The sequence below is a fragment of the Talpa europaea genome, assembly GCF_964194135.1.
Source record: "Talpa europaea genome assembly, chromosome: 4".
Taxonomy (NCBI): Eukaryota; Metazoa; Chordata; class Mammalia; order Eulipotyphla; family Talpidae; genus Talpa; species Talpa europaea.
The window spans coordinates 115,977,759-116,049,626 of NC_140070.1; the positions used below are offsets into that span (position 1 = coordinate 115,977,759).

The following is a 71,868-nucleotide window of genomic DNA, read 5'->3' on the forward strand; positions in this document are numbered from 1 at the left end:
GATATATATGAATTTCTTTTAATGTGAAGAGGTTTAATATTATTCACCTCAAGGAAAATTGATGCTCCTGAAAGAAATACTGTATATTTCTGGAGGCTCACGTATCCTCCACGGAAAAATACCTACAGCATCAAATCTGAACTCCTGACAGGCAAGGTGCTTTACAATTTGGCCCTCAAAACCTTTCTGCTTTTCTCCTACTTCTCCCTGGACCCGGAGTCCTGTCATTTCCTGATAGGCCACCTTCTTCCTGGCCCCTGTGTGTTTGTGCAGACTCTTCCTTCCAGTGGACCCTACTCTCTACCTGCTGACAACCTACCCTCCCTAAAGGCCTCAAGGGGGTTCAAACACCACCTTTCACATTAAACTTTCTCTGATGGCCCCTGACAGATACGTTGTGAGAGGCAGCACAACGACTGGAAAAGAGCCGGTGCTTTGGGATCAGAAGGCCCGTGTTCAAATCCTAACATTGGGCAAATTACCTAACATCATTAAGATCCCATTTTACATAAGGGAAATGACTGTTTCTCTCTAGGGCTGTTGTAGGGGCTAACTAAGATTCAGGCAAGAGCGTAGTGTCCGGCACATGCTCCCTTCCATCACTCCACTTCTGCAGCACTTTCTTACAACACTCATGTGAAGAGCATACATTTACTTGTTCTTTTTTCATAATGACTTATTTCCCCTAGATAGATCAGTGGTTCCCAATGTCTCAAAGAAGCTTCTAGTATTACCCCCTAAGATCCCGTGGCTTGAAAGATTTTGGTTATTAAATCAAACATATTTATGAAATAGTGCCTGCGTTTCTAAGTTCTCTATCCTACCAAGCTTTGTGAATACTGAGTGCCTTCCCGGCCTTTCCTCTCCAGCCTAACTACTGGGACTCAGAGTTGGGAGCCACCCACGGAGACCATAAACACCTTGAGACTACAGCTCCGTCTTCACACTTCCCACAGCACCTTACTCAGCGCCTTGCACTTAGAACACACCTAGTAACTGCTTGTGGCATAAACAAAAAGTTCCACACAGATGACAGGGGAAAAAGCCCTCTCTAAATTAGCCCGTCCACGAGCAGAAAGGGGTCATTGTTGTGGGAGGCAGAGCTGGAGGCAAGCCCTTCTCCCCCCAACCGCCCCGAGCAGCACCCCCAATTACACCAGCTGGCCTCCAACTTCAGTGTGTGAACCGATTTAAAAAGCGCCCTCTCTTCAGTGTCTGGAAACTCCTGCAAGGAAAGTTTGCTGCCCAAAGTTGGCTTTTGACTACAGTCTCACTAAGAGGCCTCAGCAGGCTGTGGCTAGAGAGACAATGTCACTTAGAGGAGCAGCTTGAAGCGGCAGTTAGGAGAAGAATTATTTTAATGAATACATTTCCTTTCAATTGTATGGGAATATCAAGATCCCATTAGAATAGGGAAGCAATTAGAACTAATAAAGATGAATGCACAGTGCTCGGTGCATGCAGAATAACAAGCAGCCAACAAAGGGACTCCGGAGAGCCTGCTCTAATCCAAATGAACTGGCGAAGCGGAGGGGAAACGGCTCTCTTCAGCTGCTCAAAACCCCTGCATCCCTCGCATTCTGATCACGGCCAGCAAATGGCGTGAGTTGGGCTTTGGAGGTGGGGGTTGAGGGGCCCCCACCAAGGCCCTGGCCCAGCCTCTCTGGGATAGAGATGGGCTGCTGGCAGTCCCTTGGCGACGGCCATTCAGACCAGGGCCCTGGCTCCTGGCCAGCCTCGCGCCTGCCCCTCGCACTGGGCCTCATTGTGTCCAGGTGGCAAATGCCTTCTCGCCAACTCTCCTTCGAGGTTTAGAGAGGGGGTGGGACAGTGAAGGAGGGAGAAACGTGGGGGCCCTGTGCCCTCCCCTCCCCCCTTAGCCAGGGTCTGCTCCTCCTCTGCATTTGGTGTTGTGTTACAGACACTGGTGGGTCACAGGCAGCCAAACACAGAAGTACTGTTGCTTACACAATTGCTCTTCAAACAGTAACAAACAATTTTCATTACCCAAGTCAAATCGAATCATTCGCCTGGTCATCCTGCCTCAATCCCAGCCTCCCATTCAAAAACCCCAGGCCTGACGCTCTGGTCTTTCTGCTGTGACAAAATTGGGCTCCATTTTGCCCCCTGGCCCAGGGATACTGGACAAAGCTTGTCCTAATTCCTTCTCTGAGCAGATCAGCTGCATGGCTGTCAAGACTGTCAGGATAAATAGGGGCAACACAAGCACCGAGGCAGTTTAGGGTCCACTCAGATTGGGGTGATATGTTGCTCAGTGTCTGTGTGAAGAAGCACTCAAGAGTTTGGAGGACTCTATCGCCAAGTTTAAAAGGAATCTGACAAGATAACCCTGGCTCCCCACCAAAGCATTCACTGGCCTTAGAGTGAGTGTCAAGATTTGACATTTCTTTATTTAATCTTTTTTGGCCAGACTTTTTTTCAAGCAGGAATGTGTTAGCTCATTCCAAAATGTCTGCACAAGAGGCCAGTAACACTCATTACTAAGATTTTTCTACTTCTCTTTAAATAAAAAAAAAAGTCTATAACATTTTATACTTGTTTCTTAGTGGCAGAGCACACACTTTAAAAGTATATTTATGTTTATATTCTTACTTGAACCTTAAAATAACTCTGTGGGGAGGGGCAAAGCAAGGGCTGTCAGGCCTAAAGATGAGGAAACAGTGGCCGGGAAAGGTTAAATGTCCTGTCCAAGGTCATGAGCAAGTGATTGAGGAGCAACACGAGAACTCGGATCTCCTGACCTAGTTCAGAGCTTTGTTTTAGGACACATCTTTTCTACACCCACAGAATGCTGGAAATTTCCAAAGTAATTAATTCTGCAATTCTGCTTTTCAGTATAATTCCCTTATCCTTTTCCAGATCCTAAACTTGCTAAGCACTGTGGTCTTTCAGATTCCAGACTACAAAGGATCCTGCCACAGAAGATTTCAATCTAATAATAGTCTTCAAAGTATTTGTTTCACTGTCCCCCACCCCAGCCAAAGAGACAGACATTTCTTCCCTTCTAATAGCTTAGGTAAGGATTATTTTAAAAGTCTGCCTGTCCAGTTTAAGGCAGGCACAATCAAAATTAGAAAAATGTTTGTCTAGGTCCCTTCTAATATATAACATTGTAGCACCCAAGGATGGCAGTAATAAAGCAAAGTTCCATTCATCTTTCATACCCTCTACCAACTCCAGTGCCTACAGGCCATTCATTCAATTATTTTCAAAATCTTTTTCATTTTTATAATTTTTGAGGTATAATTTATATACTGTGAAATGCACAGACATTAGGAACTTTGTTGTCATTTTGCCCTGGGAACTCCATGAGGGACACAGCAGCCTAGGAGCAGGTTTGCAAGACAAGACTTTGCTACTTTAGCACAAGTTCTTGTGCCATTTATTGAAATCATTCAGTCTAGTAAAAGCTGATCATGCAACAATGGTATGAGGTATAAAGTCCAGAGGGTGGGATAGGAATGGGGGACAAAGTTTTACGATGGACAGGAAAGGGGATATGACCGTATATGTGTCAAGAGACATTGTGTCAGCAAAGTATTTGAAGTTATCACAGATAGAGTTATCCTGAGACCACCGTGGACTTAGTTACATAATCAGGTCAACAGCGGTCTGGGCATCCCTGGGCCTGCTTCGTCATATGCGCTATACTCCGAAGGTAGTCAACGAATTCTCTGCTTTGCTATGATTTTAGATAGCAAATAGGTCACAGTTGCCCATGAGTGGCCAGCTTGTAGCCAGCTCCTAGGAACCCACAATTAGGGTTATTGTTTTATAAGTATTAACAAATGTATGCTTATAACCAAATCAAAATATAGAACATTTCCATCACTCCCCCCCAAAAAAAGTTCCTGCACATCCCTTTCTGGTCAATCCCACTCCGAGCCTCCACTGTTCTAAATTCTATCACCACAGATTTGTTTAATCTGCCTCGAATATCAGATTAAATGAAATCATAATGTGCTTAATCTTTTGTATCTTTCTTCTTCTCAAATTAATGTCTGCCAGATTTATCCATGCTGTAATGTATCAGAAACTTTTTGCTTTGTTTTGTTTTGTTTTTTTGGATGAATACTGTTATGTCATTCATCCAGTTTTTATAAATTCAGTCATTTTACTGCTAATTTGTCCCTCAAAACTGTTTCCATTCAACACATAGCTTGTTACTGCCCCTTTTCATGCATATATATTTCCTCTGCAATTCTTGAAGAGAGAAAAATATGTAAGTGGACTATTTTAACTGTAGCACTGTCCTTGTAGATAGAAGGGGTTCTCTCTACCTTCAGGAGAGACAGATAACCAGGCGGTGTAGTGTGGTGGTCATGAGAACAGTCTACAGAACAGACAGATCTAGGTTCTTATTTCTGGTCTAGCATTTAACAGATGGATAGTCTGGGACAGGTGATTTAACCTCTCTGTGATTGTTTTCGCATTTGTAAAATGAGGATAATAATACCTTCCTAATAGGGATTTATGAGAACTAAATTATATTGTACATAAAATGTTTGGCTCAATAGAAACTAGTAGTAGCCTCAAGCTAGACTATAATAAACATCCTCCTGTTTCATTTACACACTTCAGTTCCTGTATTTCATATAGTATCGATGGGTATATATTTTCAGAAATGTTTTTAAATAAATTTGTGGTTAGATCTAGAAAAGTGTTATTTACTTAAAATAAATGTTATTTTCCATGGAAAAAAATAAAGCCTTCCATCATTTATTGAGTGTCAACTCTAAGGGGCGCTTCAAAATAGTTAATAGCCCTAGCTTTAGGATGTTTGGTTTGGGGTGGTAATAAGATACACACAAAAATAATTATAATACAAAGTAGACTATGGTCAATAAAAATAATAATTAACATCTATTAATATAGTGGTTAAGATCATGAGTTCTGGAGTTAAGCTATGTGGTTCAAATCTCAGTCATGTGATGTTCGGGAAATTACTTAACCTCTTTGTATGTTACCACACTTGTAAAATGGGGATAATAGTACTAGTTATCTAGCAGGACTATTAGGAGAAACAGATGAGCTTTACATGTATGTGCTTAGCATAGTATAAGCACATAAAAGTATGCAATAAATAGCTAACATTTATTGAACACTCAACCCATGCCAAGCACTGCATTATGTGCATTATTTCACATAATCTCCACAATGCTGTGAATACTATTATACCCATTTTACCAGTAATGAAACTGCAGGGCTGGAAGTTTAGTTAACTTGCCTAACATTACATACTTAGTCAACAGCAAATACCATAGGAAAGACATATCTATAAAATGGCAATGATGATAATAGTACTTAGCTTAATGAGAATTAAACAAACTTGAAAAGTGCTTAGTCTAGGCTTAAATTGCTATTGTGATTCAGAGATGGCAGTAAATAACTTTCAAGGAGACTAAGGAAGCATTGGTAAGGATGATCTTTAAGCTGAGCCCTGAACAGTGGATAGGATTTGGAGAGATGGAAATGAGGACGGTATTTTAGAAGAAAGGAAAGGAGAGAAAAAGGCAAGAAGTGGAATAAAAGAGAAGAGTACATAAAAAGAAAAAAACTAATGGAAAGTTGATTAGGTTAAAAAAAAAAAAAAAGGCTCTTCTTTCCTCCAGTCAGTAGTCCTGCCACCTGTACTTCCACAATCCATCTTTTATCATTTTTCCTTTCACCTCTATATAATCTGTTATACTTATACTCTCATCACCCCAATTTACTGTATTTGCCTCTCTCCTTGCCAGGCACTGTTGTATGGACTAAGGATACACCAATGAACAAGTCAGGCCAAGTCTCAGTTTCGATTCTGCACTATAAAAATACTGCAAACTGGATTCCCAGCTTTTGGTCAGCCCAATCCATCGCCACCAGAGAGACTGTAAAGATACAGATCTGGTCCAGCCGCTCCCTTGCTTAAATCCCCCTATAGTGTTTTCCCATCAAGTTCAGAATAAACTTCAGTCTCCCTAGCATCCTGTTCAAGACTCCTCACTAACTGACCAGCGGTCGTTATCTTCCAATGTTCAATCCCCTGTACTCTACACTTGATCCACAGTGAACCACTAAAAGCCTGGACAGACACTCAGCAAGCACCTGCCCAAAGGATGTGGTTAGAACTCCATCCCTACTTCATCCTTCACACTGAACCACACCTACTCCGCGTGCCTTGGATAAGCCCCGTTCACCCGCACTTCGTGCTTTCGACCCCCAAAGCAGCACAGACCACACAGCTCCTCGGAGACCTTACTTGCGGATCAGCCGAGACGCAGCCCGACCCCACAGGGAGCGGAAAGGGCGGGACTTCGCGCGGCCCCCCCGCCGCCGCCATCTTGGTCCATTTGGCCGGAAGTGGCTGGAGAAGCCGGCGCTTGGCGCGCACTGAGGATGCGCGGCGCGTCCCGAGCCCTGTGCGGTGCCGCGCCGCAGCCTCAAAGCCCCCTCGGTCACCAACCCTAGTTGTTCTTCCGCCGCCCCAGCCGCTGTGCACCCCCGACACTGGGATTTGCGCAGCATTTCGCACCCCCTGGGCTGTGTACGCGCGCTGCACCTGCTTGGTGGAAAACATGTTGCAGAATCGCGAGAGCGGGGTCACCCCATCCCGCAGGCCGAGGGGGAGAAGGATGCGGTCAAGACGGTGAGCCCCAGGCCCTGACTGCCTCCAGGAGGAGGCCCCGAGCCTCCTTTTGCAGGACAGCCCCCAAGAGGACCTTGGCGCCGTGAGGGAGGAGGGGTCTGCAGAGCCGGTAGTCGCCCGGAAAGGTGCCTCGGCGGCCAGAGCCTTAGCACTGCGCTGGGGTGTCCCCGTCGCCCTAGGACGGGCCCGAGTTGGTGCAGTGCCTGCTGGTGAAGGACAAGAAGAGCCCCGTTACTCGCTCCGAGATAGTTCGGAGACTTGAAGAATCTGTCCCCGGAGATCGTCGCTAGGGCCGCAGAACGTCTGCGGCATGTTTCTGGTTTCGAGCTGATGCAGCTTGGCCGCAAGCACCACACTTACATCCTGATCAACAAATTAAAACCTCTTGAGGAAGAGGAGGAGGCTCTGGGAGGAGATGGTCCCAGATTGGGTATTTTAATGATGATCTTGGGCCTTATCTGCATGAAAGGTGATAGCGCCAGGGAAGCACAGGTCTGGGAGATGCTGCGTGGGTTGGGGTTGCATCCCTCAAAGTATCACTTCCTCTTTGGGTACCCGAAGAGGCTTATGGAAGAGTTCGTGCAGCAGCGATACCTCAGTTGCGGGCAGGTGCCTTACACTAGTCCACCGAAGTGTGAATTCTTTTGGGGTCCCCGAAGCAACCTGGAGACCAGCAAGATGAAAATCCCGGGGTTTGTGACTAAGCTCCATAAGAAAGACCCGGAGCAGTGGCCAGCACAGTACCGTGAGGCCCTGGCAGAGGAGACCGACAGGGCCAGAGCTGAGGCTAGGGCCAGGGCCAGCGCTAGGGCAGACATCCACCCCTGGTGAAGGCTAGTGGAAAATTAGCGTGGGGTGAGGTGTGGGGGAAATATGGAAGCTACTGTCTTGAGTCGTGTTCTATAGGTGAGAGAAGAGTGATTATTCAGTAGAAATTGTATTTGTGTAGCTAGGATTTAGGTTTTGTGTCTTGTTACATTTGTTATATTTAATGTATATACTGTTAAATTGATGTTTATAAATGAGAGTGGTGTACTTTTTTGTTGTAGTTTTGCTGGTTTTGTAAAATGGATTGGAAAACTTCGCATTTTTTCCTCCAATCTTTGAACAAATTATGCAGCATTGTAGTGCAATACTTTATTTAAAAGAATTCAGCAGTATGATGATCTGGTACCAGGAAAAAAAAAATAGCTGATTGGATGTCTACGCCCCCAACACTTTTTGTCCTAAGTGTATTTGAATTCAGAAAAAAGTCTGACATGTACCTCTTAACTATGGTATCTAGAGAAAAATAAAAACCCAAAAATTAGAAGTACACCTTGGTACACTTAATCATCTTTTGGCGTGATACACTATTTGGGAAAATTGAGCAAGATAAAAGTACTGCTTTTTGGAACTGGACAGTAAATAAATAAACCAAAAATTACAGTGCAGCCACTCGAAGGCTACAGAGAGACATCTGTCGCAACTGGGGCAATTCAGTTAGGCTTTCCTGGGGTTACTTTTTAGAAAGGGGGAAAAGCTGGGTTGGGCAGGGAGGAGCGGAAGAGGAGGAAGAAGTTGGAAGAAAATGGTATTACAAATGACTGTTTATAATGACAGATGCTCCTCAATAACTTGGGAGAAGATTTTATACAAGGCAGATCTGAACTATACCCCACCATTGCCAGTGCTCTTACCCCAGGACAATTTATAACAGTGCACAGACAGTGATGGTCACTATTAGTAAACATATTGGTCCTCTCCATCTTCTGTCTCTCAATCTCTTCAAGGTTCTTTCTTCTACCAAAGGCTGCAGAAACCAAATACTGTCAGGAGCAGTGTGTAGTGTGGGTGGAGAATACATATGGTGTCACCTAACACCAGAGTGTTCCACTTCAAGATCTCTCTCCTAGCACCAGGAGGCCCATGTTTCTACCTGCCACCTCTCATTTGGGAGCAGACTTATAAGGCATCCCTTACATTCTTAAGTACCCATGAAGAGTCAGCTACATAAGCAGTGTGGGCCTCTGCAATGCCTGCCACCTTCTTTCTGGAAACGAATCCTGGAGTGTGGGTACATTGAACAATAGGAAACCTAGAAGAGCGATCACCACACCAGAGATGGGTGTAGGGAAACTTCCCTCTTCCTGCCATGTTCAGAAGGGCTGCTTTCTCCTCTCTTTACTGGCGGCTTTTTCCTACTTTCATTTGTGTCCAAGTAACATTCCTAAGTATGTTAAGGTTAGCATGGAATACAAGTACTTTAGGACACAGGGATCCAACAAATTAGATTGCAACCAAAAGCTGTAAACTTACGGACAAAAAGTATACTAGGAACTTAAAATATGACTTCTGAACAGTTTATAATTAAACAAGTATATTGGGTGCCCACTACATGCCCTGGACTTTGTGGGAGTCCAAAGATTAAAATGGGAAGGTTTTCTTTACCTTCTAGAAACAATAACAATTTCTCAACTCCTGAGAGGTCAACAGTGTGCCTGATTACTTGGTGATTTGCATAAGGTCACCAGGTAGCACAGGACAGCACCCAGACTAGAATCCAAGCCCCTTGCCCCCAATCCAGTGTATTTCATTCTACGCGTTTCTCCCCATTCCTGGCTTCAAGTATATTGTGTATAATTTTAGTTATCACAGCTTCAAAAACAAGCAATGTATGTGTGTAATTATCTCTAGTTGCCATTTATTTAATACCTAAGATGAGCCAGTTAATGCTTTATATGTTTTAATGATTTGTATAACAAACAGAGACACTATAAAGGTTTCACACATACAAAAAACACTATAAAGTGTGTGATGGAACTGAAGTCTGATTGAGTGAAAAGCCAGTAACTTCATTATTTTATATTTCCTTCTTCTTGGGACTCCTTCCAGACTTGGGTCATCTGTCTCCAGACTCGTTCTTGCTTCAAAAAACTGCTGTCTCGCTGTAGATACAAACCAGGGTTATGTAGCCAAGGTAAATATGACAAGACACTGGCCTGCAAAAGAGTAAGTCATGAGACTAAAATTAGTTGGAGTATTATCTGTGAACATCGGCCCCAGCTCTGTCTACTGTCCCAGTGTTCTCAGAGTATGTTCTCAAACTCAGTATGTTTTGTCCTTAGAGGCCGTGTTTCCTGTCTTCTTTAGTCTGTCCTCTTCACTAAGCCTCAAATTTAGTTTTTCATTCCATGGAACTATCAAATAGCATTTGTGGACCCACAAATGTGATTCCCAGCGTTGTTCCCAGATGGTACAGAGGGCTGGCAGGACTCTTACCCTTGCCTCAGGATGAAAGACCTCCCATGTCACAGATGCCATCATCAGCTTCTAAGAAGTGCTGCAAGTGTGCTTCTGGGCCCATATGTAGAACAGACAGTGGCCATGGTGAGGGCAGGAGGTGAATTCCCTGTGACTCGGGGTCACTCATGAGGGAGAAGGAAGGCCTAGCTCTTCCGTCTCTTTCCCCTTCAGGCACAAACAGAACTAGATCTTCCTGGGTGAAACTGTATGAGTGGAGAGAGCAGGGATTGGAGGGGCAGGTACTGTTGGGAGAGTGGGGACAGATGGATGACTCCAAATCATACTAATTATCCTCCAACTAGAAAGCAAAGGCAGTGAAGGAAATTCTGTTGAAAATGAATTATATCTTGGACAACAGGAAGGTCTCAGTTCAGTCACAGCCCTTGTGACACTCTTTTTTTTTTTTTTTTTTTTTTTTTTGGTGGGACCCTTGCCAGCGGCCAGGGAACGAACCGGAGCCTCAGAGGCTGTGGGCAGCCTCGCAGCCCAGCGCTCAACCACTGAGCCACCAGGGGAGGCCCCCAACCTTGCGGCACTCTTGACACTCACCAGCATAGGGATTTTTGACCCACTGGAACTCGGAGAAGGGGTGTTTGGAAACAGGTTCAGGTTGATTATAACCCCAGCATCTAGCAGGCACATAGTGCTCTGGAGGTGGCAGCTCATTTGCAGCCCCTCCAAATCAGGCCTCAATTCACAGTCTCAATCACGGTTTCCACTTGAAATAATTATGCTTCTTGCCTTGGTCATGGTGGCAATTGATGCTTGTGCAAATTATTCCTCAAATTGTACAGCGCAGCAGTGACGGCAACAATTACCTCCAGCGGAAACATAGTGTACCCACTAAGGAGGTTAGGTATTCTGAAAAGTGTCCTAATCAAGGCCTTTGAAAAGTCGTGACTATGTGACCTTGAACAAGGAATTCCAAACTCTGAGGACTGAAGCTCTAGGAAAGCGGGTGGGTGATTAGAATAGTGCTGAGCTACAATACACAACTCACACCCCATCCTACGAGCTGATCGCAGACCCTGCCCGGTCCCCAAGCCAGCCATGCCCAACAATCACAGCCAGCATTTCTTAAGCCTTATGTGTCAGGCATGATGCTAAGTCTGATAACCACATTGGTTCATGCATCTGCACCACAGCCCCATGAGGCAGCTTCTACATTTGCCAACATTATGATTCTATAGTGAAACCACCAGGAAAGAATAATTCCTCCCATCCTGTCAACACACAAGTTAAATGACTTGCCCAAGCTCATGACTTTGTTAGTGAGCAGCAGATCCAAAACTTTAACCTAAATCTGGGTTCTGGCTGGTATTTCACCCTGCTGTTCTTCAGAAGGTTCTCAGAGGGCAACCAGTCTCCTTTGGGAAAAATGGGACTAAGAGAGGAAGAAAGAAAAGCGCTCATCCTCTTCATTCATACCATAACCCAGAGAACCCAGGCTAGTGAGCAGAGGCAGTGAAGAGGGCAGGGCCAAGCTGGCCTCTCTGGTTGTAATTTCATGGGCCATTTGTCACAAGAAGGGACCCATGTTAGCAGACAAGCCTGATTTTGAGGAATGATGCCTCTGAGCTGCAGCTCTGAGGCCTGTGCTGGGGGGAAATCGGTGCCAGAAAGGAGCAGACTCAGCCTGAAAATCGCTGGGTGTCGAGCACAGCCAAAGGCAGTCATGTTACCTAACCATGAGGACAGAGGAGACCTCGAAAATAGAAAGCCCTTGGCTTCTGGAGCAGATGGACCTGCATTCCAATCCCATTCCACCATCTGATCAAGAGTGACTTCAACTGAGTTACCCAACCTCTCTGAGCTTTTGTTTCCTCATCTTTTAAAGAGAGTAAATGCTTCCTACCTCAACGCACTGAAGACTGAATGAGAGAATTACTAAGCACCTGCCACAGCACCTGGAACGTGCTGTTTTGATTATAAAATGTATTTACCCATTCAGCAAATATTTACTAAGCATCTTGTGTACATTTGAGGCATACATACTAGATGGTGAGCTGACAGCAGGGAAGAAAATGGAAAGGGGTCTTGCCCTCACTGAGCTTACTTGCTAGAGTAAGGAGCTAGGTTATGTGTAACACATAACCTGTCAGATGGTGATCTACTTGACAGGAAAAAATGAAGCAGAAAATGGGGAAGGGATGGTGGGAGTGTGCAATTTTAAATAGCCTGGTCAGGGGAAGCCTCACTGAGAAGTGGCATTTGGTAGGGACCCCACAAACTCTGAGGGAACTAGGGAAGAGAAGCTGCATTCAGATGGAACAGCAAGTAAGAAGATCCAGGGTGGGAGAAGGTCAGACAGGTTCTGAGAAATTTCTCTCACAAGCTGAGTGAGGGGAGGAGGATCTGGAGAGGAAGGAGCCTGTGGATCTGGCACATGCGCCTCAAACAGTGACTAAACAAGGACCTTGCACCCAGAATTAGCAAAGGAGTTCAGCAGGGGAAGAAACCACACAGGCCTTAGGCACTGAGGAGGCTTCCGCTGGGCCCAGAAGGGAAAGGAACGAAATAATATTCTTTTTTCATAGCTTTTGTTTTTCTAATTACAAATGCTTATGGTGGAAAATTTGGAAAGTTCCATAAAAATATAAAGAAGAAAATGAAATCTCTACTACTCCTGCACCCAGAGGCAACATGGTTAACAGAGTAGAACAGTTTTACATCTCTCTCTAGAGTGTTTCCTTTCCACCTGCCTCGGGGATAAATGATTTCTTGCTATTTTAACAATGAGTTACAATGCGCCAAGCCCCATTCCAGGCAACACTTCCCTCAAATATTTCTGGGAGTTCCCATTGGGGCAGCTCAAATGATGTCCCAAACCTATCTGCCCACAGCATCACCAGGTGGGGTGTGGAGCCCATGAAAGTATCCTCTGCTGGAGATACTTCTGTGGGGTCCCCGGCATCCTAGGCTGCTGCCTCCTCTGTGGCCCCCAGGGTTCCAGGGGGGATGCTGGCTCTGTGCAGAGGGACAGAGCGCCCATCTCACCAGCTGTGCATCAAGACAAGTCACCAGAGCCCCCAAGGAACAGTGCCAGGGTCTCTCCAGCCCCCCAGGAAGTCTGCTTGAAATCTCTTACAAGCAACTCTCATACTTCAGCTGCTAATAGTCACCCCCACAGGGACCAGTCCAGGCTCACTCTCTTCCCAACTCCTCTCTGCAAATCTTAGGGGAGAAGGGAGGAAAAAAAGGCACTCGCTGTCTCCAAAGCATGGCAATTTCTGCTGCTGAACCAGAACAGTGAACATGAGCGTTCAGGCCCTTAGTGACAACAGTTTTAGGTTTGTGTTATTTTCCCCAAACAAAGCAGAAGTCCACCCTAAAGGTAAACTAAATCCTCTACCTCTAGCAAACGGTGAGCAACTCCAGCTCCCTCTCCTCCACTTTTTCCATAGTCTCCTATCATGTTTCAAAACCTTAGGGTACAGTTCAGCCAGGGATGTTGCATAGTGTTCGTAATGCTAGGAATTTAGGTAAAACACTGAAAGTGGGGAAAGGATCCGTGAGGGAAGTAACTCCAGCAGAGATAAGGTAGCAGGAATGGGCACGGTGTCCTGGGAACCATGAGTGGACAAGTAGACTGGAGCAGAGTCAGTGGAGAAGGAGAAAGTTCCGTAGCTAGAGAAAGCAGGGGTGGGGGGATGCAGTGGCTGAGGGAGAGTGAGTGCATGGTGGTGCTTTCAGAAGGTGGGCTGCTGGTTGAGGGGCCTCCCAAAGGCAGGGAGGCCAACTGGGAGACCCTGCCAATATGGTCCAAATAGGAGTTGATGAGGGCCTGAGGGGGGGAATATGGCAGCCGTAGTGGAAGTGGGAGAGGACTGGTTGAGAGAATAACTTGAAATGATGTGATAACTCATTAGCTGTGGGAAATGAAAAGGGGTTCATATGAAGTATAAACCAAGTACTTTATTTTTTTTTTTTTAAAGATTTATTTATTTATTTATACAAGCACTGGGTACAGTCAGAAGCGCGGGAGGGCGAGAGAACTCACCAGAGCCAGAGTGGGGAGCAGAGCAGGCAGAAGGACCGAAGTACACTGCTGAGGGGAGCAGCGGGCGGCAGGAGAGGTCTGCGCGCCATGTGGGATTCTCGCCTGGCAGCCTGGGATCAAACCGGCTCTGCAGAGGCTGCAGGCAGCTTAGCAACCCAGCAGCACTCAACCACTGCACCACCCAGGGAGGCCCTGATACAAAATTTAAAGAGGCAGCCACTCTGGGTTGCCATCCCTATGTTCCCATGACCCTGAAAGTGAGCACCTCCGTGTGACTGCCTTTCCCAAAGACCAGATACCTTATCTCACTTCCCACCCCCACTCCGTGCCACTCTCTGCCCTCCACCCCATGCAAAGGCCTTGGCCCCAAGCATGTGGCTCTGGCGTAGAGGATGGGCTCAGTTAAACCAAGTACTTTAAAGCTGCAGTGATTGCAAGAACCTTGGAACTGTTCATCCAAACAGCTAGATGTTGGTGGAGCTGGCTCGGGGTCAAGAAAGAGGATATGGCTTCGGGCAACTGGAGTCTCAGTGGCTTAGCTGGACGTTGGGGGGACACTTAGACACGAACAGAGAAAGGACACTGAGGCTGGAAGGAGAAGCTCTGAGTCATCCTTTTAGAGGACACAGCCCAAACCATGGACTTGATCCTCAAGAGAGTCTAGAGCAAGGAGAGCAAGAAATTGCCTCCTCTCTCTTCTTGCTATGTGGGAGAAAGCAAGGCTCTCTGAGCTCCATGCAGGTTACACAGACACTTCGTCCTGATCACACAGGGCCATCTTCTGCATTTACTTCTACAAGTGATCTGGGGGATAAGATGACGGTCTCAGAAGGGAGCAGCATGGCACAACATCATGGAACTAGGAAAGGAAGCTCTAAGTTGTTGCAGGTGTCCACAGAGGGGTAGGGTGGTCAAGATTCTTTATGGGCACTGAAAACAAAACTACAGACGACACACTGAGCTAGAAGAACACTGAGCAGGTCTTAGTCAAGGCTCAAATAGGCCAGTTTATGGGATTCCATATTCAGCAGCCTTCCTCTCTCCACTTTACAGAGGAGCTTCTGGCGCTTTTTTTTTTTTTTTTTTTTTTTGTGGGACCCTCACCGGTGGCCAGGGAACAAACCGTCGCTGCAGAGGCTGCGGGCAGCCTCGCAGCCCAGCACTCAACCGCTGTGCCACCAGGGGAAGCCCAGCTTCTGGCTTTAAATGCAACGTTCTGGCTAACACCATCACCTTTGATCAGACCTTAGGATAGCTCCACAGAACAAGACACATCCCAGGAAAGGATATTCTCACTCCAGGAGGAAATTTGGGGCACTGTACACCTTTTGGACACACAGTGAATGTCACCCAGACACAGACACTTGCTTGATCTATACAAGTAGAAATAACTCCTTTGACTCCACAGGAGACACGAAGACAAAATATCATTTGGCAACTGTCATATGCCAGGTACTTTGAATGGAACTTTCCAAGTATTTTCACACTTCGTCCCTTAACAATTGTGAAAGAAAGAGATTATTTTCCCATTTTTGAGAAAACCAAAGCCGAGTGTTTTTATCGTTTCTCCAGATACCCCAAATCACCATAGAATGTAAGCTCCTCCAGGACAGGAATCTCAATTTGTTCACTGATGTATCCCAGGCATCTAGAATAGTGTCTGGTACATAGTACACACTCAGTAAATATTTTGTGGCTGTTGTTAAATTGAATGAATACACACGAAGACAACACTCTCCTGTGTACATACACATCTACACATAGACACGCACACACACACACCTTCACAAACACTTAGAGATGCATTCAGAAAGCAGATCCCAGGTCAGGAGAACCCAGCTCTCAGAGCAGCCCCAGTCAGCCTATTCCTGGAGGGCCCCCCTTTTGGTCTCCCCAGCCTCCTCTTTGGAGCGGGCAATCAGCGCTCTTCTAGCCTTAGCACAGCCCATTTCTTCCTTTTCTTAGCTCAACCAAAACAAAGATGTTTTTCTTTACTACGAGAGAAAACAGAGAAAAATAAATCAAGAAACTACAAGCTTTTGAGCAGATAAATTGACAGAGCTGGAATCCTATCCTAAGTCATGCCCTCAAATCCGGCCACAGCTTGGCTTAACTGGTGAGGCGATCAGCTCATAGAGCCCAGGTCCTGCTTGGATGCTTTGGCAGAAGCTCAGATGCCCAGGCTGAGGGAGGAGGTTGGCATGACTAATCGATCTAGAAGATTCTCTCTCCCTCCAGATAGTGTCTTCTGCTTTCAGTTGTAGACTCTTCTGCATCTCTGGCCTTGAGTTCCACCCTCCTTGCCATCTGCCATGCCCTGGGCTTGTAAACCAGGCTGGTCCAACCCAAACTGCACTGTAGGACTGTGTCAATCCCTTCTTAAACCCCCCCAACTTTCATTCTTCCTGGCACCTCAGAACTTGGCCTGAGTGGCTTCTGCCCCCATGGCCTCACCCTACTCCACCCCTTCATCCGATCTCTACTTCCTTTTGCAAAGAAGTTCTGATTGATATGCCAGAGCCCAGGATTCTGATTGATGTACCAGAGACCAGGATTCCAAGGAGTTATTACCTTAAATGACTCCAGACCACACCTTAAACCAATGCATCGGCATCACCAGGGTCTGTGGATTAAAATGCAAATTCCTGAGCCCACCCAAGACCTGCTGAATCAGAATCTCTGTGGGGGACTCCCATAAGCCAGAGCTTTTAACAAGCTCCCCAGGCAACTCTCACACACCAAAGTCCGAGAAGCACCCAAGTCTAATAAATTCCACACATAACCCCATGCATATATAATAATGACCGAAACAGTTATTGAGCACTTACTGTGTGCCAGGAAGCATTTCTATGTATTCACTCGGTTAACCCTCACAACCACACTATGAGGAGACATGCTGTCATCCCCATTTCATGGTAACTTGCCCAAGTTCACACAAACTGTTGGCGGAGTCAAGTATGGAACCCCAGGCCCTGTGATTTCTGAACCTGAGCCCACAGCCTTCCCTGCCCCCCCACACAAAGTACACCCCCACAGTCCCAAACTGTCACCTATGTGAGTCACACACAGAACCCCATCCCCTCTGAACCATGGAGAAAAGAGACGATGGAAGGCCAGGGCATTTTCAAAGGCTGCCAGTTTCTCTCTCACCCCAAGTCTGGCATACACAAATCTGAGTCCAGAAAGCCAGCAGCCACAGCCGGCAGGGCCAGAGAGTTGGTGAACTGTGGCTCTAAGATTTTGGCAGCACCCACGGGCCCTGAAGCTTGGCCCTGCCCACTGCAGTGAGTGTGCCCACCACAGGCCTCAACCGCCAGGGTCCCAAACCCTGCCCAGCAGCCCCCACTGCCCAGTGTCCTGGCTCCCGGAGACCTGAGCCCCTGACAGGGTCCTCCTGGAATGCCACAGCCAGAGAGCAGATGTGCTTGCAGCTCTCTCCAAAAAACGAGTCTTCTTAGGAATCCTGCCATGGGGGGGAAGGAAGGGGGCTGGGGGGAGGGATTGGAAAAACAACTGAAATACCATAACACAGAAAAGTGATCCAAATAAAAAGCAGCAACTGTGTATCTGGAAGGAATAAACTGAGGAGGAGAGGCGCGGAGTTGTGCAGCGTGGCTGTGAGGCTGCCAACCTTGGCAGCGTGGGGCTGGGGGCTGGGCTGCAGCCGCCAACTGGCCACAAGGCAGCTCAGGCCAGGGGGGGCACACGGGACAGCAGAGTCCGGGCAGAGGCAGGGATGCAAGAAAGAGATCTCAATCCCAGCTGCAACGTTCCCCTACCCAGTGTTCCTGCGTGGTGTTCTTCAGCCCCAGAAGTTTCAGCACCTCAAGGCCTATCTGATGGGTCCTCCTCACCACTCACCATTTTAAGAGTCAGTTTGGGACCATAGAAAGAGCCAAAATTTTCCCTGGATTTCCTGGCATTGTGAGCGTGGGGAGAGGACCCTTTCTCAGGATAGGACTGGGGTGCGCTGACAGTGGAGGGTAAAATGTGGGAAAGATTTACAATGAGGTCAAAGAATGTGGTATCAAAACACTGAGGTTCTCCCCAGCTCCACGCAGGTGCTCACCCAGTTTCCTCCAGAGGAGCAGTGTCACCTTGGGCAACCACTTGAAATGGACTATATCAAACCTACTCTGTCTCTCATCCTCAAACAAAATGGATAATGACCATGCAAAGCTTTTGAAAATAATCTGTTAAGTGCTAGCTGCTATCAGATCCCATTTCTTAAGCTGTGTACCCTGCACATTTCTTAAGCTATGTACCAAGCATTTTCATATATGGTGCTTAGAATTCTGTAAGGTAGATATATTAACCCTATTTTACACATGGAAAAATAAGGCTCCAAGAAGTTGAGAAACTTCTGAAAACAGGCAGATATAGGCATTGAACCAGGTCTGTCTCTTTGGGGCCCATGCACACAGTAGGTCAGGATGGGCAGTGTCAGAGTTGGGGAGCTGAGAGAAGAGATGAATTCCTGGCAGAAGGCAGAGGAAACTGGCTGGGAATGTCTGGAGTTGGTCTATTTAGAGAGTATTTTTTCTTCAAAGAAATCAAAGCTCTTCTTGGCTACCAGTTCTTGAGTGAACCATACCAGTTCCCAAACTCTAGAAGAACCCTCTCAACGATGTTTATTCAGTCATTCCATAAACATTTGCGGAGCATATGTTATGTACCAGTCTGGAAAGCAAAAGCTGACAAAATATGGTCTCTGTCCTTAAAGATGTAACTGTGAGCTGGCCAGAATGCAGGTAAGTACATGAATAATTATAACCTATGGTCATCTAGAACATTCTATGGGAGTCCATTAAAGAGATAACCAATCCATCCAGGAGGGAGCAAGGAAGGACAGAGCTGCCCCACGCAGCTGTACAGGCTGTGCACTGCACAAGCCAGGGCACTCCCTGGAGCTGTACGATGCAGGAACCCAATCCTTCCATCCAGCAGCATGGAACTGGCTGCCACCTCACCCCAACCCCCAAACCCTAGTTCATCAACCTGGCCCTGGTGGTCTTTCTCCTCCTCTGGCTCTCTCCTTTCAGAATTCCTTTGTCCAGGCTTCCAGAGAAGGTTTCTTTAAACAACAAAAATAAAAACAAAAAAAAACATCACTCCACAGGAGCCCCTTATCCCTCTTCTCTTGCCAGCTAAAGCAAGCCGGCTCCTCTCAGAGAATTACATTTTTGGGAAGTGTGATTCATGGGGAAAGAACTCTTTCCACAGCTTTCTAACCTTTGATGTGACCCCAAAAAACCTGTGGCTAATACAGAGCGATCTAAATCTCACAAAGCTCATAAACACAAGAGCCGCACTGCATTGGGCCGTGAAAAGGCCTCTGGCTAGGCAGCTCCTGCCACCAGCTGGAGGAATGTCACCCTTTCCCACCCTACACCACCACCCTCCCCACAAACCCTCCATTCCACTGGCATTGCCTGCAGTCTGGCATCCCAGGGCTCCAGTGGCGGGGGCAGGGGGTTGCCAAGGCTGGACCCAGAACCTCTGGCTCTCCGATTCTGATAGCAAAGGTGTCAGTTGTTGAGCAAGGGAGAGAAAGGCCAGAGAAACAGATCTCTGCGTACAGCCTCCCCGGTGGGAAGAACAGCTGAGACCAGAAAGGTGCTGGTGAATTGTAGGTGACACCCTGCAGAGGCTATGCCCGCTGTGGACACCAGCAGCTCAGGTCCTGGTTCAGATGTGTTTCTGGATGTTTTCCTGCAAAGCCAAATAGTATAAATGAAGTCTATTTTCCCATGAAAACAATGTTTTTTTAGAGACTAATCTATCAACAACAAATTTAATGAACTAGAAACAATATACCTGTTCTCTGCAGAGTGTACCTCTTTCTAAATAAAGCAGGTTATGGAATAAGCAGGACAAGGTGGTAACTAATGAGATACTATAAATGAAACGCCTCGCACAGTGCCTGGCTTATGGTAGGTGATCAATAAATGGTCACTGTGACTATAATGCCTTTTTTTATTATTTGAGCAGTCCCTGAGAGAGGCCTGAGCAGAGCAAGGAGAGGGGCCATAAAGTTTCCAGGAACTAATCTGAGGCTCTGCCTGCCTGCCCGCTGCAGGGAGGGCCCCGGGACCTACAGGCTAGGGTTTCACGGAGGGAAGCTGGCTCACTGCGGAGAAGGACATTTGTGCTCCTGCCACTCATGCTGAAAATAGTACAACCACACAGCTGGCCACAAAGGCAGGGGGACAGACAGGCAGTGGCCAAACTAAACTGCCGACTGGTTTCAGGAAACTTAGTCCAGGACTCTCTTTCCTCTCCTCCCCCATCACACTCCGCAGCAATTTGGAAGTCAAAGGCTCTTGACACAAGTTTTTGTCACTGGGCTTGGACCTCACAGGTGGAGGGATCCTGGGCCACCACAGTCTCCGCTGGGAAATGAACTGGCTGGACTGCCAGCAGCTCTCTCCTCCTCCATCCCCCGCCCCAGACGAGCAGGTAGGGGACATAGGCACTTGACCCAGGTATAGGGCAAGTTGGGAGAAGGGGTTCCTTTCTTCCTCCTCTGAGCAGCACAGCAGGGCGGGGGCTTGGTGGGGGGGGGGGTTGCTCCCTGGAAGCCTTTCCAGACATTTCTCTTCCCCTAATGGCCAGGGGTGCACCCCAAAGGAGGACTTTATCGTCTTGCCCAAGGTTGTGGCTGTTTTGTGGGAAGGACTGGGTCATGCCCTGGTGGGGGCCATCCAGGAGACCTGGGGTGTAGAACCAGCTAACCCTCCCCTCTGACACTTACCCACCACCCAAGGCATCTGCTTCTGGGCTTCTTAATTTCTGCTCCAGCACCTTCCCTTCTCTCCCCCATCTCTATTTGAATCACATTCTCACTTTCTCTACTAAAGGGAGAATAGAAAGGGTCTCCTCTTGGTTTGTTCAGGGGCTCAAAACAAAGGGAGACACTCGAATAACTTGTCACTGAGTCCATGCTTAGCAGGCCTACTCCAGGACTTGCGGTCAGGAGACATCACTTTATCACTCATTAATAGTCCTCACTTACTCCTTTGAACCTCAGTGGCCTGATTTGTGAGGTGGAGATAATATCTCCACACGAGTTTGTTTTTGAAAGGAGTCAACAAGATGGGGCACGAGAAAGTTCTGCACAAACTCTAGAGTACTAACCAGTAATAATAATGATTGATTCCTGTTATTATTACGGACGGTGCTGCCAGCACTATAAAAATAGCCACTGTCCCTCAGAAATACCACCCAAGTCTGCATCTGTTTTAAGGGGAACAGCATGGGAATGGAATATGTCTCCTGACTGATTCTCAGTTGGGCACAGCCGAGCAGAGGGCCTGGGTGAGGTCAACCCCTCTCACCAGCGTCATCCAGCCTCTAGCAAAAAGGACAATGATTATAAACCCCACGAAAGAGCCAGGTTCTCTCTCCAGGGATTACCTCACCCCTCTGGAACCAAGGAGACTGAAAGAAAGGGAGACGTATGGATGGCCCGATAGCCAGCCTGGCGTCACAGCTACTAGTTGTGCTGTAATGGTGATATCACAGACAATTCTTTTTCTTCTATTTGCCAGATTTTCTGTAATGTGTCTCTTCCTTTTATAATAAATGGAAAGAAAAATTCCTTTGGATGACCCATCCCAACAAAAATAACTAGATTCCCCTAAAGCCAACCCCTCAGGTAGGAACAGGAGAGCAAGCACTAAGGGGCTGAGGCCTAGAGTCACATCCAGGGTCCTCCCCCCGAGGGGCCAGGAAGAGTGAAGCACCAATAACAGATATTGTTGTTGAGCCTGTGCCAGGTGCCCTGTGTCTATTTTCTCTCTCTTGACCCTAATCATGGCCCTTCCAGATAGGGGTTATAATGTCATTTTTCAGATGGGGTTCTAACCAGATGTTATTTTTCCTGAAGTTGCTCATTTACTTAGCAGCAAAACTGGACAAGATTTGAGCCAGGGTCTGCTTGGGTCCAAAGCTTAGAACCATTCTACCCACTGGCTGCATGTCTGTGGGCTGGCAGGGTGGGCTGAGTTCACTTCTGGGTGGGGTCCCCAGCCACACCAGGGAGTGGAGCGAGACTGAAAGGAAAGGGAAAATTTGTTTACTCTCCATAGCCTCTCTCTGGACACCCGCCAGCCCTGAACGCAGCAGAGGAAGACCACAGGACTGGCTGCCCTGTGCCTGGCTGGCATAGGTCTACCCCAGCGCTTGCTCCAAGCCTAGGGGAGGTACCAGGGAGCCCCACAAGGAGGTATCCCACTTCCCTTCCTGCTCCCTGCAGAACAAGGGCCCAATTAGAGAGGCCAAAAATCCCTGGTTTGGAAGAGCAGACCATGGTGAAAAGGGAGAACTCCTTCAGTATCCCAACCAAATTGGCTATAGGAAAAAAATGCATGAGCCTTACCTCAGGGAAGGAGCTGGGTGGTCTCCAGGGCACCCTACTGAGACCACCCCCCCCCCGCCCCTGCACACACACATCTCCAGGGAGGGGTGCAAGCTGGCCTGCATTGAGCCACAGGATGAAAGAGATAAAAATAATAAGTTATTATTTTTGTTGGGATGGGTCACTCAAAGGAATTTTTCTTTCCATTTATTATAAAAAGACACATTACAGAAAAAAGTATCTGTAATTTCACCACTGCTGCACTACTACTAGCAACAGTCTCATGCAGATCTCCCCAGTTTTCTCACCTCTCTTTTTTAAAAAAAAAAAGTAATTTTGATTATGCCATTTCCAGAACATGGATCCAGATCTTCCCACCACTTGTCAAGATGTCATAACTGTCTTTCTATGTCACTGTGTAGCTCGCTGGTGCTCCTCCTGGATGACTGCAGGGGAGTCCATTGTGTGACCTAATTAGGAATGTTTGTATTTGAAGTCTTACAAAAGTAGAAAATTTGAATCACATTTAACAAGGCTTTAATAAACTATCTCTTTTTAAAATAATAAATTATATGGACTCAGAGCAGGTCTAGAAAATCAAGGCAGCCCTTGGTTGCAACAGATTGGGCAAGAGACTTGGGGATAAGGGAGGCACAGCTGGTGGGATTGGAGCACCTCCCACCCCAGGAGGCACAAAACTCAAGTTCCTTGTGCCTGTTCCGTTCTGGAATCTTCTGGTTTTTGTTAGGGTCTGCCTGGGGAAGGCATCCCTGAAAGTCCTGGCCCACTGCTTGGAGTGCATCGCAGACCCCATTCGAGCTCATCCCCAAGTGGGTCTCCAACCCCATGGCCTGCTTAGGAATGTTCTAAATACATATTCTGAGATATATTTGGAGTTTCTGAAAGGGCTGCTGAATGCATCATTTGAGACTGGTTGCAAACAGAAGAAACTGACCCTGCCCTGGAAGCTTATATTCTAGTTACTGAAGAATTTAAAACAAAGGTAGTGTGATCTAGGGGTGAGTGACTCACACTCTGGATTCAGCCTTAGCTGGATTGTGTACTTCTCCTGCCCTCCTCCACTTATTGAACAAGCAAGTTACTTGAACCTTTCTAAGCCCTAACTTCCTCATCTGCAGAATGGGGTTAATCTAATTTTCCTTGCAGAGCTGTGGTAAGGATTAGAGACATTATATGTAAAGTGCCTGACATTTAGTAGGCTTTCAAAAATGTTGGTTATAATTAAAGTAGCACAAAACACATGTAAATGCTAAAGGGACACCACATAAAGGGACTAGAGCATTGAGGGATGAAGGGTGATTCTAAGACAGGGGTTCTCCGAGCTGGCTATGCATGAGAATCACCTGCAGAGCTTTGAAATTATGCTGATGCCCAGGCCCCACCCAGACCAATTAAACCAGAGTGGACCCAGATCCTGTACATTTTTTAAAAACTACCCAGGTGAATGATGCATCCAGGGTTTATAACCATTGCTTTAGGAGGTGTTTTGAAATGTGATTTCAAAAAGAAAGGTAAAGAACACAACATGGATTGAGTTCACTTGCAAGGTGCTTTCACAACTGTTAGCTCCTCTAAAGTCTCTCAGCTATCATCTGAAGCAGTTACGTTTAATCCAATTAGAAACAAAGGGAAGCAGAGCTTTAGAAATGTCACTGAGGGCTGCTACCACCCAGCCTAGGCACTTTCTACTCATGTTCAAAAGCAGCTCTGTTAAAGAGAAAGATGATGTGAACCACAAATGACAGGCATGGGGGACCTTTTCAGTCTTTAGTAGCTAAATGAAAAAGAAACAGGTGAAATGATAACGTATTTTATGTTACCCGATATAGTCATAACATGTAGATAATATGGAAATTACTGTGATACTTTATTTTTTTTTTGTACTAAGTCTTCAAATCTGGTGTGTATTTTATAAGGACAGCATATTTCAATTAGCACGGACTGGCCAGGAGTGCTCAGTAGCCACATACAGCTAGTGGCTATTCTAGAGACAGTTGACCTGGAATCCTGCTGGGCAGATAGGAAGAGGTGGGAGAGAACCATGGAAGGGCTGAGGAGTTTCAGGATTGGCCAAGAGATTCTTCAGTGAATTGTGCCTGAGATGGTTGGGGAGTTTGGGGGTCACCCAGCAAGTCAACTTGTTCTGTACATGTCATGCAGAAGAAGATTGGACCCTTAAACCATACACAAAAATCACCTCAAAATGGACTAAAGATTTAAGTACAAGATCTGAATCTGTAAATCTCCTAGAAAAAAACATAGAGAGAAAACTCCTTGACATTGATCTTGGCATTTACTTTTTGGATTGACAGTGAAAGCAAAAATAAGGAAGTGGGACTATATCAAATTCCAACATTTCTGCCCAGAGAAGGAAACAATGGACAAAATGAAAAGGCAGCTTACGGAATATGAGGAAGTGTTTTCAAACCATAGATCCAAAAGGAGTTATTATCCAAAATATACTAGGAGCACTTACAACTCAATAGCAAAACAAAACAATCTGACTGAGAAATGGGCAGAGGAATTGACATTTTCCCAAAGATATACAGGGCCTCTCCAGTGGTGCAGCGGGTTGAGCGCAGCACTATGAAGCTCTTCGCACGCAGCCTCTGCAGCACTGGTTCAATTCCTGACGGGCCAGGGAGATTCCCACACTGCGCTGCAGACCTCTCCTGTCTCGCCCGCTGCTCCCCTCAGTAGTGCTTTCAGTCCATCTGCCTGTTCTGCTCCCCACTCAGCCTCTGGTGAATTCTCTCACCCTCCTATGCCTCTGGCTTGTAACTCAGTGCTTGTATAAATCTTTTTTAAAAATCTGTTTAAAAAAAGATATACAAATGGCCAGCAGGTACAGGAAAAGTGCTCAACATCACTAATCATCAGGGAATTGCAAATTAAAAACACAAGGAGTTATCACCTCACACCTGTTAGGATGACTATTAATAGAAGATAAGAGATAAAGAGTGTTGGCAAGGATGTGAAGAAAAGGGAACCCTTATACATTGTAGGTAAAATGTATGTAAATTGAATGTAAATTAGTGCAGCCATGATGGAAAACAGTATGGATGTTCCTCAAAAAATTAAAAATAGAGCTCAGTAAGACTACCATAAGATCTAGCCACTCCAGGGCCTCGCTGGTGGTGCAGGTGGTTGAGCACCGCACTGTGAGGCTGTCTGCAGCCTCTGCAGTGCCAGTTTGATCCCCGCCAGCCTAGGAGCGGCCCACATGGTGCAGCAGACCTCTCCTGTCTCACCTGCTGCTCCCCTCAGCAGTGTATTTCATTAGTCTGCGTGTTCTGTTCCCCGCTCTGTCTCTGGTGAGTCCTCTCACCCTCCTGCGCATCTGGCCTCTACCCTGGTTCTTGTACAAACGAATAAATCTTTAAAAAAAAAAAAAAAGATCTAGCCACTCTAATGCTGGGTATATAGCCAAAGGAATGAAATCATTATTTCAAAGAGATATAGGCACTTGCATGTTCATCGCAGCATTACTCACAATAATCAAGATATGAAAACAATGTAAGTGACTGCTGATGGATTTATTGTTAGAGAACACACACACAGAGGAATATTATTCAGCCATGAGAAAGGAAAAACTGCCATTTACAACAATATGAATGAATCCAGAAGCATTATGCTAAGTGAAATAAGCCAGACAGGAAGAAGACAAATATAGTATGGTATCACTTATAGGTAAAATCTTAAAAAACTTGAACTCAGAAACAGGGAATGGTAGTTGTTGGGGCTAGAAGGTGGGGGGATGGAATAGAAATGTGCTGGTGAGATGGTACAAACTTTGAGTTGTAAGATGAAAAAATCCTAAGGATCTAACGTACAGCATGGTGACTGTACTTAAAAACACTGTATTGTATACTTGAAAGTTGCTAAGAGAGTAGAATTTAAACATTTTCATTAAAAAAGTAACTACATGAGGTAATGGATGTGTTCATTAACTTGATTGTGGTAATCATTTCACAATGCATATGTGTATCAAATCACCACATTGTACACTTTAAACATATACACTTTTATTTGTCAATTATACCTCAATAAAGTTTAGGGTGGGAGTCCAAAGATGATGAGGGGCCAATAAGAGATCCGAGAAGGAAACCCCAGCAGGCAAACCAGCCTCATAAGCTGGACTGGGAACCTGGGCCCCTGTTCTCATCCTGGCTGGAGGAGACCCCAGCCAGGAGCAGCAAGTGTGAATTTACCGGATTGGGAGACGGCTATTTTACGGTTCCTTTGGCTCCCCACTCACGGAAGCAGACCTGTACCAGATCCCTCCCCTCAGGCTCCCCCCACCACCCCTACAGCCCATAAAGGGTAATGGAGCTGAAGTTAAAATAGTCACATGAAACCCACCTCATTTGAAAGGGCACCTGCTTTAAAGGCCAAATTTCCTGAGCCCAGGTTTATACATTAAGCCACAGAAAGACCTAATTAATTCAGACCCCACTCACTCTGAATTTGGGATAAATTCTGCCCCGGGCTGGTCTGAAGTCTTTCCTTTTGCACTATCTATGAAGAAATGGTTTGCTAAGCAAATAAATAGTGCAAGCCAGATTACAGAGACAGGCCTGGCTGACTTAAAACTGTTTTAAAGAACTTTAAAAATCGCTTTAGCAGCCCCATTTGCAGAAAGTTAATGAGATCATTACAGCTGGTCCTTATCTATTTATTTCGACATTTCAGTTTTCCAAGAACCTCCACGCACATTATTTGATGTGACTCTTGGGTAGAGGTCTTGTTACTTTCCAGTCTCAAGCAACTGACTTAATGCTGAACACATAGTAGGAACTTGATAGTTACTAAAATAATGGAGGTAGACATAGTAAGTATTAGTTCCATATTATAGGTGAGAAAAAATAAGGTTCAGAGGAGTTACTTATTTATAGTATCTTGGGGTATCTCTACAGCTGCACCAACCACATGGCTACTAAGTGGTGAAATGGAGATTTGAATCAACCCTTGCTTTCTTGGATCTCTTTGCTGTCTTACACTGTTTTCAGTTCTGCTGCTTGATACAGTTGTGTGTGTGTGTGTGTGTGTGTGTTTTTAGCTGTTAGAGGAACAGTCTGTTCTCAGAAACAAAGGCAACAGAAAGTCCAATTTTTCCTTTGTAAATAGCCTTTTCCCCAGGTAGGGGAATTAGTGAGTTCTGGAAGTTGCTCCCCCATCTCCCTCCCCCCACAGCCCACTGCCACTGCCCAGCAGCCAGTCCCATTCTCTTTAGAGGATAGGAGGCCTTCTCCGAGCAGCAGGTCCTCCATCCACCCACCACTGTGGCCCCTGTTGGGAGGTCAGAGCCAATGTAGGTGAATTTCGTTCCTTTGAGAGAAGGGAGAGAATAAAGGGCTGGAAGAATAGACCTGGGCTGAGTTCCTCCAGGGATTGCTTCCCAAGGTGTGGGTCTCCCCAGGAAGAACAATCTTTGTCCTCTGGGTTTCCCCTTCCCCAGATCCCAGGAACAGCCTCTGTCGGGAATCTTCCCTGCCCCCAGGTTGGAGGTGGTGGTGGGGGTACATTGGTGAAGACGTTGCTGTCTCTCCCTACCCTTTGTTCTGGAGACTCTGCCGGCTTGGAACACTGCACAGGAAAATTCCCTGACCGTGAGATCTGCAGGCTGCAGGGTCCCGGGGGAAGGCTGGGCCTGGGGCTCTTTCGTGCTGCAGCTGGAAAGAGGGGTTGGGTTTCAGAGAGCCGGACTGGGGGAAGGCAGGCTGCCTTCCCGGTGGTGAAGGGAGCCAGCCCTGTGAGCCAGCGGTGCCGACAGCTTCCTGTCGAGAGCTGGGGGCCCACGTGACTGCTCCCCACTTGGCAGATTAGGGGGTGAAAGGCCCAAGGAGAAGGGAGAACAGGAGGGGCCCTTAGCCCCTATCTAGTCTGGCTAGCGGAGTGGGAGGCAGAGCACCAAATCCTTTTTTGTTAAATGAATTCTGCTGGCTCCTTGTCACACGGTCCAGCGAGCAGCCTCTGTCTGGGGAGGGTTGGGGGTGGCGAGACTTGGCACCAACCGGGGCCAGGGGCTGTTTGTTTAAAGTCCGCTTTCCTCAACCTGGCCACACACATCCCCACAGTGCCTGACAGGGAGGGAATGCAGCAGCAGCAGACCTGCTTGGTGAAGAGCAGATAGGCGCAGGCTGTGACAGGGAGCAGACCGGAAGCTGGAATGGAGGGTGATGCGCACAGCTCTGAGGGTCAGGCCTCCTCCCCAGTTGGTCCTCCAAGGCCAAGTGCAGCCATGACAAGCGGACCCTGCTTCCCACTAAAACTGCCAGCCCTGAAGAAGCCCCATGTATCAGGCCTAGTCCAGAGATGCCCTGTTCTGTTCAACAAGCATTCATTGAACACCAACTGTACATAGAAGAGATAAGTCGGATACAGAGAGGCCTTACTTAAGGAGAGAAATTAGAGGTTATGCCATTTGGGTGTGACAGAAGAGGGTACCCAGCTCAGCTTTAGGGAGAGTTTCCCGGAGTAGATGGTACCTCAAAGGAGGGAGAAGCCAGTAGGAAGGGGAAGTCAGCTCAGAAGGAACTGAACCAATTTAGTGGTGGTTTCTGGGGGCAGTTTCAGATCATACCTGGTGTGCATATCCCCTCTCCTCCACCCCTGCCCTGCAACAACTGCTCGCGAAGCAGTCTCCCCCATATCTGTGGGCACTGGAGAGAACCAGCGAGCAGCAACACCTGATGGATTCCCAGGGGGCACAGGCCTCATCAGTGTTTCCAGGTCAGCTGAATTCACTTCTCTGGCCCTCTCCTCTCATCCCCCCGGGACTGAGGGGTGCATTGGATGGAGGGGAGACAGAAGGGCTCACCAATCCTCTACCCTCTTCCACAGGAAGAGCAGCAACCCCCAGGGCAAAAACCCACACCACCCGACATCCACCAACTCCCGAGCATGAGTACCCTTAAATTCTACCTCGGAACGTTGGAGCCTCAGCCTCTGCCTCTTAGGGATTTCTAGTGTGACTCTGTCTGCCCTGTAGGTGATTTTTGTTCCAAGCTCCATGCCTGTTGTTTACATAGCTCAGAGTTCCGTGGAGTTAGAACAACATGCTTTCCTTTCCACTAAAGGTGATATAAAAAACACCAGGTCTGAGGGGGGTGGGCGGAAAGGCCACGTGTGCTCTCAGGCACCTCATTCAGTTGGGCTCCTCCATCTGGGATACCTATTCATCACACTCCGCGGAGCTGCCTCAGCCTGGCGGCCCTCGGAATTCCTGAAAGTGGCCTGGGACTCTGAAGGAGCTTAGGTTCTGGAACTCTCACTGGAAGTTCTGGCGCTAAGAATGGGGTTACCCCTGTGGGGAGTCCTACTGGCCCGGGATACTGCCAAAGGAAGACCTGATGGGAAGGTCACCCCATCCTAGAGCCTCGAGGTGGGGGACAGAAGCTGTGTTTGGATGTTCAGCAGGCAGGATGATGGGAAAGAACAGTGCAGGAGGAGTGGATAGAAAAGGAAGAAAAAAGGGGCCTCCCCTGGTGGTGCAGGTGGTTGAGCACAGCGCTGTGAAGCTGTCCACAGGCTCTGCAGTGCCAGTTGGATCCCTGCTGGCCAGTGAGGGTCCCACATGTGGGGTGGGCCTCTCCTGTGTCACCCGCTGCTCCCCTCAGCAGTGTATTTCGTCAGTCTGCCTGTTCTGCTCCCCACTCTGTCTCTGGTGAATCCTCTCACCCTCCCACGCATCTGGCCTGTACCCTGGTTCTTGTATATATAAACAAATCTTTAAATAAAAAAAAATAAAGAAAAGGAAGAGAAAGGCTTTCCTCTCACCTTGAGGAGGGTCTGAACACTCCTGTCTACTTTTAATCAGAAAGCTCTGCCTCTGAGGGTGCCCTCCAGCACCTTTCATCCTCTCTCCTGCAAAGATCTCACTGCTCTCATGGTTAGTTTAAGAACTGTCTAGATGGAACAGGTAGAGATCAGGATGCTTGAGGACACAGGCCATTTTCTCAGAGTGTCTTCGTGGATATCCCTTAGACCCTGGTTGAAGGTCCCCCACCCTACAACAAATCTCACTTCTGCTTCTTTCCTTGTTTCCCCTTCCCCTTTATCCTTCCCCCAGTTTCCTCCATCTCTGCCCTGAAGCCCCTGTTCCTCCGAAGAGTTGCCCCTATGGGTCTGAGTCTTCTCCACTCATACTCTGCATGTTACTCGCCCCTGTGTCAGCCAACAAGCCAAAGGCACTTCCCTGAGCTTCTGTTTTCTTATCTAGAACACAATGGAGCAGCTGGATGGCAGAGTCCCTGTAAGCCCTGACACCCTAGGACTGGAAATACCTTCTTATTAAAACTTGGAGCAGGCATCAGAAGGAAAAAAAAATTGCGCAGTATCTGCACCGGGCCTCCCAACCAGACCAGCTCAGGACAAAGGAGCAAACAACCACAGGACCACAGGTCAGAGGGTAGGACAGGGATGCACCCCAGGAATGTAAGGATGGGGAGGCAGGCAGCAGGGGGATGAGATAAGGCTTCTACTCTCCCCTCTCCCTCAACTAGTCCAAATACTCCTGAGCTCTGAAAAATCCCCAAATGTTTCTGAGCCAAGAATCCCCCAAAGGAGTGGCTCAGCGTCTGGGGTTACAGAGACTTTGTTACTTCGGCAAAGCATACTACAAGCCATTTGCTGGTTTAATTTAATTATTTATGATAACACTTCAGAGTAAGAACTACACTTGTCAAAATAAAGGGGACTTTGTGCTGCAATGACCCAAATTTTATTGTTGCATTATTTAATGCACCGAAACCTGGTAATCGGCACCAGATCTCCCCGCAACTTGGGCAAATCAGCACCGTGTGAGGAGGACTGAAATGGATTATCGCTTCCTGGGGGAATTATTTTAAGCTTTCTAACAAAAAGGTGCTTTGCATCTACCTTCCTACCCTAGTCACCTCTCCTTCTTTCCCCCAAATGAACTGGTTTCTAGACTCATTTGATGGTTTTCCATTTCCTGCATGTTCTGGGGCCACCTTCCTTCCTTTGCACGTGTTGTCCCTTGGCCTGTGATGCCTTCCCCACCATCCATTAACCAAATCGTTCCCAAACCTATCTGCACAATAGGCTCCCCTGTTGAACTGAAAAAGAATCCGGATTTCTGCTATATATGCTGAAGAACTACCACTGAGTTTAAATGTCAGTTCCCTGAGGGGTCACCCTCCCTGAGTCCCCTTCTCTGTGAGAGACTTTCTCCTCTGAGATTCCCTAGCACTTCGCTCCTTTCCTGATACCTTCTACTCCTGGGCTGGAAGGTCCTTGAAGGTAGGACCTTTATCCTTTACCTCTGCATGCTCAGCAGGACAGAGTGTCTGCCAAGGAGTCCAAAAAGTGTGTGTGTGTGTGTGTGTGTGTGTGTGTGTGTGTGCGTGTATGTGTGTGTTTGTGTGTGGAGGGGTGGCGGGGAAGCTGCTTGAGTGTTAGGCAGGATTTTTTATTTAGATATTTTTAAAAGATTTGTATTTTTAAAGATTTATTTGTTTATGCATACAAGAACTGGGGTGTAGAACAGAGGTGTGGGGGGTGAGAGGATTCACCAGAGACAGAGCGGGGAACAGAACAGGCAGACTGACTGAAACACACTGCTGAGGGGAGCAGCAGGCAAGTCAGGAGAGGTCTGCTGAACCATGTGGGTAGCTCCCTGGCTGGCAGAGGATGGAGCTCGTGCTGCAGAGGCTACGGACAGCTTAATAGTGCTGTGCTTAACCCCTTGGGCCACCAGGGAGGGTTGGGCAGGATTTTGAGGAATAGCTTGTGAGAGTTATACAGAATCAATCCAGAGCACTAACTCCTGTCCTCACCCAGCACTGGGCCTCTCCTTCCCCTCTGATGCCTGCAGGGACACATCTTCCTTTAGCAGAAATGGCCTTTTGGGGCAAAAAACCTTTGAAGACATGAAATTCTTGGCTACACTGTGATGTGCTTTGGGAGATGTGAATTCACAGTGGAGTATAATGGGCATGTAATTGGGCCTCACTGTTCACAGCAAGCCTGTCAAGACTAGCTTCGAATACTAACTCCTTATTAATGACCCTCCCCCAAATCCCAATGCTCACAGGCTCTCTCAGTGCCTCCTTGGCCCCTGCCCCACCATCATTCACAGCAGTGACAGTGGTGATGGCAGCCCAGGTGACCCGCAGCCAAATCTAGTGATGGAAGCCCACAACAAGGATGGACTCTTCACATCCATCCATCCATCCACACCATCATTTATTGCTAAGTCAAGAGGAAGCTATAAAGAGAAAAGAAAAGGTGGGGGTAGACTTGGTCCCTGCTTTTAAGGAGCTGCCATTGCTCCAATCTTACTCTCCATCCTCAACATTCCCTCTGCAATAAGAACCACTGCCCACTGTGTGGATGAATTCTGCGGTCCCTTCCTACTCTGGTCCAGGTGGGCTTGTCCAGGAGGTTCTCCTAATAAAGAGACTTCTGGGGACCCAGAGTCTGCAAATTGATGGCTTCCTAGAGGCATTTGCTAAGGAAACAGGAATTTATTTTCAAGGCAAAAAGAAAGTCATAGAGTGAGAAAGACCTTGGGAACCACCCAAACCCATGACTCTCAACTCTGGCTGCACCTTAGAACCCCTAGGGATAGAGAGAAGGGGGGTTATGGTGGCTTCTGAGCCCCAAGTGAATCAGGTTTCTGAGAATGGGGTCTCGGACAGTAGTATTTCCCAAGATCTCCCCAGATGACCCCAATGTGCAACCAGGATTGAAAACCATTGATCTAACAGATTGGCCTATTCTACATTGGTGAGACCTGAAGCCATGAGGTACTCAGAGCAGAGACACACATAGGGAACCAGTGACAGATGCTGAAGTCCCTGCCTTCCTCGATGCTCACCTGCCTCTCTTCTTCTCTGGGGAGGGTTCGTTCTCTTCACTCACCTCCAAGACCACGGGCCGATGTCCTTGGAGACGCATCCTGAGGGCAGATCCTAAGTCTTCCTGGCCTCTGGTGTCTTGGTGTGTCTTTTCCCAGTGCCTAGAGGCAGAAGGGCAGGCGGGTATCAGGTGAGGCTGCAGCCTTCAGTGCAGGGGTTTTCACCAAAGTCGATGTGGATTGTTTGTCTTAAACAAACAGGGCTTGTTCCAGGAAGGCGTTTGTCTGCACGGAGCAACTGCGCCATTCATCACGGTAGCTTGGGGGCTGAGGGCAAGAAGTCAGCCTTCCAGGGCCTGGGCACATAGGGAGGGTACGGGGCTGTTCCCCAAGGACCAGGCTGGAGAAGATGTCAAGAAAGCTAACAAGCAAGCAGACAGCTGCAGCTTGTTAAAGAGCGCCCGGGGCCCATTGTAACTGAGACCTTTCAATATACATTGCAGTCAAATAAACAGCATCCTCCTGCCCAATGGCCGGTCCCTCCAGTGCCAGGTCTGTCCAGCCCAGCCCACCCAGCTACTCCTCTCCCTCCATGCCACCCATCCTTCTTGATTGGAAATGAGTAAATTACAACTGGGAGAGATGGTGCAGTCAGGTTTTATGACTACTCCCTCCTGCCTCCCTCTAGATAGAAACAGCTATAACCCCATACGAAATCTGCCACCCCACTTAGGTCCCTGTGGGTTTTAGAAAATCCAAATGGCACTGTTGGTCCCTGGAGAACCTCTATAGGACACATTACCTGTAATGTGGTTAGAAGCTGGTTAGAACCTTCCTGTAACGGCAGGAAGGGACACAGAGCAGGTTGTCTATGACTGGGCAGATGGGGTAAAGGAGGAGAGAGTTCTGGAGCCCTCAGTGGCTTTTGCAGGCTTTTATTGGGATTTACCAGGTACACAGCAGGCAGGGGTGCTGGGGGGCCGGGAGGCTGGCAGGCCTCCCAGCCCCCAGCAAGTTTTCACTCTTCCTGGGCTCTCCGGCACTCTCTCTGCTTCTCTCATGGTTCTTCTGGCAACCCCGTGACGCTGCCCTTATAAGCCCAGTCTCTCAGCACAGGTGTATTCACTTACGCATGCCCACACCCCACTCCAGGTGCCCACCATCAGGCATGCATTCAGGATCACAAGGATCCATCACCAATCCTCATGGCGTGAGGGCAGAAAAGCCTGAAAATCACTTACCCTACACTTCCAAAGCCCCTGAGACCTAACCTGGAATGCCTCGCCACTACTTCTCTGCTCCTACTGTCCTTTCAAAACCTACCTCAGAACTCATCACCTCCAGGAAGCCTTATCACACTGGCTAGGCAGAGCTAGTTGCCTATTTTCTCCTCTGCGAATGTCTGGTGAGGGCTCTCGGAGGCAGTAAGCCCAGGTGAATCTAGGGGTGTGCGTCCTATGCCATACTGAGATCCTTGACAGTAGGGACCAGTTTTTATTTGTTCTGATCCCTAGAAACTAACACAGTGTATGATGCCTGGGAGGCCTCAGTACGTGTGTGCTCTACTCAGTGCCTCAGATGATCCAGAAGCAACCAATGCTGCCAAGTATATATATGTATATACAAACCAGGGTAAGTAGAAAGAGACATTGCTGCCTAAGGGGGCCCAGTATTTCCAGTCAGTTCCAGGAAGCCCAGGTGGTTCGCAGGCTTCCTAAGCATCTCACACATGTTGGCTGTTCCTCAGGCAACTTCCTCCCCGACCATGCCAGACCCCTCCCAAGCCAAGATCCAGGTCAGCAGCTTCAATGTAGTCATGCTCTGTCCCTTTGACCTGCACTGGGTCTGCAATGCCAAATGCCCAAGCTCAGTCAATCCTGCCACCTTTTCCATTTGTCTCCTGGCCTTACAGCCCTACAGAAGCAAAGTGCACAGGACTCAGGGTCATGCTGTCCAACAGATTACCTCTCCTTTCTTCCTCTGAACACTCAACCCTGGCAACATTGGCTCTTCCCAGCATGGGCTGAGTCTGCTGTAGCTCAGAAACTCTGCAGAGTGCAGCACAGAACCTGGTTCACTGGGCTGATGGTGCATATGCTTACCATATAGAAGCACTCAGCTGAGAGACTAGGACACAGATACTGTCCCCTTACTAAACCCTTATGGCTGTGTCTGCTGGGAACCCCCCTGTGCTTTTTCTCTAATCACACAGAGGTATTTCGACGGTCCTGCTGATACTGAAGTCCTACCTTGTGGAACAAATAAATGAATAAATCATTTCAACCTGCTCTCTAAATCTTAGTCATAGCAGATAAGGGCAGACTTCCCCTCTGGGTACCTGACTTGACCCAGCCCTACTCCATGCCACTGCTGTTTCTCCATCTACCCTACTCACTCTGTGCTGTGAATAGAAAGTGTTCTATTTCCACCAAGCCAAACCACCTCTATCGGGACACTCAGCCCTCCCTGCCAGTTCACTGCCCCAAGAATCCATACTCCCCTTTTTCCTCTTTGACCTCCCCCTTCTTTCATCATTCTTTTTATTTACTTTTTTAAATTGTGGTAAAATAACACAATCAACCATCTAAGCCACTTTTATGTGCACAGCTCAGTGGTATGAAATACATTCACATTGTTGTGCAACCATCACCACCATCCCTCTCCAGACTTTTTTTCTTTTTCTAAAACCTCTGTGTCTATTAAGCAAAACACCCCATTCCCCCCTCCATTCCCCCCTCCTCCCACTCTCATGGCAACCATTATCCTACTTTCTGTCTCTATGAGATATTCCAAGTACCTCATAAAAGTGAACTCACATATAATGTGCCCTTTTGTGACTGGCTCATTTCAACTAGCTCAATGTCTTCAAGATTCACCCATGTTGTAGCACGTGTCAGACATTCCATCCTTTTCTAGACTGACTAATATTCCATGGGGTGCGTGTACAATGTTTTCTTTATCCATTCATCTGTTAGAGAACACTAAGGTTGCTTCCGCTGTCTCTCTATTGTGAATAATGCTGCTGTGAGCATAGGTGTCCCCTCCTTCTAAATATCCTCTTTAGCATCACCTTTATCCTTTCCCTTTGGTAGGAAATCCACACAATATTCAACTGCCACAAAGCCTGAATTCTCCAGATCAATCCCAGTTACATTTAATTTTTTCCTGTTGTTCCCACAAGTCACAGAAGAGTCCCAGAAATTCCAATAAATTTTCTCCTTCTATGTCTTACATCCGAAGGAGACACACAAGTCCCTTAGAAGATCTTGACTTTTTATTCCGGAAACTTCATTACTTTCAAAAGTTCCTCCCACATTAAATAAAGAACAACATCTTTGCTTGGCCCCGCTGCCTTCAGATACCATCTCTGTCCTTCCAGTTACTGCCAAACCTCTCTGAGTTCCCCACGTGCTTCTTCCGCTGCCTCACCCCCTGCCACTTGCTTAATGCCCTGCAATCTGGCTTGGCTGTACAACTGTTTGAATCCGTTCTTGCCAAGGTCACCAATGACTTCTTTTCTAAACAAGTTTCAATTGTTCTATCTCTTGATTATCAAATAAACGCTTCATTGTAGGAAAAATTGGCAGTCGCACATAGGAACAGAAAAAGGATTACCCATCCATCATTCCACCACCTCAGGGTGCCACTATGAGCATTTTGGCCTCCTTCCTTCCAGTCTTTTTTCTTTATTCCCACAATTTTCTTACATTCTACCACCTTCATCTTCCCTGGTCCCTGTATCATTTAATATCATGGAATAGTTACCTCTTCATGAAACTCTCATGTGGACTGCTGCTCTGGTTTCTGCTCCAGTCCTACCACCCATTTCTATAGAGAGCTGCTCTTGTCGCTGAATTTTACCAGGAGTTAAATGGTGGTTGAATTGAGGTTTCCATAGTGGTGCCAGGACCCTCCCTGAAGGCCAGGGCACCTCACTATCAGAAGTCAGGTTACCCCTACTCACTTCTCTGCCTGACAAACTCCCATCATCCTTCAAATCCTTATTCAGATGTTCCCTCTTCCTGACTACTGCTGGCAGTAAGTACTGCTCTTCCCTGCTTCCCCTCAGTGTGTGGCCCATCCTTCAATTGCATAAGCAGCCACCTTGACTTACAAAGATCTGTTTATCTGATGGCGTCCCTCCCTAGAGTTCCTTGAGGACAGGGACCCTTTACTACTGATCCTGTATTTCCTGAGTCCAGTGGAAAGTCCCCTGGCCAGTTTGAAGCTCAGAGAGAGACACTGACTTACCCAAGACTACACAGTCCAAACCTATCAAACCCCAGGCCTTTGTGAACCCTGGTTCTGACTTCTTTCTATAGCACCACAGTGGAACCATGGTCAGGCAATATTAAGAAGGGTTATAGAGTGTGTACCAGGAAACTCAGTTTCAAAGGCAAAGGACACAATACAGGGATTGGTAAGGAAGGTGAAAGGAAGTGAGGAATGACCAGAACCACATTTGTCCCTGAAGCTGGCAGAGATGTAGGCCTCACTGCCCTGTCACCCCGCTCACCAAGAGGAACCACTGTCTCTGCCTCACTCCAGTTTCCCAGATTGGAACTCCATAATCCCCACTCTGACATTTCCACCAGAAAGCCCTTCCCTAAATAGCATTGAACCTCTCTTCTCCAGTACTTTGGTCCAGATAGGTAGAAGAGCCCAGGATCCTACTGCTACACGAAGGGCAGAAACAGAGGTGAGGGAAGGAAGGAGCCGCTGTGATTAGGAGATGCTGGAAGAGTCACGGAAAAGGAGCCAGCAATGAGTAGGATTTGGCGTATATTTTTTAATTGTTTTAATGCAGGAAGGAAATGGCACAAGCCAAAGTATGGAGGTGAGCTAATACAGGGCGCTAGACAGGAGCTAATCAGCCAGCGCCTCCAGGGCTGACCCTCCTGTGCTCCCAGGATGGCTCTTGAGTCACCCTCCCAACTTCCTTCCCAGAGATAAAGCTGCTCCCACAACCATTATGTGGGTACTTGTTCTGTCCTTGCTAGTTCTATGACCATGGCAAGTCAGGTGTGTTTCCTCATCTGTAAAACAAGGATTATGATGCCCACCTTAGGAATTTGGGGGCAAGGATCACATGTAGTAATCTTGAGCAGGTAGCAGCTGCTCAGTAAGCAGTAAATAGCATCAACCTCATCATTATTGTTATCTTAGGAACTATCATGTCACACATAAACAGTCCCCCAGAAACAACCTAATTATTGGAGGGGTTCAGTAAGCTTTCCTTATCCCTACCCTTTGTTACTTCTAGTTTTGCTGCAAAGAGGTAGAATTGGAGGATCTTCTATCTTGAAATAAACCTTGAGCAAAGTATTTCAACTCAGTGTTCCCACCTGTAAAATGGGGTTAGTAACCCCTTCCCTGTAGGCTCATTGGGAGAATTCACGAGGCACATGTGTTAAAGCCCCTGCCTGTGCATCCTAGGTCCTCAGTGAATGGTGGGAAATCTTTGCCTTCCTTCTCAGTCCCTAAAGCCTAGTTGCAGCCCAGGCTGGGCTGCGGGTCAGGGTTGCAGGGAGGTGGGGTGGGGTGGGGTGGAGCCAGGGACCAGAGCTGAATGCATAAATAACCAGCCTTCCCAGTCTCGCTTCAAAAGTCCTGGTCTCCAACCCTTTAATCATGAAGCTGCTCTTCCCTGGCCACCCTCCAGGGCCTGCCCGCCCACTTCCCATGCAGAGGAACTCCGGTGAGGGAGCCCTGGATCTTTGCAGCCTGCCTGCTTTGCATGGCATGCTTGCTAATAGATCCCAGGAACCCAGGGGGCTGCCTCTCTGCTGACTCACCCCATACCCTACATCCCCCACCCTACCTTGTAGACTCAATTCTGGGATCCTTGTGGCAGCCCCTCTCTGATCAGGCCTAGCCTTCAGCCTTGCCAGGCTGGAAAATGGGTTTGATAAGACAGTGCCCTCTGCTCCATGGTGACCACATCTTTCAAACTAAAGCACAAGTCCCCAAGGTCTAATAGTTCTTAGTGTTCTCATGGGACAATGGAAACCTAATATTAGAAAGCGAGCCAGTCTCAGAAAATCCAGGACATGTGTTTGCCATGTTGATTACCAGCCCCCCTCACTGCAGGCCAACCTCTTTTTAGGCAAGGCAAAGTATTCCTTTGGGAACAGGAGTGAGAAGTATGTTAGGGCTGGGGTGGGGGGAAGGGATTGCATATGAAATCACATTTGGCAACTTCAGTCGTATTTTTAATGCGCTAATGGAGTTGGCTTCTCAAAGAAAAGACCCAGTGATTCTTTTTCATATGGGAATGAATTCATATGGGAAAGAGTTCCAATATGAGGAGCTATTTTTAGGTTTGGATATAGTGGATTTGCTTAAACTGAGGCACACCAGCATTTAGTCTGCACCGCTTTCATTTGAGGTTTCCTTCTCGGAGGATCCTTGGTGTTGGAATCCAACTGCCAGTGCTGTCATTTGCACACCTCCCAAATGGAGGTGAGGTACAGGGTGGCATGTAAAATAGACAGCACCTGGGCATCAGCACCAGTTGAGTTGAAGTTTGAATTTTGACTCTATCATTCCCCAGCCAGGTAACCTTACATACATTTGGGCTGTATTTGCCTCTGAGCTGAGACAGAACCGGAGGGTAGCAATATTCTTCCCCAATAGATCTGGTGGGAGGATTAAATCAGGTCACGTTCATAAGTCACTGAGCATTCAGTGGGGCACAGGAGAGAGAGGCCTCGAGACCCCTCCCCCCAGGACTCTGCCTTCAGAAGTTCTTAAAAAATAACATCTGCCAGCTTAGGGAGCACATCTGCCTGCTCCCAGCACACCATTAGGCCCTGCTAACCTGAGCACATCCTGCTTTTGTAAATCATCTTAACCAGGGCTTCCCTTATCCCAGATGCTCCCCCCCTCCTGAGTTCTGAGCTCTGGCAGACAATGAAGCTGCAAGATTAGAGCAGATGAGGCACCTTAGTGAGAACCTCCTGCTGATCGCTGCCTTTTACCCCTAGCCATAGCTCCCCATGGCAATGTCAGAGCTACAGAATCCTAGACTCCTATGCTGGGCATGTCCTTAGGGTATGTTTCCAGCTACCAATAGTACCAATGGGCAAACTGAGGCAGGGCAGCATCGCTTATTTAAGGTCATATAGCTGGTTACTGGCAGAAGCACAAGAGTCTGACTCTTAAGAGATGCGGAATGTCCCCTCTGTCTCTCCCAGCTCCCCCTGGAGGGCTGCAGATCTGATCACCCTGAGAGCCTGCGTTCCACCAGCAAGGACTATGTCCCTCATTAGGCCACACCCAGAGCACTGAGTAAGTGGTGTTAGCTGATGGCTGACAGAATTCCTCACAAAGGAAGATTTTCAAAGAGCACTGGAAGTCTCCTGGTTTTCCATCCTTGTCTTTGGGAGGCAGTGTGGTGCCGGAAAACAAGACAGTTGGGTTCTGTAAAATTCAATGAGTTTATGTACACAAAGCGACCGGCAGGGTACTGGGCTCAGGGCAGGTGCCTGAGAGTAGAAGCCATTATCTGAAATATTAGCCCTGATTCTGCCACTGTGTGACCTTGGGACTGCCAACAAACCTCTGAGAGTCTGTTTTCTGGAACAACCCATATCCAACCTACCTCCCAAGGGAAACCAATTGTTCAGGGGACTTTGAAGGGCAGGAGACACTGAGATGAGCTTAACTACAAGTTCAAGAATGAGCACACACTGACAGAGACAACAGAGTCAGGGAGAAAACTATTGGATGGAGAAAGAGGGCCCTTTGTGGTGGCCCCTAAAAACAAAGCCCTGAAGCTCCTAAGTACCCACAACCTCCATTGTCACCAAGCAGTGGGGTCCCCAGGGGCATCTACTGCTTGTCCTGCCTGCAGTGAGCCGTTATTTAATACTCATGCAGCCCTGGTGGGGTTTACATTGTTCCTTCAGATGAGAGTCAATTTCCTCCAGGTCATGTAGGTTGAGGGTGGAGAGGCCAGGTTAAATGCCAACAGGCCGGGTTCCTGACAGATCTCTGTGAGTCAGAGACCTGAGGAGATCTTTCAGATCCTCCTCACTTCAGAGAGCTGTCCTCACCCCTACCTTGTGCCCAGTCTCACTGCCCAGAACCTCACTACCTCAGGAGGATTTCCAGCAAGTGGGTGTTCTTACCAAGACTCAGGAGCAGGACTTAGCCTGGATCCTCAGATACCTCCAGTAATAGATGTTTGTAAAATTTCAGAAATCATGTACAAGCCTATGTGCATTTGTGTGTGTGTGTGTGTGCGCGCGCGCGTGCACGCACAAAGCTGCTCTTTTCTAAGGAGAAGGCTTGAGTTCTCCTCAGATTTTCAAAGGTCTGTGGCCTGTACAATTAAGCTCAGCGACCCTCTGTAGGCTCATGTCATTATCCCTCAGCCCTGACACTGGAGAGCCCCTCGAACTCCAGGTGAGACAACGCAGGCTGAGCACCTTAACTGCTGGAGGTGGAGAGAGAGAAGGTTCTAATTCCTTCAGGATTCAGAGACACCAAATGCTACCTTGACAAGAGTCAACTCCCTGGTATAGGCTGTTTCCTTCTGCTCTGTCCTCCATGGAGCTGGAGGAGACTGGGGAGGCAGACGAGTCCATTAGGGAGAAATGGGAGCAGAGTGCAGCCTGGGATTTGGACTCCTGGAGACGTCCAGGGTGGGGCGTGATGTGAGATGAGCAGCTGGTCCTGGGCTGTGGGCGCTGACAGAGCAGAGAGGAACTGCCCTTCCCCCTCAGGTCTGGGACGAAGAGGAGTGAGTGACAGCAGCAGGTCCAAGCCAAGTGGCCTGATGGGGCTCTCAGGCCTCTTCAGCCACCAGAGAGGCCCCGGAAATACCAGGGCTGGGAGGGGCGGCTGAGGGGGAAGGGGCAACAAAGGTCTAACCCCCTATCACTTGGGTCTATGCCAGACCATCTTGAGACCTGGCCACACTGGCTGCCACTCTCAGGCACCCTTCACTGCCATAAGACCCCTGCCTCTCCCCTGCTAGGCCCAACTTCCTCTCCTATCAGGCTCCAACACCATACTCAGAAAGACCTTGTATGTTTTTCAAATTAATGCAATTAAGAGCATTAAAGTTTGTGAAAGATAGAGTTTTTCATTTTCCTTTTATTTGATTAGAGAAATTCCCACTGCACAGTTCTTCCAAATGAAACCCAGACCCCAGGCCCATTGTTCCGGGGGCTTCCATGAGAATGTGTTACCTTTCAATCTCACACACTAATGTGTTTAGCGTTACAGTCCCCCCCGGGCGGCTGCAGGAAGGATCTGGAGCCTTGATTAAAGCGTCCTTTGCCGGGCAGGAATGTGGGCTCCTCCACCCCAGAGTCACAGCGGTGCTGGGTGTTCGCCGGCAGATCCTAGACTCACAAGGCCGGCTGGCCAGGACTGGGCTCATGGGCAGTTGGGCCTGGCTGTAATTAGGTACTTTTCCCTCTCTCTTGACTTTCCTCTCAGAATCTCCTGCACCACCACCTCTAGCCCAACACGCCCACATGCAACAGCACGAAACTCGCCCATATGGACACATGCATGCACGTGCACACAGACATACACACATGCCTTTCTCTCCACCCCTCTTTATTGTTTTCCTCTCCTTTTCCCCCCCTCTCCTCTTTCCTGTCTTCAGTACCCCAGCCGCTGGGCTTCCTGGCAGTCTTTCCATGATCAGCTCTGTTCAGAGGCTACAGTCAAGAAATCGCACTGATCACTGTGCTCCAGTCCTGGTCGAAGCTCCAAGGTGAAGAGCAGAATTAGAGCCAAAAGTGAAAAATTGATTAGTGGAATATGTAAGGAAGGCCTGGGAGGGAGGGAAGGGAGGGTCATAACCCTTGTTAAAAAATGTAACTAGTGCCAAATTTAAACAGGATGTTAAGTCTACACCCCTCCCACCCCAAATCACCAAAGGCTCTGTGCTGGGAGGCCCAGGTTCCTTCCTCTTCCAACTGGGGCAGCTGACTGGTCCAAGCCCCAGGGTGGTCAGGCTAGGCTGTCTGCATTCTGCCAATCCCCTAGGACAGGACTTCCTGCCTGGTGGGACATCCCTGTCCCAAGGGTTCACTTCCTACAGACCTTTAACAGCCCCAGCCAAGGTCCTAAAAGACATTGCCAGGACCTGGCCCAAATCAGGCAAAACTGAAAAACAATATGGTGAATGAGCTGGAATCCCAACTAAAAATAAGTCTGTCAACTCTCAGAGGCCAGGCTCCTGTCACTCCTGGATCTCAAGGAGCTGAGAGGAAGGCTTAGAAGAGAAACTTGATCCAGCTTCACCCTCACTCCAAAGCTCCTGGACCCTGCTGCATTCCCAGATGCCTCAGAGTCACTCCAAAAACATCCACGAAGGCCCACGCCTTGCAGGACACAGAGGACTCTGGATTGGTTCAGAGAGGAGTACTTTCCTTTCCAGGATGGTTGAAGTTGGGGACTTAATCACTTCAGGTTATTCTGATAACATTTTCTATGGGAGATGTGTGCCCAAACCCCTCAGACCCTAACCTGGACTGGCAGGCACTGCCCACACTTGCAATTTAAACAAAACAAAACAAAACAAAACAAAACAAAAAAAACCCTGACCCCATCATGCTAAGAAAGAGACTTAACCTAGAATGAACATTCTCTTGTCATTGCCCTTCTAGGCCTCTGCAGTGCTCTGCATCTGATTGCTTTGTGCTTAACTCCTAAGTAATTCACATGCAGAGATTTGTTTTTTAAGAAGTCTCCTCCGTGGAATCTTCCTGTAGAGGCAGGGAGGCAGATGCCTACTTGAGGCAAGGGGAGACTGAGACTGCATTAAAGCTCTGGCAGAGGGTGGGAGGAAGCAGGAGGCCTGGAGGGATCTCACCTGAGCTCTGCCTCATTTTTTTCTATTCAGTCCCAGAAGAGGAAAATACCCCCACATGGGCTGGGAAAGTTGGGGAACTGATTTGCAAGGCTAAGTGAGGGGAGTTCACTGTCCTTTTGTTCATGCAGACACTCACTCAGGCAATACTTGGCCGATGAGATAAATCCACCTACACCTTTAAGCTGTACCTCCCCACGCAGGGCCCAGAAGGTCTAACCCTTGGATCAGTCCCAGAGTTCTGCCGCAAACATCTGCCAGGGCCAACAGCCCCCAGGGAGCAGATACATAATGTGAACTGCATTTGGATGAAGAAGTAGTTGGAGAAGGCAGCGTGAGGGAATCTGGATTGCAGTGGAAACTGCTCAGGAATTTGGCTTCATGTCTAAGTTGATTCTTCCTAGACAATCATCTTAATGTGGGTATCTCCCAGTTACCCATGCTGCAGGGAAGGTTGGGAGGGGGTGGATGATACCAAAGGTGAATAATCCAGAGACTATTTCTGATTATTCCTGTTGGACTTCACCATTTGGCTGTTTTTTTCCCCTGCTGGGAAACATGCTTCCCTAAGCAGGATTTTCTTGACTATTTTTCAAAATTTACTCATGATTTCCAACCACGAACAATGCTTCCCCAAGATGACTAGACTTGGCTTTATCCTGAGCTCCATTCAAACCACAAAGACAGAAAAGCAGGGGGTGAGGATGGGGATTAACTGAGATGGTATTACAGGGAATATATCCTTATTAAGTGGTCAGCACTGGCTGTGGATAAGCCTCAGGGTAAGGAATCTACCAGGGGAGATTTTAGCCTAGTTTTGGGATTTGGGAACTAGTGTCTGCCTACCCTATGCCCTGCAAGGACATGGCCACAGGCATGCTAACACTTTAGTGGTAGATTGGTTAAGAAGGAATAAACTCAAATTGTATGGGATTGGGGAAAGGATCATGGCCCAGGTGACAGGTTGGCTCCCCAGGGAGGTGATGGACTAGTACGAGCCTGATCACAAAGTCCTAGGGGTTATGGAAACCTCAGTCTAAGCTAAGTCAGCACCCATGTTCCTATAGAACTGCCAGCACAGAGGCTAAGAACCACACAGGGCCCAGTGCCTGTACCCTGAGGCACCAAGGTACAGAGAGAGGATGGGACAACGATGATTGTTAAACCCCAATTTAGCTCCAAAAGTCACTGCAGCAAGGATTCTTTTGAGTTTCCATTTTCATGGAAAAGAACCATCTTATCCCAGAACAAGGGGTAGGGGTGGGAGGGATGAATTCCCTTTCCTTAATACTGATGGACTAAATCCCTTCTACTTCTTGCTTTAAAAAAGGAAATCCAAAAGCTATTGCCATTTGCTCTGTTGGGTGCCGAGTGAATAAATCCAGAGTCTAGGTTGTTTGCAGCTCTGCCTGGGCCCCAGTAGAGCTGCCTCAGCCATCCTTTGTAGTTGTCAAGGGGCTTGGGAAGAACCAGAGAAGGGCAACCTGACTTAGAAGAAACTGATCCCTTTGAAGAGGAGGCTGGAATTTTATTTAGGTAAAAGCCTGGGTGTCCTCAAGAAGAGTTTCACAAAAAACTGTCTGGCTAGCATGGTGCTAAAATGCAGCACAGACCTGTTGCTCAACATCTGCCATGGGGGTGTCATCCGTGCACACGCCTGCAAATCCTTAGCCTGGTGTTCAGCACCAACACAGCATTGACTGAACTGAGCATTCCCTCTGTGCTAGGCAAACTCCCTCACTAACAATCCTGAGAAGCATTAGCTCCATTTTTCAGAAAGTGAGCTAAAACTCTAAAGAGGTTAAGTAACCTCTTTTAGGTAACATAAATAATAAATGGCAGAAGTAGAATTTGAACCCACTAAACTGATTTTTGAGATTTAGTTCTTCATTTCTATCTTAGGCCATGCCTTATTTGGGTTCTGCTCCACCTTACCAAACTTTTCTCCTCTGTTCCTTAAGTGGTCATTACAGTTCAGCCGCATAAATGCACCTGGTCCTTGCCTTTCTCCTAGACCATCTTCTTGACCTAGTATGCCCCTCACCTTGACCTCCAACTGTTACAGGGCAGGGAGAGAGGCACCCCAGATCCCGCAAACCTGCCAACTCTAAATGGGTTCTGCTGCATCAACACAAAACATATGAGACTTTAATGAGAAGGAACTATAATACAATTAGGAAACAATACAGGAAAGGCAAAGAATATAGTTTCTAAATCAAGCACCCAAAGTTACCCATTCCCTCGTGGGTAAAAGTCTACCCAAGCAGAATTGACCCAGAACAAGGCCCCAAAGCCTGCCCCAAGTCTAAATCATCTTCTAGTGGGGACCCACAGAAAAGGATAAGAAACAACCACACAAGTCTGGAAGGAAAAGAGCAAAATCAAAATCAAGACAAAAACTGCCATTGTCACCTCCCCACGGGTCTCTTACCCACATCTGTGTCACCCAGTCCAAGACCAAAAGGCAAGCGCAGTTTCTTCACGTGTCTTTCGGCTCCATGTGCCTCCTCCAGGTCTCTTTCTGGCTCTCCATCCTGCTTCCTTTCTTCCTCAGTCTCCTCTGCAGCTTCTCCTCTTCCTGCTCAGCTTCATCCTCCCTTGGGTGGGACAGGAAACCTGGAATCTCCCCCTTTCCTGGGGACCACCCTGTTACACAACTCTGACCTCCAGCATTGACACAGTGTGCCAAAAACACTTTTCCCTCTTCTGGGCTTCTTGGCATTTTGTTGACCTTTATAATTCTCCAAAAGCACCCCCAGACCCATGGCATCAGCATCAGATCCTGCCTGTGACCTGCTAAATCAGAACTCTGGGAATGGGGCCCAGCAGTCTGTGGTTTATTTAATAAGACCTCCAGGTAATTCTGATACAAACTCAAGTTTGAAAACCAGTGAGCTACCTCTAGTTTTTCCAGACCCTATCAGTCTTGGTGACCATTAAGAATATGGTTAACACTTCCTGAGGTCTTTGACACCTAGGACTCACCTCATCTGGTATATTATAAAGTGATCCCAAGAGATTAATAATGAAGTGGGCAAAGATATTTTGGCCTCTGCTGTTGTTTTCCACTCCATAACTTGGCAGCCTGTTCTGGAACAACCAACGAAAGTGACTGTTGCCACATAGATATTATCACTGTGATCCTCAGAACAAGCTGAACCAACACCTCAACCTCTGCTTGTCTATTTCAGATGGGGCCCAATCTGTGAGCTCTCCATTAAAATTAGTGTGTATGCCCCCAAAAGCCTCCAGGATTTATTGGTGAACTACCTGCTTCGCTCTCTCCATCTCCTCCTTGAAGCGTCTCACTACACTCTATAGGCCAGTTCATAGCCCAGCCCTCATCCAGGGGATGGTCTCCCAAACCCATTTGTCCCAGAAGTGAAATCAGACAACTCCACCATTACTGCTAAATCTCCAACCTTGATTATGGTATTGTCTACTTCTCCCTTCAATCCTATCAGGTTTTTCTTTTTTACATATATTTGAAGTATTGTTTTTAGTTGTTATATGGTTGTGTTTTCCTTGCTTGATGAATTGGCCCTTCTACCATTATAAAATATCCTCTTTATCTCTGGTAATTTCTTCACCTTGAAGTCTCTTTTACCTAATATTTATATAGCTTTTGAATGTATATCAATTTTCATTCATTTTCAACTTTACTTTCAATTTATCTGTGTCTTTGTATTTAAAGTACATCTCTTGTAGACTGCAAAGGATTAGGGCTTTTTTTTTTTTCTCTTTTAATCTATCTGACAATCTCTGTCTTTTAATTGGAATGTTTAGTCCATTAACATTTAATGTAATTATTGATATAGTTGAATTTAGTTTTATTTACCCCCCTCTGTTTTCTATTTCTCTGTTCTTCCTTTCCTGTCTTTTTTTTTTTTTTAATTTTTAGCATTCCAGTTAAATTTATCTATTGGATTTGTAGCTATACCTCTTTGCATTAATTTTTTAATGATGGCCCCAGGGATTACAATAGTCATCCTTAACTTTTTACAGTCCACTTAGAGTTACTATTTAGCAAACTATAGAAACCTTGCAACCACAGAAGTCTATTACTCCCTACCCCCATCCTTTTTGCTATAGTTATCATATGTATTTCATCTACATACATTATAAAACCCACAAGACAATGTCATAATTTTTGTTTCAAACAGTATTGTGAATTTTAGAGCAATTAAGAGGGCTTATTGCCAAAGGGAATGTCAAAATAGGGGAGGCCTTTCTTAGGAAACGGATTCAGCTCATTGTTAGAAAGTAGAAACTGAATATTTCAATATTCCTTCACTTCCTTTTCATGAAGGTGAGTTCTAGTTTCACAGGGCAGAAACACAGCTAATGCATCATTTATCTTGTTTTGTTTTTTTAAGAGTTTTCATTATGTCTCCTGAGACCTGATCATCAGCCCCAAGATCCTTTTCACTGCTTCCTAGAGATCCTTGGCATTCAGACATGATAACCTAGAACTCCCAGAGTAAATATGTACATTAAATCGCATTGGTGCCCTATATTCCTCTCTCTCTCTCTCTCTCTCATCAGAGGCATGTTCTCTCAGTTTTATTGGTTGTGTTTTCTTTTCTTACCTTTCCTCCTAAGTTAGAAATCCTGAAGGTAAGGAATCTAGTCTTAAGCATAGTTGGTGCTCAGACAACTTTGCTGAATGAGCAAATGAACCCCAAGTGCATTTCCTGGCACCTCTGAAGACAATTGGGCACAGAAGTGAAAGTGCGTGGGAAGAGAAGGAGGTCCATGTGTGTCTGCTCTGGCGTGGTGGGAAATAATTTCCAGGGGCAGGAGGTATAGCCAAAAACATCACTATGGATTGATGGGGGATCGCAGAGGGCCTGGGGTTGACTCTGATGAAATGTAAATGTGGGAGCTGAGATTGTGAAGGCTGCAAAATGGAATAGGGGAGGATACCAAGCCAGGATGTGTGGGTGGGACCAGAATTTTTAACATGCTCACGTGTACCTGGAGGAAGTGTGTGCTGGGCCACCCAGAGCTGCTGACACTGCAGCCTGGAGGGCTGAAGCTTTTTAGAGAAACCATTAGTCTAGTGACAGGGGGAAGAATGAAAAAGCTGCCAGGACCAGGGTAAGACAGGGCTGGTCCACTGGGTTGCGGGTCATACCATAAGAGAGGGCAGCAAGTGAAGATTATTCATCTGGGCACTTCCAGGACACACTGAGGAGTCAGGGTTCAAAGAGATGGAACTGAAGTGCATCAGAAAAGGCCCTTTGTCCTGGGACCTGAGTGTGTAGTTTAACCTAAGCCCTAGCAGGAAGAAGGGTGTTTTGGCACAGCAGAATCTCCCAGGGGTCAGGATAAAGGAGGAGGCCATAACTGGAAGGAGGTAAAACAGGGCGTACCTCTGAGTCATGCCCTCAGCCTGTGCCAAGTAATTGAATAACATGAGACCTGCAATACCTAATTTCATATGAAATGTGATAATCAAGTAATAGGGCAGATTTTTGCATGCGGCTTGTAGAAAAGCTGAGGAGAGATGGCACAGGAACAAGCCATAGCACGTTTCAGCCCGTAAGAGCCAGCTAGCCAGTCTGTGGGCGCTGCCAGCTGGGGTGAATGAAATGCCTGTTGTTCCAAAGCAGGGGAGAATGAGTGACCGTTATTTAGAGTAAGGAATTTATATCCAACATGGTGTGAGGTTAAACAAATCTGCCAGTGAGGCTTGACCTGTTATAATAACCTTAAGAGTCTGGGGCTCAGGCCAGGCGGGGGAGAGGAAGGCATGCATGTTCCCGAGAACCTACTATGTGCACATCCCCATCGCAAGCTGGCTGCCAGCGAAGGGCAATATTAGAACTTGCTGAAAGACTGAGGGCATTTCAGGATGCTTCAGTTGCTGGAATTTTCCTATTTTACAGCACAGACTGGATGACTCTTTCATGCATTGAACTTCTCTCTAACACCACATGGTAAGCACAATTACAAAAAGACTGTGAGCCTTTCCATTAGGTTTCTGGGAACTCAAACCAAGAAAAATGTGAACCCCAACTCCAGCCCCCTCCCCCAAATGGAAATATCTGAATACAATTGGCCCTTGAACAATGCAGGGGCCAGGAGATGCCAACCCCCCTGTAGAGTCAAAAATCCACATAAAACTTTTGACTCCCCCAAAGCTTAACTGCTAATGCCTGCTATTGACCAGAAGCCTTACTGATAACAAAAAGTTGATTAACATTTATTTTATATGTCATATATTATATACTGTATTCTTACAAGTAAGCTAGAGAGGAGACATGTTAAGGAATCCTAAGGATGAGAAAATACATGCATAGTATTGCACTGTTTATTGGGGGGGAAATTTGAGTGTAAGTGGTCCTGTGCAGTTCAAATCCCTGTTGTTCAAGGGTCAAGTGTATTTAACAATGTATTTCTACTTCCATTCCACTCTAGCTGCAGTTTTCCTTGCCTAAATCCAAGGTGACTGCCATTTTTAGTCGATTAAGAACCTCAATAAACCAGATCTTTGAAGAATTCAAAGCAGATTCAAACAACTCCTGAACTTCCTACAGGGGGAATTGGAGGCTCTGCCCCAGACCTTCCTCTCCTATGATGAGCCCTGGGCTGGTCAACAAAGGTGGAGAATTTCCTCGATGGATGATGATCCAGTTCTGTGAGGTGATCCTGCCCAACACAGGAGACAGCAGGGCTTATCCCATGTCTTTACAAATCAAGTCGCTCTCCCCTATGGGGCAATTCTGAGCTCAGCAAGTTCCCTGGTCAGGATCAATTGGTCAGTTTGCCCCTGTCTGGACTCTACAATGTTAAAGTTTCTGCCTGGACACTGGAAGTTGAGGCAGGTCGATCCAGTTGAAATTCTTAAGCAGGGACTTTTAAAAGAAAGGAATGACCGAATTCCTGGTAAATGGCCAAACTACAGAAAGAGTCAACTACAACTTTATTAAACAACTAAAGTAAGCATTTTGCCTAATTACAGGTGTAAGGCATGGTTGTCTTTCTGGTTCCAGTGGCCCATCCCTGTTCCTCCAGGCAGGGGTAGGTAAGCCTCCTGCTGCCCCTGGCCCTTAACCCTCTCTCCACATTATCAGTTTCTGTCTTCTTCATCTGCCCATGCTGTCAGGTGCCTGGAGACCCTACTTCTGTTTTAATACTTGGTGATTCTATCACAATGCTTGACTGCTGGATTGGCACGCAGTTCACAACAGCTTTTCTGCTGTCCATTCTCAGCATCTCTCACGTTTCATCATATCACCCTCCACTGGCTTCTATTCTGTCCAGTCCCTCTGCTGGCCTTACACCCCCAACCACCTGAATCTAGTCTCTCAGGGACCCATCTCAAGGCTCTGGCCAGACTTGGCCTCCTTCAGGTCCCGGTTGCCCCGCTGCCTCTGCCTGTGTGGGCCCCTGAGTTCAGGCAAGTGCAGCACTGTCTTTGGGACAGTGCTCATCAGTCAAGTTTGGTGGTCAGGTTGACAGCCAGTGTTATTTAATGACATATGAACACATATTTTTGTTTCATTACTTATTAATCTTGCAATCACAGTTATATACCTTCATTGCTTTCCGGTTTATTGGCAAAAATATTCCTTCAGCATAACATTATCGCAATGACCATCCCAGGCATGCTGAGCTATTAACTCATCAGTTCCATCATTAGGAGTTTAAAAGCTAGCCAAGTATTAGCATATTTTGTTCAACAGTTAGAATGATTAAAAGTGATTCATTATTAAAATATGATCATCAGTCTGTGTCTCTGCTCAACTCCCTGGGGGCTTTGCTGGTTCTTGCAAGTGGCCCCTGTGACAACTGGTCACACCCACACAACTCTGACCCTTGGGGGATCCGGCCTTTTGCTTCTCCTTTGGCTTTGAATGTTCATATTGTGCCCCAGCACCCACTGCTTCCCGTGCCTCCTCCCGGTGGCTCTCCTGATATCACATGACCGTTGTGAGCTCACATATGCATGTCGCGCAGGCGTAGGTTGACGGGTGAGCTCTCCCCTGTAAAACAAAGGGGAAGATGAGAAATGTTCAATGTTTCTGAATCCTTCTTAGTGGGAAAACTCCAGGGTCACATTATATTTTCAATGTCTGGAGGGGTGGGTGTCTCAGTGGGGGCACATATCAGCAAAGCCTTCTGTGGGTGAGGGTAGCGTGGTGAGCAGGAGGGCCTGCAATGGGCTTTGAGTGAGCACAAAGAATCCACTCTGATACTCACGTCCTCCCAGCAAGATAATTGGGGTGGACACTATCTCCATTTTACAGGTGCAGAAACTGAGGCACAGAGAGATTACCTGACTTGCCTCCAGTTACACAGCCCAGGGAACCAGGAGAACAATCTGGGTCTTCTGTGCTTCCAGCCAGGGGTGTCTGTGTGTTATTTTCTAAAACTCTTTTTTCCCCCTTGATGATAGCTGTCTTTATTGGGCACATGACACTTCATCCCCAGGACCGCTCTCTCCCCCCTCCACCCCTCCCCCCTTTCTCCTGAGATGTATGGCTGATTCCCAATTGTTCTGAGGAGTGGAAGAGGCAAAAATCACACCAACTAAGTGGATTTGGGGCACTGACAAAGGAACTCCCTTTGCTTTCCAGAGGCTACTATGGGAGTGGGGGCAGGGCTTAGCCAGGGACTAGAGGACGGAATCACTTGCAAACCCCTAATAAATCTGCAGGCCCAGCTGTTCCTCATCTGATGATCCTGAAGGGAAAGTGTGAAATAGTAGAGATGCTGATGGGCCTGGGGGGCCCCTTCAAAGGCAACCCAGTTTTCCCAAGGACCCCAGAGCAGGGGTGGGAAGTGTCCAGGAACGTCTGAAGGGTGTTTGTTAGAGCTGGGAGGCCTGGGCCCCCACAGGCCATGCACACATATGGAGTGTGCCTGGAACACCCCTGGCCTGGAAGTTCTGGAAGGGTGATCAAGTCATCATCTCCTGGTGTGCAAGAGCAGGGCTGGGGCTTAGTAGACCCCCACTGGAACGTCAGCTCCACCTTTTACTGGCAGTGTGGGCCTGACTGAGATATTTAACCTCTCTGAACTTTATTTTTGTCACTTATAAAATAAGGATAATAATCCTCCCTTTGGGGTTGCTGTAAGGATTAAATGTGCTCATGTATGCAAAGCTCCTGCACGTGATAGGTGCTCACTCAATGTTCTTCCCCTTTCCTTCTCTTTCCTTCTTCCCCTGCCCCAGGGAATCAAAAAGAGGCTGGGCCATGCTCACCCCTGAGACCAAGTCCAGGAGCAGCACCTCCCCCATACCTGGGGGCTTGTGGAGCTGGGTTCCCACTGCCCTTGTCTCTCTAGACCTGAGCCCCTGCAAGGAGATAGGCCACAGGGGAGCAGGGGGATGAAGAGTAGCTGCCCCCACCTGACCTTGACCACTCTCAGCAGGCAGAAGCTATAAATCAGGAAGGTTAAATATTGCTTGGACTAGAGGCTTCCAGAGAATCAGCCGGTGCTCCCAAGACAAAGGGCACCCTCTCCCTCTCTCTAAGGGCACTATAGGGCCGAGTTGAAAAGCTTTATTGGGTTCCAACTTCTCAATTCCCCAAAAGCATAGTTGTCAATCCTCGCAGCCAACAGGCCGGCCACAAGCCCAGCCTTGGAGAGCAGGCCCAGACTGGCCCAGGTCCAGTGGACCCAGGGGGATCTGCTGCTGACTGGAGGGGAGGCTGACGGCTTACTGCAAGGACACCAGGCAGGCTCATCCAGGGCTACTTGAATTCACAGGGACCGAGCCAGGAGTCTCTGCCAGGTGCCAGCATGTGAAAGTCCTGTGTTCTCCAGGGCCCGGGCCCTGCCCTGGGCTGAAATCAGACCTCTCTGGATTCACAACTTTCACCAACTGGGGAACCCCAAGCAAGCCATGCGCGGAACCCCTGTGGGGGAAATGGGGGGTGTCATTGTCTATAAAACACTAACGCTGCCTTGAAGGGTAATGAAAATTGCTGACATCATCCTCCCTGGCTGCCCTGCATATTCATGCCTGAATTTCTTTTCTACTTTTTCTTCTCTTTGATTTTTCTCCTTCCTTGTCTCTTGGACCATTTTTCATGTCTAAGTCACTCCTAAAGCGGCCTCCCTGATGGCGCAAGGAGTTAAGTCTCAGCGCTATCAAACTATCTCCAGCCACTGCAACATGAGTTTGATCCCCGGCCAGGGAGCTAACCCACACGGCGCAGCAGACCTCTCCTGTCTCGCTTGCTGCTCCCCTCAGCAGTGTATTTCAGCAGATCTGCCTGTTCTGCTCCCTGTTCTATCTCTGGTGAATCCTCTCACCACCCACACCTCTGGCCTACATCCCAGTTCTTGTATGCATAAATAAATTAAAATAAAAATCTTTCAAATAAGTAAATACATCACTTCTAAATACTTTCTTCAGTTACTCAATCTGGTTGTTTTTCTTCTTCCACAAATCAAACAGAAGAGAAGGGAAGGGAAAAGTTTCCCATCTCAGACCACAGGGACCCTGCAGCCACAGCCTGGTAGGCAAGGGGCTCAGCCTGGGCTCCCAGCTTCAGAACAAATCCTGGTATGGACTTTGGTTCTCCTTTGTCTTTTCTCTTTCTGGAGGCTTCTGCCTAGCCCAAAAAAAGAGAAGTCAGGAGACAGCAGGTGAGATGGAGAGTAGAGGCCGTAGCCTCCTGAAACAACAATCACTGGAGACGCCAGGACGTAAACACTCTCTTAAGTCTCAGAGAATAGGTCAGCAAGTCAGTCCATCTGCCACTCCCAGCCCCAGAAGGAAGTCCTTCCTCAACTCTAACTTATGCCCTTCCTGCTGCAACCCCTGCTTACTTCCTTTTGGTCAGGTGGACAATGCTATCCTCATCATCCCTCCCCTGGCACCTCCTCAATTCTGTTCAGCTCAGAGGCCTGGGGAAGTGAAAGCAAACTTTAAGAGGATGTTTAAAGTTTGGCTTCTCATCACCACATCTCAGCTGAGTCCATAAAACCGCCTTATAAAGCCCACTGGCCAGCCAGCTGCCCTCAGCCTCGGGGGCCTCCCTGTTTTATGATTGGCCCCGGTTCAGACCAGCTGGATGTAGGAACTTGCTGGTTTTTATAAAGAGATGTTAACGAGAATCATCTCTCCCCTTCTGTCTTGTTCCCAAAGTCTCCAGTCCTCTCATTCATGTCTTCTTCCTTCAGTCAACAAACCAGAGCCCCTGAGCCAGGTCCTGGTGCAGGCCCCGGGGTGTGGGGGGCTGCTCTACCTGGGAAGGACTGGCCCTGCGGGAACTGGCACCTGGGCGGCACCTCGCAGTAGCTGCGGTAGCTGGATCACACGGAACTGTCAGTGTTTGTAAACTGCACAGTAATTGTGAAACAGTGTTGGAAAAACAAACAATTATAGAGCAGCCTGATAAAGCTGCCACGAGGTGTGCTCAGCGAACCCGGAAGCCTTGCCGAGGAGATTCCTGCTCTGCTTGGGACCAGGGAAGTCTCCCAGAGGAGGCGCCCTTCAAGCTGTCGCCTGAAGGCTGCTTCAGCATCTTTCAAACCCACAAGCTGGGGCTGGTGAAGGAAGGGACAGGAGCCATTTGGGCTCTCTCTTGCTAAGAACGGGGAATAAGGGTGGGTAGTAGGGAAACCAGGATCTTGGTCAAAGCCCACAGGAGCAATCCAGGGTCAGGTATCTCAGTATCTGTGAAGTGGATATAGTGTTGGTGAGTTAAAAGAAAAACCTGATGTCATAATAGCTGGCACATGTATATAGTCTGTCATCATTTCTAGCTACTTACATATGCATGACTCCCTGGCCCTGTGGGGTAAGCTGGGTGGGTGTTAAAGTCCCCATTCTGCAGATGAAGAAACTGAGTCTTCGAGACATGCAATGCCGTGTGGATGTACACAGCTCGCAAGTGGCCAGTCCGAGCATGTATTCTAATGCAGGGCTCTTTCTGCTGAGACAGCTTGGGGGGAGTGTTGAGGGAGCAGAGGGGTGGGAATGGCAGGGGAGATCAAAGCGTTCCCTCTCAGCAGCATCTATTATGGTGTCGGCTCCCCTAGGTGTGCTGCCCAACATGGGGTAAGGCTACAGGCAGGTAAATGGATATCGGCAAAGTCTCAGATTGTCTGGGGGAGCAAAAGGAGAACCCTATGGGAAAGAATCACATTTACAGGGGTCTCTTGACAAAGGGAGGGATCTGGGGAAGAGAGAGAATGACAGTCAGCCTTGAGGCCCCAGGGTAGTCACTGTCCCCTGGGGAGGTGTTGCGGGGGCTGAACACACCCTCTGGCTTGCCTCAGGTGAGTCAGTTCCCTTGCTTCCCCATCGTCCCCACCACTGTGGTGAACTGCAAGGAGCCAGTCCAAGACTCAGATTTGCAAGTGAAGCCCCAGGGACTAGGGAGGATCTGAACCCCGGGAAAACACCTCTATCGCTGGGTGCTAAGAATGGAGAGGGTGGAGGGAACAGGGCCCACACACACACACACACACACACACACACACACACACAAGTACACTCAGTCATGAGCATCGGACTGTCCTGGACACACACACACACACACACACGGACCCAGGCAAGCAACAACCATGCCATGCCCCACTAGATCTCAGCACACTCACAGCCCCTCTACCCCCACCCTAAACACAGGGTGGGGGTAGAGACCCCCTTATAGACACCCAAACACACACAGCCCATCCCCAGCCCACCCACACAAGCCCATGTATACTCATACACAAGTATGAACAGTGCCTATGATGACTTCGAGTTTTCAAACTGCTTATGCACACAACAAGCACAACACCCCCAGATCCACAATCAAATCCAAACTCACACACTCAGGCACATGAATATGTATGAAAATAATGTTTAAACACACAGCCGGGTGGGCCTGAGATAAGGAACTCAGGGAGTTCTGGAGGCTGAGCTGAAGGGCCCTGCAAAAGTCCTGCAGCCTGGATTCCCTCAAGCTTGTCATTCTCTTCTCCACCCCTCCGTTCTCACCTCCGGCAGATAAGAGCTGACCTGATTAGGGCAGGGTCTCCATCCCTATCTCCAACCTCCCCTCCCCCCCTATCTCCTAAGGTCCCCATCAGGGACACACCAGGGGCTCTGTTAATACTACCTCCCACCATCAGGAGAGAACCTGGGGCCAGAAATTGTGGGGTTAAGGTTGATTGTCTGGACCCAGGGACCCTTTGGTGGGTGACTGGGGAGGAGATGGGAGTGCAACAAGAGCAGAAACATATCCACCAGGGCCTTCGTCCTCAGGACCAGGATGCCCAGGATTCACTCTGTAAAGCAGGGTGGGCTGGTGAGGGGAGAGGAAATATCGCCAATGGAAAGAGGTGGCATCTCCTGCCCAGCAGTCTCCATGTCTCTTCACACTTACACACACACACACACACTCTCACACTCACATACACAAACCTCCCCCACTGTAATTAGAATGGTCGCTCCAGCACCAGGGGAATGGCCATGATTTATGAATGGGAGTTGGTGTAGAGAGATTCCAGCACCATCTGCTTGGGAGCAAACAGGAAGAGCTTCAATGTGCTACAGACCTGGGGGAGGGAGCCAGTTGGTGGAACAGGCTCATAAAAGCAGTTCCTAATGGCCACAGGTGCTCCCCAACCCCCCTTTTTCACCCCCCCCCAGGGGAGATATAGGGCCTCTGCCAGTGCCCTCCCCCAAACCTATGGCATACACTCCCCTAGCCAAGCCTGGGAGGAGGAGAGGTGGGGAAGGAGCCTGGAGCACCCAGCAGATGGAGTGGTACAAATCCCTGCAGCTCCTTACAACTGGGCATCAGTGTATCCATCTACGAAGTGGGGATGACAATAAGCAGCTGTAACATATTAAACATTTGCCGAGTGCCTGATAAGAGAAATTGATGGGGCCTCTTGACCGATAAGGACACTGAGGCTATGGAATTTGAGATTGTGACTATCTCAAGTTGGCGCTAGTGAGTTGCAGAGTCGCAACTTGAACCTGGGTCAGCAGAGCTCACTGGCCTGAACAATTTTTTCCTTCACACTGATCCCCAACATAGGGAAGTTTAGAGGAATAAACACTCAATACCTGGCATATAGTAGGTGCTCAGTATGTGATCCTTTTCTTCCAGAACTGGGCATCCAGTTCTGGAAACCAAAACTCAAAGACAAAGGGGGAGAGAAAGAACGAGATGGGAAAAGAGAGACTCAGTGATGATCCCTTGGGGCCTTGAATAGCAGCCTGGCCAGTCCTGGGAAGGGTAGTGATAATCTAATGTCGTCTGACTCCTTTTAATGACATGCCCTGTTATTTTGCTTCATAGTGATTAGTTCTTGGCTGTAAGCAAGGTTCATAATTTGTCTGACCATCATATGTCCAGTCTGAGTCTATTTTCTCTTCTTAGTCCCTAGGTACTCACTGTATCTCCCCACAGTGCATTTCAACTAGAAGTCAGATTCAGGACCACCTGAGGGCTCTAAAAACCCAAAGTTCTGACCCCTCTCTCACCTGCTACCCGGTGTGGTAACAGGATCCTGGGTATAACGTGGATAACCTTTAAAGTTTCTACGGGTGCTTGCCCTCCTTCCCAGGGATCCGCCACCCCTGGATTTGCAAGTCCCAGCTCTTAAGAACCAAAAATCAATTTGTATTCATCGACACTGTGACCAGAATACAAACTCCCTCCACAGAGGCCATGAATTATCTATCCCTGTGGCCCCTGCAGGGGCCCTGCCTTCAAGAAGGAAGTCTCATAGAAAACCCAGCTTTTAGGGTGGTGAAGACAAATACCAAAAGGGAACCAAGAATCTTGCTATCAAAGTAATTGTTATTAAGAAAGGGAAATCAGAAAGGAGGTGGCACCCCCTTGGCTGGGCCTAAGACTGAAGAGGATTTGAGAGTAGGTGGAGAGGAGGGAGTGTTCAGAGTGAGCTGCCTGATACTAGAGACCATCACGCCTTCACTCACACCCCAAAACTCAGCATCCTTTTGTATTGGCTGAATTTTCCATGTATTGGTTGAAGGTAGAAAAGTTCTGTGTGTCCCAGGGGATGGGAAAGGGTCAGAAAAGGGCAGCAGACAGTGTGAGTTGGTCCAGAACAGCCCTGCTTGGTCACTGTCCCAAGCTGGAGTCCGGGCCTCCTTGTACTGTACCCATAGGTCATTCCTTGGACTATTCTGTCTATAATATACAAGGGCCAGCATCCACCCAAGAGGTAAAGCCCCACTTTATGCTCTTGAGAGACAGAAGCAAGTATCAGGGTTGTGCATACTCCAGGGTTAAGCGGAGACTTTTAGATTCAACGAACAATGAAGGCCAAAAAGAGAATGATCCGCTGAGCCTACTGGGGGTGGCACTTGGCCAGGCTGGAGAGAGAGTCAGCATCCTCCCGCCTCCCTTTGCCTCGCTGGTCTGTTACACTTCCTCTCCCACTCATAGTCAGACCTCCAGGTTCCCACTATCCATTCTACCCCTTATCTGACCTGGCCCTTGTCACCTATGTGCCCAGAGGTCACCCAACAACATTAAGGACTTGGGTACCAGGTATATTGGCTTCCTCTATATCCCATCTACCACCATCATCCTGGACAACTTGAAAGTCCACATGGACATCCCCACACAACACCCTCATTTCTTGGCTCCCTATCTCCCCATCTCCAGCGACCTCGCCCCCTCTACCACCTACATAACTACTTGGAATGTCTCCTATAAAATCTCAACCTCCAGTATCTCCCTCTTAGGTCACAATTTCTTTCCCTTCCTCCCATAAAACCTGGCCTCCTTTCACAAAGATTTCTCCAGTTCTCCCATTCTGTCTTGCTCATTCAACTATGGTACTGAGCACCGACTTTGGACGAGGCTCTGTGCCAGGCTGTCAGCTCCTTCCTGGCTCTGCTTCCTCCCCTATCGACCTGCCTGTGATTGGCCACATCATTCATTCTCCCTGGCACCCTCCATTCCCACACCCCCTCGCCCTGTCTTTGCCAGCCCTGGAGGATTCCAGTCATCTGTTTTCCCCATCACGATTCCCGGGCTACCAGAAGGCATAGGAAAATCACCCAACCGTGCAAAGTGGTGCCACTCCAGATTTATGGCCCCTGACGTCAGCCCGGCCCTCCAGGCCACTGGGCCCCTGGTGGTCAGCTCCTGTTCTCAACCTTTACCACCCTTTCAGACTTCCAGCCTGCCCCCTCCCTCATGTGCAATTGACAGAGAAAACAGAGTTCCCCCAATTTCCCTCTACTCCTCCTCCCTGCTGATGGCAGACCCACCCACCTATTTCCAGTGCTGTTTTCACACTGCAGACCACTCAGTCCTCATGACACTTCTTCCTCTCTTAGCTGCTGGGACATCATCACTGTCCTCAAGAGTGCTTCTTACTTTCTCCTTGTCCCTAAGCTGTCTCTTTTCCTTACTTCTTTACCTCAACCTCCATGTTTGGTTCCAGGACCCCAGCTATGATTTATTCTGGACTTGCCTTACTCCTGTACCCCAAATGTTCTCTCCTAAACCCATGGCTTCTTGCCCCCATAATTCTGCAATCTGCTGCTCCAAGTTCAAGCCTGTTTGGGTGTCCTGGGTGTTCCCTTGTCTACCCTGTAGACAACACCAAGGCAGCAACTCCCCAAATAGACCTCGTAGCTCCTTCCTCAAACCCTCCCTCCCTTCCTCCTGCCTCGGCCTCTGGGTATCCAGTTAGAGTATCCTCATCCATTCATCTCCCCAAGATAGAGACTTGGGTGTGTCCACAGCCCACTCCACACCCAGCCACCGCATCCTATCCAGTCTCTCAGAGGTAGTTCCCAAATCCATCCTTCATGCTTCTATTCTTCCTTCATGTTTCTATTCTTTGTTAACCCAATCCTTAGCATCTTTGCAATAGTTTTTTTTTTAAAGATTTATTTATTTATACAAGAACCGGGGTGCAGGCCAGACAGCAGGAGGGTTAGAGGACTCACCAGAGACAGAGCAGGGAACAGAACAGGCAGACTGACGAAATACACTGCTGAGGGGAGCAGCGGGTGAGACAGGAGAGGTCTGCCTTGCCATGTGGGATTCTCGCAGGCCGGCCTGGATCGAACCCGTGCTGCAGAGGCTGCAGACAGCTTCACAGTGCAGCGCTCAACCGCCTGCGCCACCAGGGAGGCCCATTTTGCAATAGTTTTTAACTGGTCTCCCTCCCTCTAACTGTCCCTTGCTCCTATCTCCCACTTTTGTACGTGAGCTAAACTTCCTACAGTGGCCCACAAAGACCTACACATTCTGCAAGTCCAGCCCCTTCTCCTCCTTCCCTTCCTGTCTCTCTCCCTGCCATCCCCAACCCACCTGCCCCCTGCAAAGGGCAACTGCTCGCAGCCTGTGCCTGTGCTGATGCCTCTGTCTAGAAGGCCCACCATCCCTCCTCCTTGGCAGGAAATTTCATCCTCCAAGAGTTGATTCAGAGGTCACCTTCCTGCTACCCCAGCCCCTCAGGCAAAATTCATTGTACTCTTCTATATTCCCTTGTACTCATCTCTATTCCCTTGTACTCAGTTTCCCCAGTCCACAGTATCTATCTATTGGGGCCTTCATGCACGACGCTGCCATGAACATTCTCACACATGAGTTCACTTCTGAGGTGACTCCCAGAGGCCGACATGCTGATCTAGGAAGGCCGACAGATATGGGTTCAAATCCCAGCTCACCTGTGTGACCTTGGGCCAGTCACTTTACTACTTAGTCACTTTACTCATTTGACAACTTAAATGCTGCCAGGCTGTTTCCAAAGAGGTATCTGAGAACTTCTGTCCCATGTCTTCACCATCACTTGCCTTTATCAGGCTTTTTATGTTTTTGTTAATCTAGTGGGGACATATTGGATTGTCGGGAAAAGTCATGACATATTTTTACTGTTTTTCAGGCAAAAATGCATCATGACTTTTCTGACAGCAAACTAGTAGAATCTCGCTGAGATCTTAATTAGCATTTTCTTGATTACTAACCATTCTGTTATATATTTATTGGCCATTTGAATTTCTGCATATTCAATTATTTGGTCTAATTTTTGCATTTTCATGTGTAGGAATTCTTTACATTTCTGCTCTACATTTCTTTACATTCATTCTCTACATTTTGTTGGTTGCAAATTTTTTTCCCAGTTTGACTTCCCTTTTTACTGTCTTAATGGTATCTTTTGGAAATCAAAATTTTTTCATTTTAATGTACTCCAATTTATCAACCTTTTCCTTTACGGTTAGTGTCATTTTAGTGTGTTGTTTAAGAATTCTTTCCCTACCCTAAGGTCATAGAGATATTTTTCTATATTGTCTTATGCAAGCTTTATTGTTTTGCTTTTCATATTTAGGTCCCTGTTTTATCTAGAATCCCACAGCATTTTGTACTTATTTCTACAGCACTGCTAACTCCATCTGTTTATGTGTCCGTCTCCCAAGCTAAACTCCTTTAGGGAAAAGTACAAATATATATTTTTTAATCTTTGTAGTCAAAGGTCCTAACACAGTGCCTGGCACACAGTAGGCACTCTATAAATGCCCCTAACTGCTTGAATTACAGAATCCAGATATAGCTCCTTCCAGATAAGTAGGGCCTCTCTTCTGAAGGCTTCCACCTTCGCTGACTCCTGCCTTCCCCTGGATAAGTCAAGGTTCATACCACAAACATAAAACAAGTACCTACTGGATAGAGATTCAGGGCACAGCTGTAGGGATGCAGAGTTAGAGATGGTGAAATCTCAGCCTTCAAGGGGCTCACTGCTGGGCGCTGGGCTTCCTGACAACTGCTCAGAGACTCACATGCTGAACTAGGAAGGCCGATGGACCAGGGTTCAAATACCAGCTCTAACATCTGTGGGACCTTGGGCAAGTCACTTTACTGTACTGGATCGCAGCTCTCTTTTCCCTTAAAAGGAGAATAGATAACTGACTGGGTTGTAAGCACCAAATGGGGGTGTAAACATAAAAACGCTGGGGCACATGTGAAAAAGCAGGTGCTGAACACACAGTGGCCAAAGATTGTTAAATTGCATAAATGAAGGAATGAATGAGTAAGTGAAAGCAACTGGGGCTGAGGGTACGGGGAGAGCTGGAATTGGGAGGGGCAGCAGGCAGGAGGCAGGGGCTGCCTGTGGGTCTGTGGCAGGCCCAGGGTTTCCTTGTTGTCACAGTAACTGCTGTCAGCAAATGTCTCCCAGACAGGAATCCCCTTCAGGGCTCCCTTCCCCAACTCACTGCATTTGTTGACTCAAAACCTCTCCACTGCCAATTTAGCCTGCAGTAAGGAAGGGGGGTGGGGAGGGGGAGAGAGGTGTAGGAGGGGGTGGAACTGTATAGAAAGGGGTCTTTGTCTGAGCACTTTGTGGCATTTCAGATTTCGGCAGAGGTTTTTTTTTTGTTGTTGTTGTGTATGTGCGTGTGTGTGTGTGTGTGTGTGTGTGTGTTTTAACCTCCTAAAGAGTTGAGTGGGCTGCACTTGCAAGGGAGAAATCTGAATTAGACAGCAGGGAGGACTTCCAGGGGGCTCTCTCGGCTAGGTGCTGGCATAAAGGGTTGTGTTGCCAAGGCTCTGCCTAGGGAGTATTCCTGGAGCTTAGGCATAGACTCAGGGCTCAGTTCCCCCGAGGAGCTCTGAGAGGCACAGCCCTGTGGGCTCCCCGCTTCTCTCCCTGCTGAGGTTCAAAGCTCCAAGTTCAGGAAGCTTCTAGGCTTGACTTGGGCCATCCATTCCTCTCCTGAGGTTGCCATGGCACAGCTCTGGATCCTGAAGGAGGCTAAGTTGGGATCCAGAAGCCCTTCCACCCAGCCCTATTTCCAGCCTGCCCACCACGCCTGATGCCCTCGTATATGCGGATGGGTTCACTAACTTTCTTTCAGGCTCCCCCCTACCCATATGTCTGTCTGTCTATCTGTGTCTCTCTCTCTCTCCTATCATCTGCCTCACTCCTCTCTCTGCCTCTTCCTGACTTCCCTTGCAGCCGTCCTTTTCTATTTGTCTCTGATCTTCTATTCCTTTCTATCAGTAAGTATGACTCTAAGTCTCTCTGTGTGTGTTTCTGAATCTGTGGGTCTCTCTTTTGTCTGTGTCTCTATCTCCTGTTTCTCTCTGTCACCATGTCCTGCTCACTGGCCCTACCAGGGCCTCTCAGTCTCTATCTCTGCTTCACCCACTGTCAATCTCTCTACCTCTCTGTCTCTGCCTCTTCACCTCTGAGCCTCTCTCACTCCCAGACACTCAAGGCCAATGTGACAGCCAGAACCTGCCCAGTGGCCCCACCTCTGGCATCACCTCTGGGGACAGGCTTTGCCAACAGCTGTGAGGCGAGAGCAGGCCTCGTGTCCCCAGTTCTGCTGGGTGAGCCATAGTCCCAGGGGCTACAGTCCATCTTCACTCTGCACCTGCTGAGGGGTCCTTTCTTTCCCTCACTCTGCCCCTCCCCCAGACTACACTGAGTGCCCCCACACCCTGAAGCCCCTGAGTCCTGGCTGGAAGCACAGGCCCAGTCAGAGCTCCAGGAATGGGGCACTCTAGCAAGAACTCCACACCCCTCAGGACCTCAAGGGCCTGCATTCCCAAAGCTGGAAACTTCAACATCCCCAACTTCCTCCCTGCCTCCACCTTTCTGGTTGTGGATGTGGGGTGACCACACATCCATATGCAGAAAGGAATTTAGACAATACAGGGCAAAAGGATCCAGAGCCCAATGTGGACCACGGGCTAAAAAACCCCAAAGGAAGGGAGACCTACAGAGTCTACATGACAAACAGGTTAGGCTCAAGCTGAACGAGATGGAATCACAAGGGGAGGGAAAAGAGGGCTTCAAATGACAGTAACTTACCTGGCAAGCATATGGAGGTAAGAAAAATTAGGGACTTTTGTGAAGCAGTGACTTAAGAGTTAGAATTAAGGTTGAAGTACCTGAGAACAGAGAGAAGGTTAAAAACAACCCATTTGCTGGTAAGTGGGGGAGGCAGAAGTACTCACAAGGGACGATGACATCTGAGTTGGAATCTGACTTCCCCCAAGGTAAAGAAGAGAGAGAAGACATTGCAAGCTAAGGCCTGGCATGCACCCAGGCAGGAGGCACAGAGCAGCCCGCTGTGTTCAGGAAGGTGCTGGCTCTGGTGGTAAAGAGTGAGAGGGGTAAGGGACAAGAAAAAGAACAAGGATCCCGGGATACCATCTTGGGGGTGTCCACTCTATCTGCCAGGGAAGGATTTTGAGCAGGAGAGTGATATCATTAGGCTTTATTGATTTTTACTTTTTAATAAATCACTAGCAGTTGTGTGGAAGATGGATTGGCAGGAAGGGAGTTCGAGGATGGGAGCCCAGCCAAGAGCTACTGCAACGGTCCTAGCAAGAGTTAAAGAGGGGCTAGCCAAGGCTTTGCTCATGAGAGTGGGGACAAGAGGCCACTTGGAGGGTGCCTTCTGAAGTAGAAGATTTGAAACACAACCAGAAAGGTGGAGGAAGGGAGGAAGTTGGGGATGTTGAAGTTTCCAGCTTTGGGAACACAGGGGAGGAGATGTTTAGAGGAAAAGACCAAGCACTTTGGGTTTGATGGGTCTGTAGGACTTCCTGGGGGTAGAACTCCCTCCTTCCTGGCACCCCTTCAACTCCTGGCAGGTGTGGAGCCTCTGGTAGCACAGGGAGTTCTGGAAGTTGGCAGTCCCTGGGACTGAGCAGAAACTAAGCTTGAATATAATCTATTTATGGCTGGTTTCAACTCCGAAGCGAGAAAGGAGTAAGAAATGGTTCAAGAAAGACACTGCTTGATGCCCTCTTCTGAGTCCTGCTTCCCTCAGTGTCTTCTCACTGACACCCCCACAAGCTCCATACTTCACAGAGAGAGAGAGAGAGAGAGAGAGAGAGAGAGAGAGAGAGAGACAGGATCAGCAATGGCACCAAATGTTTCAGGCCAACCAACAACTATTTTCAAATGCAAATTCCCTCCCTTCCTCCGGGTCCCCACACAACTGCTCTCTGAGCAGCTGGAGGCAGAGTCGGGTGTTGGGGTGGGGGCAGCAAAATAAATCCCATTTTCTGCTCCTTTTCAGTGCTGGGCTGCAATCCCCTACTGCCTCCCCACCCTCTCCACAGATGGCAGATTAGACTGGCCTCAGGTTCGGCTCTGTCTCGTGGGGAGGGTGACCGGCAGGGCAGGGACTGCGCTGGGGAGGGGGTGGAAGTGTTCAGTGACAGGGCTAAGAATAACAGCTTCCATCAGTCCTGACACCCTCTCCCACTTGCTATGGCTCAAGTTGTTCCGTGTTGTGCGTGTCGTGCAGGAGACAGACAGACAGAGTGTCTGCATGGGGCTGTGTGTATTTGTGCACGAGACAAAGACCAAATCTTGGGGTGGGGGGGCAAGCTGACAGGCAAATGGCGTGAATGTGACTGGAAAGGCTAGAAACAGAGCAGCCCTGTGTGACAGTGGGGGGGGGAGGGCGGGAGGGAATGTTCTGTGTACTTGAGTATGTGTGTGTTTGTGTCTGTCAGAGACTGGGGCAGGGGAGGCATGTTGTAAGGGAGGCTGCTGATGTGTGGGAGAGAAGCCCAGTCAGCCAGGAGAGCCTGTCCCCATCAGGGCCACCATGGGGGGCAGTTGAGTGACCAAGGCAGGGGTGGCAGGAGATGCTCTGGCAGTTGGCCTCACCCAGCCTGGGGCCAGGAGGCCTCAGCACACACAGCCACTCGATGTGGTCTCCTCCAGTCCTGAGTGTCAGGACTGAGGAGGAAATGTCTGCCTGCCTGTGGGTGTGTCTGGGGGCCATGGCATCTGCGTGTTGCACATGAGGCTGCATCTTGGACAAGTGTGTTCATGCCTGTATAGGAATGTGTGTTAGACTGTGTCTACACATGTGTACACATCTAAGTGTGAGTATGAGTCTGTGAATTAGTGTGTGTGTCTGTGTCTATGTGCCTAGATGGGTGATGCGGTCCTCAGGCCCTCAGCCCACTCCATGGCCTTGTAGCCACCAGCTCCCAGCAGGTGGTGATGGGATTATTTAATGCCATCTTCAAATCTATCCCTGCATTTCCAGTGCAGTGTGAGCTAAAGATGGGGACAGGCAACAGGAGGCTGCTGCACTTCTTCCTTTCTCAGGACAGAGTAGAAAGAACAAATGCCAGTGATGACTGCAGCCCCCTCCACAGCCATTGCTAACTGGCAGAGCAGCAATGCCTCAGTTTACTGAAAGCACGTGTTGGGGCAGGGTCATACTATTTGAATTTCTGCTTATGAATCACAAATTCCATGGGAGGTCCTCAAAGCAGACTCAGGGTGCATTCTTTGCCGAGGCGGTGCTTCCTACAACATGTGGCGCGGAAGCCTTGTCAAAGCAGCTGTCGGGAAGAGGGCTTCCTCCAGGGACTTGCGCCTCTGGGCCCCAGGCCTTGACTTCAACAGCCAGGAGGGTCCACCTCGCCCAGGTATCTCTCCAGCTATAACATTACCTAGAGGGCTTCTTTTAATTCAGGACTTTATGAAGCCAACTAAATGGTTCATTGAGAATGACTAAACTCAACCTTGGAAAGAAAATCATAAACATTTTACTACCTCGCTAAGCCAAGCATGATTACATATGGAAACTATGGACACTACTCAGTGGGATTTTGATATTAATTTCCAATTTCCTCTTCCCTGAGAAACTGATGAAAACCCAGTTTCTGTGCTATCCAGACTAGAATCAACATCGTCCTACAGCGCCCATCCAAACTCTGCTGCTTCTCGCCTCCTCCCCCCCACCACCTACATCCCACTCCAGTTCCACACTGGCTGGTCCCCACTTCTGCCTTGACCCTCAAGCTCCAAGGGTGCGCTCACTCAGAGTTTATTTAAGAGCAATCTCTGTGGGTTGTATGAAGGAGAGCTGCCTCAGCCAGCCATTCTCTCTGAAAATGCCAACCTCCTGCTGTCACCAGGGGGTGCTTCCCTCCGTGGGCCCCACGCTGAGTGCCTGCTGTCCTGTGCTGTTCTTACTGCGATGATTGCCCGTTCTGGCCTGTCCTTCCTGTTCTGTGTGGGGGTGCCACGTTCTGCTCAGGTGGAAGAAAGGAGTTGCATGTTATTCCCTGCTTTAAGCAGGAAACCTAGAATAGCTCCCCCCAAGGCACTGGTGTCACACCCCTTCCTGCCCCTCTGACAGAGGGAGCTGCCACTCCATGTGCAATGTCAGGGAGATGCCCCTACCCTTCCATACTACAAGGAACAAATACATCACCTGACTCTCGGCCCTGCCACTGCATGACACAGCGCAAGTTAGTTATTCTCTCTCTTAAAAGGTTATATTCTTATCATTGTCACATTTCTCCTTGGAGAATGAAATGAAATAATATAGTCAGTCACATATAAAACTCTGTACCAAGCAGGCATTCAGTAAATGATACTTATAACTATTACTATTCTACTGACTGACAGGATCTTGGGGAACAGCCACTGTTTACCACACTTTGGCTGAGCATCAGAATCACCTGGGAAGCCCCATGGCACTCCTTCCAAGATGGAGGCAGTGACCCCTGCGTGGGTGTCAGGGTAGCAGTGACGACGGGAAACAAAAGCCTAGATAATATAATGCCTTACATCTCTGTCCTGCCAGCACCTCCTGCAGTCCCTATGATCCGGAAGAAAACAGCTCTAACCTAGACTTTACCCCAGAATGTTGCAGAGGCCACTGGAGCAACCCTGCACACTGGCCGTGCTGGCAGGGTCCCAGCTGGCCATCGTAATGAACCTGTCACTGGGGGACTTCCAAAGCCATGGTGCCCTATCTGGCTGAGAGCAGGAACCAACATTTGACTACTCTCACCCCATGATGTCTACAGTAACCTCAGTCACCTCCTGGCCCACCCCCCGCCCCCCAGCTCTTCAAGGCCCATCCTGCTATCCAGAATGTTCTCATCTCTTAATGGGCCCCGTGTTTATGTCCTTCAGCCCAGTGCCACCCCTGGTGGAGATCATGGAGAGGAACCCCCAGGTAGAAACTGGGTTGGTGTTGCCCTGCAGGCTGTGAGCCCCAGTCCCATACAGCCATCATTGTGCCTCACTATGACAGGAGCACCACTTACACCTGCTACTCTACCACCCGCACTCCTGCCTGCAGCACCGGCAGCTGGCTTATGGCATCTGTGTCATCCACCAGGATAGAAATGGAAACTCTAACAGGGCTACTGAATATGGGGGTGCTGGAGGCTTGCCTACTCTTGCACAGTGTGGACCTTCTGCCAGAGAATGACCACAATCTCTGTGTTTGACCCCCATGGGCTCCAGTATGTTGCTGTCACCAGCAACAAGTTTGTTACAGCTTCCTGTACCTCCAGGACTTTGGAGGGGTCTGGGCCCTCACTCCTGAAGACTACCTGAAGATGAACAGCTTCACCAATAAATACTGGGGCTGGGGTGGTGAGAATAACAACATTGCTATCAGGGTATGCCTGATAGCATACACCCCCACATCTGTGGGGCATTACAAATGGTGAAGCACCTAGGAGATAAGGGCAGTCAGGAAAACCCCCACAGACTTGACCTCCTGGTCCATACCCAGAATTCCTAGACTCAAGATGGGATGAACTCACTGACATACTGCCTGCTGGCCCAAGAATCGGCCCACTCTATACCAACGTTACAGCTGACTCCTGATCTCTATTACCCACCTGGTTCCTCCTAGGCCTTCCATCAAGAGATGATGCAGCACCAGCACCCTGCCAGGCTTGGCCTTCCACCTATTGCCAACCATCCCCCCATGCCCTCCACCCCTGTGGCTCACACTGACTCCTTCCTGCCCACTTTAATCAAGAAATTGAATCAGAGTTGCTCTCTCCCCACCCTCAGCTCCTCACTACCGTGCCAGAGCTGGGTTCCTGTAGACCCAGGCCCTCTTTCTAGTGTCACCCCAGGATTATGACCATGAATCTTTAATATCATGATTTTATGTGACAACTCCTCAGAGTCCCCTGCCCCTGGGGGAGGAGCAGAGCTGGATCCCAAGCCCCTTCCTCTTCCGTGGAGAAAAGAGAAATCTGACTTTTCCTGGGACCTCTGTGAATGTTCTATTTATGGTTCCTAGGAAGTGTGTTTGGTGAAGGAAGCACCTGCCTCTGTCCTCTGCCAGTGCTGGAGTAGTTCCCTCTTCTGGACCTGGCTCAGGGGGCTGTGATTTTTATGTATTTTTTAATAAAGGACTGTGTCTCACCAAGAAAAAAAAAAAATCAGCTGGAAAGCCACTTAAAATGCAGGTCCCTGGACCCAGAACCTTTGCCTCAGTTGAGTCAAGCCTCGGGCACTCCATCTGCCCTGGCTTCAGAGTGCTAGGGTGGGTTTGAGGGACAGGCTGGATGATGGTGGCCTCCCAACCCTTTCTTGCATTTCAGAGCTACAGAGGCCCCAACATCTCTGGCTCCTGGGATGCTGTCCCAACCGAGGGCCCAATTGAATTTGACATCATCTTCACCCACCATCACCCAGGCAGCCGCTTTGGTTTTGATTATAGGCCGCCTGGCACCGGGTAGCCGCGGCCTGTTCACCTGAACTGCAGGCACGAGGCACAGATGCTAATTACACGGGTAAGTACTTGCAGATTTCCCAGGAACAACAAAGATAATTTGTTTGCTCCATGGCTTGTTAGAGGGAAGCTGCGCTCTGGTGACTGGGTGGCTGGTAGATTAGGCCTGTGGCCTTTCACCTCCTCCTGCCCTTGCCTGCTGGTTCTCCCAGCTATGCTGATTAGAAGCAGGAGAAATCAAGGTCTCCCTCTCACCTCCCACCCCTACAGGCTGAAGGAGGTGGGAGAGGAAAGGGAAATCTGACTGCCAGGCTAGGCCAGGCCGAGGACATCCCCAGGATTCTAACCTGCCCAGCCTGGGGCATGTGGAAATAGGGCAGATGGTGAGCAGGAAGCAGGACTTTTCTCGGTGTCTCTCCTTTGGACACACATAGTGTTGCTGTCGTGGCTGACATGCAGAGCCAGCAGGAACGTTGAGCGGGGAAGCCAAGGAGGAATGAGAGGGGGTCATGCATAAGAGCCGTGGGAGCTAGGAGGAACATGCAGGGGGCGGGGGGGGGGCTGGAAAACTTGGGGGGAGCTTCCTGGGACTCCCACAAAGAGTGGCAAGAGGATGGCTGCCACAGCGGGGGACACTCTTGGGCTTGGCCTTGATTGTTATGCAATGGGTGGGAGCAGCACACTCCACAGCTGAGAACAGGGTCTGGCCAAGCCCCTGGGTCTGAGTGGCACTGTGTAAGAGGAATGTCATCAAGAAAATTAGGCAGAGCCTACCTGTCTAAGAGCAAAGCGAGTCACCCCATGGGAAGTCAGGCATCAGGGCTAGAAGGGCTGTAATAGTCCTCTCTCCTCGCTTCCCTCTACCTGGGGGGACAAGAAGAAAGGGGATAATTACTATAATTATTATTAATGTTGGTAATCCTTGTACTTTTATGTGTCAATGGCTTTTATACACTAATAGTCACTATTTATCAATGGCCTACTATGTGCCAGACAATGAAATAGTTGCCTATATGATCAGACCTATAAGGCAAAGGTCATAATTAAGTGCCTTCACTAAGGTCACACTGTAACATAAGAGCAACCTGGATCCCATGTCTTCTTCCCCTGGTGTCAGGTAACCAGCTGCCCCCCATGGGCCCCTCCCCATGGGACACTGGGGCCTAGTCAGAACCAGAATGCAGGGCTCCTGTCTAAGCACATGGCTTCCTCAGATTGCTGGTGAATGAGGAGACTTGGGGGGAGGGGGGGTAATGAGCCGGGTGTCCCCTAAGGCAGGTATGATGATGAGCAGATTTATAGGCGATTCCAGCATTATTCTGGGATGGTGGAAACTCCATCAGAATGAACTTCAGTGAGAACAGCCCTCAGCCTGGGCCTCACACCCCTCCCTCCCTCCCCTCATTTTCTCTCCCTCCCCTAGGCTATAGCTGACTTTGAAAGTATATGGAAATTCTGTCTAGGGTG

At 48.3% G+C, this 71,868-nt stretch overlaps 1 protein-coding gene and 1 pseudogene across 2 annotated transcripts; both read left to right on the forward strand.

Annotated features, from left to right (window-relative positions):
* Nucleotides 1-6,578: 6,578 nt before the first annotated feature.
* On the forward strand, nucleotides 6,579-7,480 carry MAGEF1 (MAGE family member F1; the record flags this gene model as incomplete). Its single annotated transcript, XM_084232712.1, is given in 7 exon segments — nucleotides 6,579-6,603; nucleotides 6,606-6,635; nucleotides 6,638-6,670; nucleotides 6,673-6,804; nucleotides 6,807-6,830; nucleotides 6,833-6,900; nucleotides 6,902-7,480. Coding segments are annotated over 7 exon segments (891 nt in total).
* Nucleotides 7,481-68,559: 61,079 nt separating this feature from the next.
* On the forward strand, nucleotides 68,560-69,539 carry LOC311170337 (beta-1,4-galactosyltransferase 3-like; annotated as a pseudogene). Its single transcript has one exon. The product of its transcript is annotated as a beta-1,4-galactosyltransferase 3-like (transcript).
* Nucleotides 69,540-71,868: the final 2,329 nt, after the last annotated feature.